General features: G+C 38.9%; 1 protein-coding gene across 4 annotated transcripts; it reads right to left on the bottom strand.

Annotated features, from left to right (window-relative positions):
* Positions 1–7841: 7841 nt before the first annotated feature.
* Positions 7842–41669, bottom strand: pax2b (paired box 2b). Of its 4 annotated transcripts, none has more exons than XM_036527553.1 (11): positions 41127–41669; positions 39201–39366; positions 38760–38780; positions 37956–38153; positions 33169–33248; positions 32512–32631; positions 23372–23547; positions 20800–20914; positions 12049–12150; positions 9077–9163; positions 7842–8072 (listed from the first exon to the last, which is right to left on the bottom strand). In XM_036527553.1, the coding sequence occupies exons 1-11, from the start codon at positions 41167–41169 to the stop codon at positions 7951–7953; spliced, it is 1230 nt and encodes a 409-aa protein (XP_036383446.1). In that variant the 5' UTR covers positions 41170–41669; the 3' UTR covers positions 7842–7950. The 4 variants fall into 4 exon arrangements, with proteins under 4 accessions (XP_036383446.1, XP_036383455.1, XP_036383464.1 ...); XM_036527571.1 differs by having other exon boundaries at positions 7938–8091; XM_036527562.1 differs by lacking the exon at positions 38760–38780.
* Between the last annotated feature and the right edge of the window lie 26848 nt (positions 41670–68517).

Here is a 68517-nt window from a genome sequence, read left to right as displayed (position 1 = left end):
GGAAATGTATTTCTGAAGGACTACCCTTTTTCACTTCTCCACAAACAGCGCTTCTCCTCTACTCAAGTAATATAAAGGAACTAAATGAATTCATTAACAAACTTTTTTTCAGAGCACTGACATCTTATTTGCTACCTAGCAAGATATTAGCTGTGGCACATTAAATATTTCCTTCTCTATCCACCCCCCCCCCCCCCTCCGTAATGGTGTTTACTGTATATAAATCCTTAAAAAATCTTTACACTCCAACATATGCAGTCAGAGGAAACTGAATACTGCCTTCATCTCTGATGCTAGTGTAAACACACTACTACTATAAAAGATGGTTGGCGTATAATAGAATGGTGCAAAGGTGCCTGGGATTATGTGGAAGAGGTGCACTCTCACTAAAACAGGAAAAAATTGTATTGTATATATATATATGTAATATATATATTGTATATTGGTAATTGGTGGAAATTGACTGAAGGACTTCATTCAAATGGCAAAGGAAACCACATGAACATAGTTGGAGGCAAAAAGTTGAGGGTCATAGCAAGCCATGAATGAGTGTCCTTTTGATAGTGCTTGAAAGGAAGCAGTGAGGCTAGCCAGTTATCAGAGCAATTAACATAGCAAGCAAACTATTTTAAACTGAGCAGTCAGGGAACTGGTTCAGCTGGTTGGCTTTGTATTGAAATGATCTGATCATATCATAAAATAAACATTTGTGGCAGAAGTCATTTTTGCGTGTGAATAATTCCACAGAACTCTGTTCTTGTGTACAATACATTTTTTAATCATTTACTTAATTTCCCCATTCATTTTCAATGGAGCCTCAAGGCTTTTCAGTTCTCCTGGCACCTGTAACACTTGATGTAATCCCAATCACAAGCACAATGATTCCTGCAACAGAAAAATGCTGTGAACGCATCTTAGTTAACTAATGCTGTAATATTTTGCTGCTGGAAACCTCTGAAGCTAGCTAGCAAGGCTTCTTGCTCTAGAGCCTTTTTTATTCACAATAAAAAGACTGGGCCTACTGGACAGCGGAGGTAGAGAGCAGCAATTTTACAACAAGAAAAAAATGAAAATTAGTTAATGAAAATACAGTTGTTTTTAAGTTTAGTTTCTGTTTAAATCTGGTGCTTGTGAGCTGTATCACTATTCAGATTTCACTACAGATTTTTGGAAATGGATTTCACTAGATCACTGATTCTCAATCCTGGTCCTGGGGCCCCCCTGCTCTGCATGTTTTCCATCTTTCCCTGCTCTACCTACCTGACTGAACTCGTCAGTGGCACTTTTGATTAGCTGAGCACACCTGATTTAGTCAAGATCATGTTAGTCATTTCAATCAGGTGTGTTTGGAGCAAAGATAGATAGAGGATATGCAGGACGTTGGGGCTCCAGGAGTAGGATTGAGAAACACTGCACTAGATAGATAAATAAAACAGTGTTAGCAAGTCTTATATTAGTTAAGATATTGCTAGCTAAAGTTAGCTTGTTAAGTAATAATTAACTAGCTCTACCTACATTGTAACTGTATATTACATTACATTATTGACATTTTGTAGTTGTTCTTATCCAGAGCAGGTTACGATTTTTTTTTCACAGGTTACGATTTTTACATGCTATCCATTTATACAGCTGGATATTTACTGAGGAAATTCTGGGTTAACTGCCTTGCCTAAGGGTATAACAGAAATGCCCCACCGGGGAATTGAACCAATAACCTTTCAGTTATGAGGCCTGCTCTGTACCGTTATGCTACACTACCATCCCTATGTAATTATGAGGCTAAAGTATATGTTGCTTGGATCAACCCAGAGTAGGGTTGATCTAAAACTCTGTAGTGATGCCCAATCCTCAGTGGAAATTTAATGCTAGCCCCTGATTGGTCAAACCTAACACATGTGCAGTAAAGCCTCCTCAGATTGGATACTGTACAGGCACAACCATCTTGATACAATAACTGAAATCTTTGACTGATTTTTTTGTTAGATGAGAGGGTTCATCCTTGCACTGTTGATTAATCACATTTCACTTAATCACTCTGGTCTCCCTAAACAAAGGCAAGCTTAAATGCAACCAGCTGTAGCCATCTTTCAAGCTATTAGAACGGTTATGTCAGAATGATGATAACAGTGCCATGCCATGATTTATTATTATGTGTATTATTTTAGTGTTCTGTTATTTTTCCTCCTGGAAAATGATTTACTCAGTGCATGAGTAACCTAAGAAACAGCCCCAGTCTGATTTCTCTTATTTTAGATAAACTGTGTTTTCCAAATTACTTTGACTTTTCTGTGATTTTGTATGTATTAAAATAGCTGGCCTGAAATTATCCACACACTGCTCCTCTCAACACTTCCACAACAGGGAATGGCCTTATTGTCTGATAAAAAAAAACATATTTGCCAAAAATAAGCACATAATACATAAACTGATCATCTAGATGTTCTCCACTGCTGAATCTAAATCCAAAGGATTACAAGTTATTTCAATCTGTGTGTACTCAAACTGTATCAGACTGATGTCACATATGTTTACATAAGGCTAGCTTCATTATTGTAAGTCTACCACACTGCTAACATGGGAATCACTGAAATTGTAGACAGTGAGACAAAAACGAAATTAGCATACAGAACACATAATGTGCAGGGGGCAGCTGTGGGATGTGTGGCCTAAGTGTGACATGCTGAGCCAGTATTCTTTGTCTTAACAAACCACAGACTCCCTGTATGGTCTGTATGCCTTAGCATGGGAACAACCTATTATCACATCTCATGAGGTGTGGTGGAAGTTAACAGTGTTGTTGCATCATAGGTTCGATACTGTATTCAAAATTTGCTTATTTGCCCTTTACCTTTTTGACCATCATACATTGCCACATGATACAAACTGAAGACATCAAACGTTGACGTCTGGGCTGTGATACTAGGTTGATTGGGGAGCTTGTGCATAAGAGCCCAGCTGTTTTGTCTGTATGTCAGATGCTCTCTTTGTGCCAATGGCCCTGAAGTGATCTGTTGAAAATAGCTGCCAGTATGGCATGCATGATATTTACATGGCGTATCGGAGACTTTCACAACCGAGGACTGTGTTCTAGAGACCCCTGTGAATAGGGATATCCTGATATATTGTAATGTACCGATGCACCAAGGGGGATTTAACCACACAAAAAATGATCACATCTCACGTATATGAACAATATTATAATGCAATAAACAAGTAATTAATATGTAAATATATTCTGTGACACCCCTTCCCCCCCACAAATATTTAAACGGGATCAATTATATAATTACACAATAAACATGTATGCTGTAAAATAAATGTGAGTGTGTATATGTGACACACTGAGGTCTGGGAAGACTGAATCTGGAAAAAAAAAAAGTCCTACTCGATGCTAATATTCAAAAACCACAAACTGAAAATCTTCAGACAAGTAAACATATATTAGGTAAGTTAACATGTTGCCTAATCTACAAAAATTGTGAGACAATGCAGTAAATGATAGCTGGCAAGTGATTCCATTTCTTATTGTTATCAGTCAAGCTGGATATGTATATGATGAAGCTGGGTACACAGAGGTGGCTAAGCTATGCTACTGAAGTTATTTACCATCAGAAACCTAGTGATCTAGCTGTGTTAGCTAGTAAGAAGCATGATGTTGGCTACTGACTCAGCTAGCTCCATTATACTACCAAAGTCCTGATAGATTTTAAGAAATCTTTTTAGCTAGAAGAAATTATTACCAAACAGTACTAAAGCTAGGTCTAGCTACAACAGTTAACTATAGCCTCACAACCAAATAAATGGCTAACTAAATAAACAGCATACATTAGACGTGGTAACAGACTTACCAGCCAAAAATCATAATAATACCTCAAATGTCAAAACTCAGAGTGGCAGAGTTCTCATTTTAGGGTAGAGTTATGTTTAGTTATTGCCACAAACCAGTTTCACCCTGTTGCCAAACCTTTTTCACTTTAAGAAAAAAAAAAAACATGTTGAACTCTATGTAAGCCTATGTAGGACATATGATCTGCCTGCAAATTAGCGTTGTCCGTATGCATTCTGGATGTAAATTATTTGTGGTTTGAAATCAACAACAAATCTTGTCAAAGTTATATTCTTAGTTGCTGATGAAAAAAATCAATTGCTCATATTGGGAATAAGAAAGGAAGCCCAAGTGTCAGATAGCTGGGAAGGTACAGTAGTTGGCCGTGAAAATAATGATCTTTTCAGCCAGATTCCAACAACATTACATATTAAATAGTACATATTAAAGTGTTTCTTTCAAATCTTCAGTAAAATCAGGTCAACAAAAGATTGCCTTCTAAGAGAGTTAAAAATTACCTTCACTTCCCCTGTACTTTCCTGTTTAAGGATTATGTGCCCCGAGGACAGCAGTTTCTTCCCTAAGACAAGGAAAAAAACAGTTGAAACTAATATGATTAGAAGAAAACTACTAGCTGTTCAATGACTGGATAGAGGACACCCTCCTCCTGATGTGATTTTTCCCCTCAAATGTCACAGTGTAGTCAATAGGAAGCAAAGCAGTTTAGAGATGGCTGAACAGCTTGCTTGTGAAATGCGGTTCAGATGGTGCTGTTAAGGCATTTACTTTGATGCACAAGTTTACGTAAATATTGCATTTTACCATCCTGACTTTTATTTGTATTTATTTAAAGAAAAACATAAAGGAGATTCACTGGCATACATGCGCACGTGCACATATGCACGTACAATCTACTGAATGGTAGGATTCCAAATTCTCATTATATAGAAGTGAAGAGGTTAATAATGAGTTTCATGGAGTCGTGGCTCTGAGTTGACATACAAAAATTTATTTCTCATGTGCACAAAAAAATTTGAACAGAACTGGAACAATGATTGAAGCCGTGTGGCTTTAGTCGTGGACCATTAAAAATCCTTGTTAGATCTGTGACACTTCTCTTGTATCATCTTTACAACTGGGGGGAGACCCGTTCCCTCTCATCCGCTCTGCAGTCATACAGTAGCTTCATGTGCCTCTTATTTCTCAGCTTAAGCTGGCAAAGCATTAGTACCAAACCGTAGGATCCAGAGTTCGGTAAGAAATGTAGCAGTTAATAGTCAGATTCCAAGTGCAATGTGATCGTGAAACATCTCTTCTTTCAGAGCAAGTGGCTGCAGTCCTTGGTAGCAGTTACGTCCTTTTTGTTTTTGCGGTTTTGTTTAAGTTTGCAGGAGTTATAGGGTCACCCGAATCAGATGTAATGTTCACTCTTGTCATAAGCAGAGTTTTAAAAGTATACTCTTATTTTCAGGAGGTCACTCCTTTGTAACTTTTTTTTTTAATATCCCACAGGGTGTGCATGTATGAAAAGGCATGCAAACGGACCACAATTACATAGGTTGGGTGATGTTGGTACTATAACATCTAATAGTCACAAAATAGGTTGCTCTCGCTGAAAATGACCAAGGAAGCTTTGGGCTTACTCGTCGCTTCAGTTTAAACATAGTTACACTTCACAATGGCTGTGGAATGGAGATCACAATCAGACAACAGTTGTGAAAACAGTCTCAAGAATCAGAAAAGGAAAATATATTTTCCGATCATTCTAGCAAGGACGTCTGACACATCCCTTTTAAAACTGAGGGTTGTATATTAGTGTTGGTCCAATAGGAGAGCCCGTCAAAATAAGAGGGAAAAGAAAGCCTTTTTTCTCAATTTGCATAGTGATTTAAAACATCATCATGAGAACAAAATGGAAACAAATGCAAAAAATACATATTCAAACTTACAACTGATGATAACTACCACCTGAAAAATATAAACCAGTAGTTCATGGCTAACAAGTTTGTGCCATGCTTTGACTTTGTAGAGCACACAGGACAAACACAATCCTTTTCTTTTTTGTATCTACAAATGGGACCAGTGAATTAGGATGATACTGCAATGGTCAGGATGTAGGTGTTCTTATAGTATATACAGGGAAGAAGTGTCCTCACATTACACACAAATCATTCTATGAAGCAGCAATTTTGTTGCAAATAACATTAAATAATTGTAAGAATTAGGTTTTTTTGCAGTTTTACAGTTTAATATGCATATGATCTTTTTCCTCTGCATAAAATTCTGACATACATTTTCAGTGTCGACTAGTTATTTTTGCTATAATACTGCTTTTACGATGCATACACATACTGTAAATAAAATATTAACAAGAACTAAGTCTTTGGCAAACATGGGAAAAGGTACATTCACTTTACATTTTTAGGAGCAGTATGAGTAAAAAAAAAAACTTTCTTTGAAAAGATTTTTTTTTCTTTCAGTTCCTTCTGGGCTACTGTTTCTAAAAAGGATTTTGTGGTCCAGAAGTTGCTTTAGTTAAGTGTTCTGTGAAGTATATAACTGCTCTGTGAACAGTATTTCCTTTGAGAGGGGAGTTATAAGGCATTAATTGAAGTCACATTTCCTGTTTCTTTCACTTCCTGTTGTGGAATACAGTTCTCTGACTGACATAAGGGTTATGGGTGATCGGTTTCTGACTGGAGTGGAATGTGCTCGCACAATGTGTTTTTCAAAGTCAAACTCGGTCCTCAAAATGCCATTTTGAAAGTGGTAAGAGAGATCAGAGCTTGCAGTTGGCAAATTGAATCAATATTCTTGTGTTTTTAAATGGTTTTAGTGTTTGAGCCCACCTGGGTCAAAATGTAATGGTGAATAATGTACAAAAGGGACACTGTAGCAAAACTAGGAAGAAATCTATGGGCTATTGTGTAAGACATTCTGTATAACAGAAGCATCTATGAGTGCCTAAAAACAAAACAAAACAAAACAAAACAAAACAAAAAACCCAATAGAGGCCAGAAACATGTAAACTTGCACTTGGAGTCTCTGAAAGTACCATGCCTGATACATTGTCACAATTCATCTTTAAACAAGTTAGTGAGAAGTGAATGTATTTTTTCATACTGCCCCATTGTACATACAGGTAGTTATCAAGAGTGAACTCTGCATGATGCCATCCTAGAATGTCAGACCTTCAGATAATAGTGCAAAAACAAGAGCAAAGAAAGATAAGATATTGCATGGACTGCGATCATTTGCTGTGTTTTTTGAATACCAAAAAAAAAAAAGAAGAACAAAAACAAAGCAAACAATCAGAAATGTTCATAAAGACCGTCATGATAACAATAACAACAATACAAAAATGATAAAAAAAATTAATTTAAGGATATATTTACTAATTTAAATTCAGGTTGCTAGGAGACCCGAGCTGCATCACGGGCTTTCTTCATTTTTTTTTTCATACATGTGTTTTTACATCTGATTGTGTATCACAGGGAACTTGTCCACTCAAATAGCATCAAATAGCATCATCAAGAAGGAATAGGGTTATACATGCTGCGTGTTCTGTGTGGTGGGTACGGGGTTTTGAATGCGTTGGCTGAGGGAGGGAAAGCACCAAGACGCAGCCTGCGCTGATGCTGCTGTCTTCAGCATGGATCTGATTGGATCGTCTTTGCAGTCAGCCAGTGAACAGTTGGGTGGTTATGGAACCGTGTGTCCAGTAGAACCTGCTTCTGACAAAGCTGCTGCTACGTTCATGACTGGATCCCTCTGGAGGCGTCGTCAGTCAAATAAAGGAATGTATCGATCCATGAAGAGACCAAAAAAAAAAAAAATAGGAGAGAAAAACCCTTGTCTTGTTCATTACTTTGCTGTCTTCACACCATGTTTTTCTTCAACGTTTTTTTTTTGTTTTGTTTTGTTTATAATATATATATTTATATAATCTCTCAGTTTCTGAAACTATACAGTCTTGCAGATTGAAGAAAGAGACTTGGAAGTTCGGAGGGCCGAATTTGTGTGTGTCGTGTCATCGGGTGTCCCTGGTTGTCCTTCCTTCGTTTTTGTGAGCAGGAGACAGGATATTTGGGAGCCACCTACCATCCCTTTGACCTTAATGCCATTCACACTGGTACGATATGGAGGCCGAAGCCATGGTCCTGAAGTTTGGTTTGGTTTCCATGGTAACTAGTGGCGGTCATAGGCAGTGGCAGCAGTGGGAGGTGCCGAGCCTCGGGATGCAGCACTATAATAATAAGGGGAACCTGAAAGTTAACAGGAGAAGAGTGCACCAGTTGAAAAGACATAAAGCACCACAATAAAGACACCTGATATTCAAAGCAATCTGTACAGCAGGGAAGGTGTAGAATGTAAGGAAATAACCGAAAGCGACAAATAGCAGTCACTTTATAAACACATTCTTTAAACAATTTATACATTATCACAACTTTAAAAGTGTTTTACTATTTAAATACTACTTGTGGACTATTTTTATACCGACTGTAGATCAGTAATATACCCATGACAAAGTGCTCAAGCTGAGTTGTTCTCTCATTTCTGTTGGCTTTTGCCAAATTGTGTAAGATTCAAAGAATACAAAACTGCAGCTCAAAAAAATGAGAAAGAAAAGAACAGACTTTAGATAAAGTTAATTCTGTTATACTTTAGTTATTTTAATTTCATCTAAATATCAAAGATATTCCACCTTCTTTAATAATTATGTGGAAGCAACTACAGCCTTTGCCCCTGTAATTCCTTAGATGAAACACTAATCTGGAAGTAGCTGTATGTGTTTACTGTTGTTAGAAGCGAATGTTCATCACATTAGTCATTATAAGTCTGATTGATCAGGCCTACAAGCGTATTGGTGAAACATTAAAAACTCAAAATTTTAATCAACATCACTTTGATTTTACATTTTCCCAAGAAAGAATCAATGAGCAGAATACCCAACTTTAACACAGTAGTTTCACATGCTGTCCATTAATGTTCCATGAAAAAAATCCTCAATATTTACAGCACAATTCATTGGTTTAACTATACACAGTTTATTTTACAGAATTAAGTGTGATAACATAGCATGTGTTTGATCATAATAATATTTAAGCATTATTATTATGCATAAATATATGATAGAGGGAAAAGTAAAGCTAGGTGTAATCATTTAAATAGTGCTTGAGGAATATATTCTGGAACACTTTCATATGGAATCGACTGTCATATCTCCCTGCAAACATAAAGAACACTCACTTAGTAATGCCGGGTTGCTGAATCGCCATGCTTCATTGTACGTTGTGTACTGTGGATGACTGTATGGGTTCCCTGAAAAGTCGCTCCCTGAAAACAAGACAAAATCTCATTTTCCCTGGCTGCAAATATGAATCAAATGAACATGAAAGCTAAACAACATAGGCATTTCTGCATTTTAGAGAGTTTAGTGGCAAACTAACAAAAACATGTTATTGTCCACTCTCTCGTGTGGCCCGGCCCAGACCCTATTAATTAAAAAAATAACTTTCTCTTTGAACATTTTTGTAATGCATTTTAAAGCAACTTCTGAGTGCCTCTCATGGCAAAATTATTTCAATTCAGACCAGGGGTGCTATAAAATCCCAAATCCCATAAAATCTTCTCCCAAAAAGCACAATCACTGAGGAAATGGAAAAAAAAGTTTTTTTTTTTTTTTTTTTTTTTTTAATCAATGATACACATTCAAATCATGCAACAATAATGCTTCCAATGCCATGGTTAAATACAAAGCTGATCTTAAAATCAAACCAGACCACTTCCACTGGGACACTGTTTCATTTTTTCAGTTATAGCATGACTGCTTCTCCTTTGGGTTCCCTTTACAGTTTATTATTTGGGATTGCATTATATCAATGTTTACCATTGTATTTAATGATTTGCCGCATTTATATTTTTTTATATTCTTTTCATCTGTCTCTATATTTGCCATAATTGCAAAGATATTTTATTATTCTTTGGCATCTGTTATTCTCAGCTTTATTTGTTTGCTCATTAACTTCTCTACATCTGTGCAAAATAAATTACATTTATACACAAGCACCTCAAAGGCTTCCTTTAGTCACCCACCTATGATAATTGCTTCTGCGGGGCTGCTTGAGTTGAATTTACCACTTTGTAAATTCTTCGCTATTTTTTAAGGTTTATCCTTTTTTGGAGTCGGAGTGTTCTTTTTTGCTTTAACTGTCAGTTGGTTAAAGCTGCCATATAAACTCCTGGGGCCTTCCCCTGAAAAAAAAGACGGCTGTATAGATTTTTTTCTTCCCCCTGACTCTTTTTTTTTTTAGTATGCTGCAGAATTCCAGTGTGCAGGAAGTAACTCAGACCAAGCCAGTGAGCAATGCTGTTGGTCCAACACGTTTCTTTCTTTTATGAGACAATAAAGGCGAGATTTTATATGAAGCTGGTGAAGAATGGCTTTTGGTTTAACAGTGTTTGGGGCCTGTCACTAAATCTTAGTCGGTCTGGGTCAGATGAATGGGAAAGTGCACAAAACCTATAGCCTCGGGATTAAGAGGATTTTGTGGCTCCATGTTACTGCGTGTGACTGATGAAAATAAATGTGTGATAAAAACATGTTTGATGTCCTCGAAAAGATATGTCCACCAACTCCACAAATTTTGTCACCAAATTACATTACCAAACAAAACACAAGAAATGCTTTGTTACCCGAAAAGTGATATCTGATTGAGCCTTCTTGCATTGAACTGAAGGCGAAACAACACTTTGTTATTTTTTCTTACTCAAGTTTGATAGAATTAAGTTGTCGTTTCCCATTTTAAATGTCACGCCTCGCTGTCTTCCGATTCACTTTAGTACTGCGCACATTACCACAACACTCCATGTTAAATATCATCCCCTTGATTTGCTTGATGGAGTGCGTTGTGGTGTCTCGTTAGTTGTAATTGGTCAGCGGTTGGCTAACACAGCTGTACACTCAAATGGGTTTTTTTCCCACATGGATTAATCTGCACAGAGGCAAAAAAAAAAATGTCGGGGGGCTGCTCTTTGGTGTGGGCGAGGGCACAAGTGCGGTGCCAGAATGCATCCTGGTGGCTGCCAGTGAAACTCTAGCCACGTCCCTCAGAGAGATAGTGATTTAAATATTTACAGGCCTCCCGTGCCTCTGTGTTGTGACCCTTAACTGTTTGCCGTGAACCTGAACTGCAGGTTAAGTAGAGGGGAAAGAGATACGCTCGGCAGCACCGGGGCTGGAAGGACGGCTGAAGACAATGTTTATCGACGACTTGTGAAAGTGCACACACAGGGGGATAATGAGCTGTGGAACTCGAGCGCAACTGAGGGGAACTGTCCTATTGCCTCGCCTCTGATCAGTTATCGAGCACCTTTGATTTCCTCATATGCATCAGACAGCGGGCGGGAAGATGCTTGCTCCCGCCCTCCGAGTCGATACCGCATGTCTGGGTGTGTCCGCTCGCTCCAGTAATCACCATCCCGTGACTATATCACCCGCGCACCGACCTCATTGCCTTTATGATCTTCATCATCATCATCACCATCATGACGTCACCGTTATAATCATCCACATGTATACGGTCTTTGTTAAAGCTACTCCTGGTACTGGTGGTCTCATGTTGAGTGATAATAGTCATGAGGAGTATTTTTGTCTCACAATGTTTTTAAAATATATACTTATACCTGAATTAAAAGTGAGGGCCTGATGCGAAGTGAATACAGAGTGCCCTTAAATCTCTCTAAGGGCCTGATACACTGATTTATGCAAGTGGTGCTTTCTTTTCTTTCTAATTTTCTTCTGCAACATTTTCATTATTCTATTACACATCATTATTTTTGTTTTAATATAATTAATAAATATATCAATAATGTAGCACCAGGTCAGTGTTGTAGGTTCATTATTCAAATTTCCTATTATTTCCTCCAATTTCATTTTATTGATCATTTCACGACTTAATCAGCATATAAAGCTAATATGCATCACGCATGCTCATTTATGATGTTGTTTCATTTCTGGAGACTGCCATTGGTCGTGATTTCACAGCATAGCCATATGAACTGTTTAAATCCAGAAAAGAGTAATAATCCATGCATTTTGATTTTAGCTATGAAACGGCATCAGATTTTCTGAAGATTATCGCTTTTTAAGGGGCGCCTCTCTGAAAATATTACAACCCGAGTTAAAATTAACGACGTAGTAAGAAAGAAATGTCACTTACCAGGAACCATTCCAGCAAGTGTTGAGGTGGGGTAGCTGCCCTGCCCCGTAGGGGGGACGTGAGGGGGATACCCAGGTAGGGTTGTGTTTGCCATGTCCCGACCTGCAGGGAAAGAAGACACAAGCTTAACAGCTGCTCTGGGAGTACAAACAAATAATTACCCCCCTGCCCCCCCCCTTTCAGGAAAGGACACTTTTAGCAAAGCAATCAGTATAATGACTGCACTGTTGGGTCCTCAGTGACTGATTGACACTGTTCGCTACATTTATTTATATGCGGTTCTTTTTGTTTTTTGTCTAGTTGTATGTGGTATGCTACAACAAAGTACACCATTCTAGTTGTAATTTTAGACTTAATTATCAGAAGTACACAACTGGTTAGAAAAACAAAACCTATCAAATCCCAGCATCAATGGAAATACACTGTCAACTTTCAGTATTTGTCTGTTCAAATGAAAGAAATAACGATGTATTGCTACCGTCTACAGTATACTATCTGCTGCAACATCTGAAGCACGTGGCTAAAGGTGCATCACGTAGAGAACCTGAAATTGCTGTACAAGAGCAAGTCTGTTCAAAGATCAGAGTCTGATATGTTTTATGATACATATCAAGTACCTTTCATGCATGATTGAGCATCCCGAACCACATCCAGTAAGTGTAAAATCTGCCAACCCTACTTCCCTTGGAAGTTGTAGGCTGAACTTACTACCAGCTGGATCTTTTCATTAGGGTAAATAGAGAAATACAAAACAAAATCCTGTTTTTCTATGGATCGCTCTATCGTCAATTAAACACAACATGAGTGAAAAGCTCAAACTAAATGATAACAGAGGCCCTAATCTAACCATGGCACATAACTACAACAATGCCTGAATATGACATGGGCTGAATCTAGCCAGGAAGTGGAAAAAATACCCAAATCAAATGTGTAAAAATGCCCACTCCAGTATTCTGATAGGAGGATTTTTGGCAGAGTTTTAGTGTCTTTAAATAATCAGAGAACCATCCATGAAAAAGCAGTTTTTCATGCAGTTTACATTTTTTTAAAATTTCTCTGTTATGAACACGCCTAGCTTTTAGCAAGATCTACTTGGATCATTGCCTGAAGGAGGGGTTTTGGGTTCTAGACTTATAGGACATGATTAGGAATTCTAAGTTGTCTGTGTACGTATACTGTAATACAAATCCAGTTCAAAGCTACGTGGAGGACAGATGGCTGAAACAGGATGCTGATGAGAAGTTGTATTTTTCCTCTAATGGTTTAAGACCTACATAACAACAGGTGGGACAAAAGCACACACATACTCATAGTAACACACACACACACACACACACACACATAAAACATATTAAAGTATGGACACAAATTTTTAAAATGGATGTTTCACTGAGCATGAAATTATTGAAAGAGAATTGAGAAGAGAAGGATTGCCTTTAGCATTAAACAGTAAAGATCCTCACAGAGATTATAAAACAGAAATTAAATGATCTAAACACCAGTGCCAGTTGTCTCTTGACTATTTGCAACAATGTGCTATTTTTCAAGTTTCGCAGGCCTGGTCCAACCCCCAACAAAGATCTGTGGCCTCAACATAAAATAATACATTTAATAATTTTCATTTCACTTCAGACACATTTAATTCATTTAATCCAAAATTAAACCATTGTTCTTATTGTTATTACAAAAAGTAGCAATGCTTTGATTTCAGCTCTCTGTTGAAGTCGACTGCGCATTCAGAAGTTGGCCCTTGAGCTTTCATTCAGTGTAGATCTACCCTAAATGATAACCAGGTTAGCGCGACTCTAAATGCGATCTCTCCCTCAAGTCTGGGGGAAGAAACACAGACGTAAACTCCAGCCGTACCGGTCACGCCGAGCACTGAGCATCATTTCGGGCGAAGCGCAACCGCTCTGCCATTCAGCTTCGTAATTGGTAGTGACGGCTGACTGTCCTAGACGGGCTCTGGGCCGTTTTGTGCCGCCGCACGTACCTCCAACTCAGCCAAGGCCAAGGCTTCAGAGGCCCCGCAACATTGTTAGCATGAGGGCCAGTGCAGGCTGGGGAAGGGGGGGGCGAAATCACTTCCCAGCTGAACATTAATGAGGAGGCTGGAGCTCATGACACAACATAAACCAAACTGCGGACGTGGTGCTATGCGTTTGTGGGAAAGTGAGCGCTCTGCCGGGGCGTCTACGTACAGGCCAGCTGCCTCCACCACGCTCAATGAGATGTGAGGAGAAGCAGCTACAGATAAACCATTATTTTCACATGACACGAAAATAATGCAGTCTAAGCGTGGAATTTCACTTGGACAGGGGCTCGGAAGCGACGTGTGAATGCTGCAAAAAGATTGTTGCGAAAATGTGCTCAGATATGGAATACTTATCTGTATGAAGATTTAAGAGACTTATGCTATATTTGAAGAATCAGTAGCACACAAGTGTTGCACGCAATTATTATTTTGAGTTATTTGCAAAATTTCTTGAGATCACAGAGGAAGAGAAGAGCACATCCGTACCAAAGCATCTGTGCACTCGCGAGAGTTTGATGCGAAAACGGCCTCACGAATTCTGATTGCTCAGCTTGTTTATTCTGAAGGGAACAGCTCGTCAGACAGTATTCTCTCCACTAGTTTCCCCTCACCCCCCTCGACTGCAGAGTACTGCGTCTTTAGCAAGAGCCTACCTGCTAGCATAGGCTGGCTTGTGTATTGCATGTAGCTGGGGCCATGCTGGGGATAGGCACTGTAGGAAGGGGTTGAGGCATCTACTGACACAGGGGGTTGGAAAGGCTGCAGCTCCGCTAGGCACGAGCCCGAGAGGGAGGAGGAGGAGGGGGTGAAGGGGGCCAGGGAAGCCTCGTGTGGCTCATGCTTAACACAGGCCAAGGATGAATGGGGCTCTGCCGGATGGAGAACAAATACAGACAAAAAAAGGGATGGTAAACACACACACACGCACACACAGGCAAGCATACACAAGCACCCATGTACGCGTACAAGGAAACTAACAGAGAAAAGAAATGGTGGGTGATGGAAATTAATGGAGAATCTCATCCTTTGAAATCAAAATGAGTTTTGCATTTATCAAAAGCAGAGGAAGCATCATTCTGATATTTCTAACAAAAGAGTATACATATTGCCTCATGAGGAAGGGTGAAATGAATTCTGTGTTTTCTACAAGCACGTGGTTTACATTTGTATCACGTCCAAATTCAGGAGAAGGCCTTTTCAAACATCAAAGCCTCCCATTGGGGGTTTGGCGTTATAAACAAACATTTCTAGGTGAGGCGTCATTTACGCTGGGGACGCTGGGGACATGTCCCCACCACTTTTTGTCGTGGCCCGTTTCGTCCCCACCACTTTTTGAAAGCCAACACGTCGAACCTGTTGTTGTCCCCAGCACTTTTCAAAACAAACTGACATCCAAGAGGAGAGGTGTGTGTATTTGGGGGTTGGGGGGGGGGCAGGTAAGGGGATTGACGGGCAGGCACAGAGAGGGTTCGGAGCACAGGTGAAAGCACAAGCGGACGCGATGGCGACACCTGTTTGGATTGGGCTCTCTCACTCATACAGCGCGGGTGGGGCGTATCTTAGAGAAATGCCCACTGACCTCTCGTTTTCAAGAGGGCCCTGTGGATATTCATTTTCGTTTTACGGTAAAACGCTGGAAACTGTGTCAAACACAACTTGCTTATTCTGCAATAAAAACAACGTTTCTGAGGAAAGTTCAGTCTTGACTTCACAGCACTAAACAAACTCTGTGGCAATAAACAATGCTATACCAAGTCCCTGGGCTTTCTGTCAGGAGGAGAACACACAGGAAATTCATGGAAATGACATGAATTTTGTCGTGATAGGATGAATAGTTCCTCACGTGTAAACACACTGTATCTGAATTATTCACAACTGGTGACCACCATATCGTTTTCTGCAAACATCTTTTACAGTGGATTGCAACTACTCATTTCAAGCCAAACCAGACACAGAATGACAATTGGAAGGGAGAATATCATTGCTGCTGTCAGCACTACACTTCAGATACAAAAAAGAAGATTAAATTATTCAAGTACCCTTTAATAAGCATGTTCTTGTAAAAAACAAAGATAACATACTGTAAACATTTCTTATGAATCCATACATATTTGAACTAAATACTACATTTAGTAGCGGTTTAACAAAGTAGTTCGCCAATGACAAAGGAGTAAATCAAGCTGGAATGCTACTGTAGGTATCCCAAGAGATGCAAAGCAAGGTTCCTTTATTTAGTCAGAAAAGTGTTTTCTGCATTTCTAAATAAAAACAACAAACGGATTGATGCACGGGTGATAACAACCTACTGAAAAGCAAAGCCTAATATAATTTTGCTGATGAGCTTTGGGACCTTTTATTTCACCGGATTCTCCTCTGAAACCCAAGCAATCAATGTGAGCTCTGTTTCTGGTGCTACATGTCCTCTTTAAAGTCTTTTCTGTTTGAGGGGCCTGTAGGGAGAGCTTTCAGTACTCCATGATAGCCTCATTAGCTGCTTCCTAGCTATTGTTGTTTTACAACAGAATTGTGTGTAGAGATTCCTCATTAAGATAAGGGCTTCTTTATATTGGGTGCTTCAGCGACAGCCCTCTTAGACTTAACGCCAGGAAATCAAGCCACTTTACTGGCCTCTTTCCCACACAAATCAATTCAAAAGATTTTTTTTTTCCATGGTTATTATTGGAATGGTGTCTCAATATTAGCTGACAAGCTATAAATAGAACAAGGAAAGTATATTGTGGGAAATGATGACAACACCTGAAATCAGACAGGAAAATAATTATTTTTGGTACAGTTGCATGACCCATTGCACTAATGCCAGGGTTTTTTTAGGTGGCTGAGGACCATAAACAACTTTTTTTTCTATAATTTAATGTAATTTTTAATTGGTCCTAAAGTAAATAAAAAAAATCCATGGCTGGTATTCTGCAAAGCCATGTCTGCTGAGACAACATAGCTCCAGAGTAACACATCAAAGCCAGAGGAACAACAAGAAAAGGTTGTTTGAGGGATTGGGCTGGTGTTTTCACAGCACTTGCACAGTGGCTGTCTGACAGACAAGGGCACCATACAACACTGACCTGAGTGTTGTGTTCAAGACCACTGAACTTTGAAACTAATAAAAGTGGTGTTGCTTATTGTCCTGGAGACAAGTTACCCTCTGAAAGGGAGAACTGTCAACCCCTGATTACTGTGATGGAAGATAAACACAGGTCCACAAGGACACCCTTCCAATACTCACGTTTAAATGTGAGAGGAAGCAATGGAGTCTTCCCCCTTCTGTCTTGTATGATCACAGTTTCTCACAACACAGGCAGAAAACACAAATGACCTTTATTTTATTTGCCAGTGCAACAAAGTCATTTGCAAATGACTCTTTTGGTGGTTTGAGTATTAAATTTACCATGACAGGGACACCTTCATGTTTGTGACAACAACAACGAAAATCTTTGACCTCCATTTTCTGCATTCGGTGTGTAGCAATTTATCACCAGCCAAAAACCCCTACACCCTAATTAATTACAACTAAGTAAAGAATGTTTGGAGAGCCAAATTGCTTTAATTCCCCAAACACTCGGTGAAAGTCATTCATTATCAAATGTGTGCTCAAAAGTTAGTGTGCTCTTTTGAAGGCGAAATAAACATTAATTCCGAATCCAGGCTCAGGGGCTCCCGGCGAGCGGACAGGCGAGCCGTTTGTCACGAGGCCACACATCAGGAACCCGAGGTTCGGCCGCCGATTGTTGTTTGCTGCTCACCGGAGAATAGCGGGCTGCACTTAAAAGATAGGCTGGATATGTTTCAGCTCGGATTCGTCGGCACCTCCAGTTAACACAAGGCAGCCTTTTGTGTCGCGGGCAAACGCGCATTCCTCCCTTATATCTGCTCGCTTTGAGCGTCTCGAGCACGGAGCTCCGAGGCCTTTATGCCCCGGACGCTCTTTTGTTTCTGTAGGACATACTCGGAACGAGCGGGATCCCGGCGGCACCTGCTCAGGTTTTTTGAGTGTGACGGAGGGGGGTGCCCATTGACACTGTGCCATCCCAGCAGCCCCAGGAAGACTCAGATTAATGGGCTCGGCGGGGAACGCGTTTCAAGAGTCTGTACTGTTGATTCAGTCTATAGGTATGAACAAAACGCCTCTCGAAGCCTCTTGTGGCGGCCTCAATGTCCTCCTCTGAGGCACAAAGTTCAGCCCAGAATTAGAAGCACAGTCGCTCTTGTGACATGATTCTGCCTATTTTCCACAAAGAGTGAGATCCATGCTGTGGGTGAATATGTCTATAAGTAAACAGGCTCTTATTTATCATCATGCCCTCCTTCAAAGATATGCTGAATGAAAAAGAGCAAAAAAGCCAACCGGATCCCAGGGGAATCATGGAGTATTTTGCCATCTTTGATGAAAAATACAAAGTGACAAATACTTCACCATACTGTATATGATGCTCTCAGTAATGCACTCCAAAATGTCATGGTAACACAAACTATTCAAAGACATCAATAAACTTGTGTGACAGAGGCAATATTTAAATGCACACTGAATTACTAATTGGCCTCTAGAAAAAAAAATTACAGTTAGGTTTTCCCACACACTCAGTGGCTGGCCTATTTAGGTAAATAGGTATTTTTCATTTGGGGACTTTTAAAATTAGATATGTAAGAGAAATGCCAATAATTTTATAGGAGGGAAAAAACATTCAAAGAAAGGTGGCCTGCCTGCACTGAATTCCAATGACACACACAATACCTTAAATCTCTTTCTTATTTGAGCCGCCTGCCCACTTTGCAGGTACTTTTAGCTGTTATAGGATAAACAGAGGACACAAAAGATTTCTATCTCTGATGCCTTCACTGTTCCCCCAGAATTCCAATCTTCACTGGCAATGAAGAGTTCATGAATCATTCATCTTTAATAGATTATGCAAATTTCAGGACATAAAATCAACAAGATCAATAACTGCAGGCATTTAATTGGTGCTAGAAAACATTTTAAGGATGAACATAATCTCCAGTTCTTTCCCCTCTCAAGGCACTATTAATTCGGAATTGGATCTCAGCCTAAATGCAGGAGATAATTTACCACCTTTTTGCTTGGCTTCCATTCCTATCGCCAGGGTTTATCATACGCTAGTAAACCATAATATCCTGCTATTAACCAACCCCCCCGAACATTGTACCTGATTAAAATACATTGCAGATTGAGTTATTAGTGTCAACAGCCACTAGGGGAAAAATCAAGAGCAAGTTTGTGAAGTGGCAGTGACTGGGCAATAACCACAAGTATAAAACAAACTCCAGTTTATTTCAGAGGGTAATTAATAAACGTAAAGCTGAAAAGGCACTGCGGCGTTCAGGCGATGGAGGTAAATTATTGTAGGGTATATTTTGTGTTTTGTTGTTCTCGCGTATGTTCAGCTACACAGGCACATGATCAGATCCCAACGGAAAATCACCAAGAGCCACTGTTCGCATTCACGCTGATTAGCAAAAGTTATGTATTTACTTGATTTGTTTGAAATCCAATTCATCACCACTGAACTGTCAAAACACAGCAAATGGCAATCCACATATAGGGTGTGTAATGATATCGAATCAATGAAAGAAAATGTTTGAGGCAGCCCAGTGAGATCTCTCCCAGGAAGTCCTGTGTCCTTTTTACCTTATAAACCGACAGGTAACCTACCCCGGGCCCCTCAGAAGAGAAATACTTCCTCTAAAACATCCACAGGTGCAAACAAAGCCACCTGCCTCAGAGGAGCTACCCAGACTGGGCCTGCTTTCATACAACGGCAGAGCACAAAGGACTAACACACATCTTTCTTCTCAGAGGCTCTGACTTACCGGGGAAATCTACCTCCCACATGTTAATGAGAAAAAAAGGGCTTTCTTTTCACATAACACTGGCCCGCTATCATTTGAGAAGGGGGACTGCAATTTTCCATCATCCTGTCTGGCCCCCACGCAGAACTCATTGGCTTTGATGGCTGCTGCATAATTATGTGAATTTTAATAAAAGCTCAGCGTATTAATCTCGGCCCGACAGTTGGCTATCAGTAAACTTAACCTTCTACTAGGTAATAACAGCGGCAACAATGAAACAATATTTCAATTAGCAAGGCAGTCATTAACCATGACAGACCCAAAGGAAGAAAAAAATAGCTTTGCAAGCAGACAGAAATGCTATTGGATATTAAATAAAGGCTATCTCTAGCATACTTTATATCTGTTTAAAACAAATAACATACTGTTTACATGCGCCTACACAGGACCCTGGCACATGGTACCCTTCCGTAACCGAAATGAAGGACAGGCCAACAGCAGGTATCAATCAGTCTGTCACGGTGACTTCCAAGACCCTGCCAGTCAATTACCTATCATAGTTTTGATGTCCTGTCATCAAAAGTACTGTCACGCAGAGGGGAAACAGCTCTCCCTCATATGAGCTCCTTGCTAAACAAAACAGTGTTTAGTAGGATACCTGAAGGTTATTACTGATTTTGATTTTCCCACATTTTCAGCTTAGGAAACCAACACCCTTTAAAAAATATTCACAATTTTTTTAACAAGTGATTTTATTTTTTTTTTGTTTTTTTGAGAATGCCATGTAATTGAACAGCATATGTTGTTTTTTACATCATTATAAGACAATAACCCCCCCATCTCCCTCAAATGAACCTGCAGCTTGGCAACAGATCATGTACGTCACTTGATCTTACCTACAGGGTAGCTTTGAGACACGTTGGGGCCCAGGTCTGGGTTGGCGCTGGATGACAGGCTTGGTTTCACTTCGTCCAGTCCAGGGTTCAGAGCTGGTAGTGAATATTCACTGGCCTGCAAACAAGGTTAAATAACATTTATTAAATATATGGAAAGAAAACTCCCACCAAGAATATTACCATAATCAGAGTTTTGCTACTTTTTGTTCTTCTGTGTGTGCATTTAGTGTGATATGTGCTACATTTTAAATTATAATTGTCATACTATATATAAGATAAGCACAGCTTTCCTTATCTCAAACAAAACCAAAACAGATTCATGATATGCATCCCAACAGCCAAATAATATATATTCCATAATGTGTTATATATTTCAAGCTGTAGAGATGCATATCATGAATTTATTTTAGCTTCGTCTGAGTGGAAACAACCAAAGCACAAAGTGGGATTTGATTGGAGTGAAAAGACGAGGCGTCAGCTGGCTCTTTGTGTTTGACAGCAGTCTTCCCCCTGACCAGCCAAGTGAGGCAACATTGCTGCTTTGTTACAGACCCGCCATGTGGCCTTGCTCATAGCATAATACACCTGCAATTTCTAAAAGTTGGCAATATTGAAACAATCCCCATAGCTATTTTTGGAAAACAAAACACTTCTGTATAAAGGATCAAATAACAATATTTATATTTTTTATATATGAAATAGTTTTCTGTGTCCTAACTGTTGTATTTGTTTATTTGTTTATTTTTAAAGGTTAGCGAATTACAGTCAGGAAATCAGCATTGGAATATAAAATGCCCAATGATGTGTGTGTGCGTGTGTACTGTGTATATTTCCTTTTGTTATTTTTCAGATCTTTTACCAAGCAGTTTTAAGGCCTTCTGTATTTTTCACACAAATGATAGATGCTGTGGTAATGAGATGAGGCTTCCAGGGCTTGAGTATGGACTGTTTCCGTCCCGGGCTCCGTGTGCCTCTCTGAACGTCTGAGTGGGCTGCAGTCCCACTGGGGAAGCCGCTGACCCCAGTCTTGTCTGCTTCTATCACAGATAAACTCTAATTGTCTGCTACAACTGTTCACTGGTGCAATCACGGATGTTTTCCTCTATTCTTGAGGGCTTCAGATGCAGAGCAGGCGTTTTATCATGCAGATAAAGGGGGCAAGCGAAAAAAAAGAAAAAAAAAAACAACTGAAAAGAGATTTGAAAAGGATGACCAAATGGCCAGCAGAAGTGTGGGAGGGGTGAATCTATTGTATTTTGCATCTCCAGAATGGGTTTTTAATGCCCTTCGCCAGAGCCCAGACATCGGCTAATAGGCCCACCTTTTCAAGAGTTAAAAAAAAGGGTGGAAGAGAAAAGAATCCATGAAAGGGAAAGTGCTCTGATTAATATTGCATTAAATTAAAACTGATTTTTCTGGACTGTTCCAGGCCCTTTTTTCTGCACGCCTACCCTTTTTCCCTCTTCTTTTTTTAATACCCTCTCTGCCGCTCTTTGTGATTGCAAGTCATTTCCAATTCGTTTTGGTATTGATCTTCCAGTAGAAATCAGTTTTGTAATTAGCTGCAAATTAGGCCTTCTTCTAGAGGTGAGGGCTGTCCTCCTGATTTATCACCGGCGTAATTCGCCGCGATTGGAGAGAAATTAAAATGAACTCAATTAGGCGACTGCTTTCGCTTTATAGGTCCGACTTGGAGTTTCAAGGGAAAAATTAATAGTCTCTTGTTGTTTAATAGTCTAATGAAAGTAAATAAAGGTTATCCATTGTAATAAGCCCAGGGCTTTTAATAAGAAGTTGTACATATAGGGTTTCGTTTTGTTGCTTGTGGTTGACGTCGTTTCGAGAGCGACTCTTAATTTTGTCCATTATGATGGATAGGTGGTAGCATTCGCTGTGTTAACATCAAAAGGAACAAGCAGCTCTGGTTGATAAAAATCCAAAGCACAGCTCCGTGCTATACTTACAATTTAGTCATTGTAATTTGAATTATAAATCTGCCAACGTTAAATGCATTATTTATACTGAAGCAATGGCACTGTGAAACTCCACCAACAACAAGGCAAACATTGAGTTGAATAACACAATAAAACTGAAGAAAAAAACAAGATAATGATTGATTACATATGTTGTTTTTCGTTATTCTCAATTACAGTAGTGTGAACAATGTTTATTTTTTATCATTAAAAAAATCAATAATGTGTGGGAGTTTTCCGGGAGATCATCACAGCTTTGTCCATGTGGCTGTATGATGAGATTCTCATTTAACCACCAGCACAGTCCCCACATCCACATATAATTTCTTTATAGCTGAGGCTGATAAATTGGATTGGGGCAGAGTTCCTCAACAGTGGGTGCCTTTACAGCCCAAATGCAATAAGAGAAACTTCCCATGCCAATCACAGAAACTGGGAGAGTTCAGGACTGCAATACATCAAAGCATAAAGCCCAGCAAAGTGTGTTGCATATTGTCAGTGAGCACATTCACACACACAATAAAAAAAAAAAAAAAATTAATTAACAACAGCAGAACAACATTTTGTGTGGAGGTGGGCCTGGTCACGACGCCACTAACCTGCTCTGGTTTGATGTGCTCTGAGGTTGGGAAGACGTCTGGGTAGGATGGCCGTTCAAAGACCCGGTCCAAAGCTTCGAGCTGTTGCTGCGTGAACGCATCGGCCCTCAGGTGCTTCCGTAAACTGTCCACACTACCCTGAGAGTCACTGTTTGGGCCAGAACCATCTGAACCATCTACAAGGAGAAAGAGTGACATTTTCGAGACTCTGACCCGGAAGCTGTGCTTCAGTTAAGCTCACTTTCACCGCATGGCTTTTTTTTCCATTACTTGTGTGGGTGCCAGGATGGGGGGGGGGGGGGGGGGGGGGGGGGGGGGGGGGGGGGGGGGGGGGGGGGGGGGGGGGGGGGGGGGGGGGGGGGGGGCTGTTTCTCTGATAAATTGAAATACAGCGCAAATTCAGCGAGGGCATGTTTTTAAACAGATCCTAATGGCCGTGGTGAGAGACTGAGCACCGGGCGACAGCCGCATACACTGCAGTGGAGCAGTGGAAGTCCAACCCCCCACAGCATTAGCACTGTCATGATGTGATAGGTCTGTGGTAATTGATGGATTACCATCAGTAAATATATACTTGTTGGAGAGGCCATGTATTCTTATGGAAGCAGCAGCGATTACAGTGGCTTTTCATTTCAGGCCAGGGATATATATTTTCTTTTTTGCCTGTCTGGGAAATCAAGAGCTGTAATTTAAAGGCACAATTTCCTTTTATAAAATCTAATATTGCTTTCATTTTCAGATTGCCTTTCATTTGGAAAAAGACGTGCCGACACGAGCTGAATAAAATTGTTGCAGCCGAGTTCAATCATTTTCCTGGAGGTGCGTTCTCAAAATATGAGCATCCCCCCCCGACTTTTGACCCGATTACCCCACTGTTCGGTGGGAGGATGCCTTTTCGTTTCCTTTGTCACTAGGCGTAAGACGTTTTAAAACCCCTTCCAGACCCCCCCCCCCCCCCCCCCCCCCCCCCCCCCCCCCCCTCACTCCCCCTTGAAACTGCAGCAGCGGCGTCCACTAGCGCTCAGCCTCCTCCGTGTGTTCTGGAGGGCTTCGGCTCCCTTACAAATCTGTCATTCTAAATTTGCAGCAGATTATGTTCTCTGCTCAGCGAGAGAGCGGTGATATATGATATGCAAGGCCCCTATTGATTGCCTGATCTGGTGGCAGGAGGGCGCCGAAATGAACTTGAAATGAACATCATGCCTCAACTCATTGTGCGTATAATACTCTACTTAATCCCACATTTTTCTCTGCCATGGAATTCAATTGATCAATCATGTTTCACTGATAGTACCATTTCAGGGCGTTATTGCCACTCCATTCTGCAGCTTGACCTTTTTTCAATGGCTGAGGCCAGAGGATGAACCTGACTCCCATGATGAATAAAATGTATGGAGAACTGTACAGGAAGATTGGACTTGTATACGAGTGAGAGTTTGTCTTTGTGTGAGGATAATGAATAGCTGCAAAATGACCCTTTAGGATATTAGCTCTTCTTTTAGTCAATTACTATAAACACATTATCAATTTCATTTTTTGCTACATTTTAACTGTAGATTCATTTTTATTGTTTATTTTATATTTCCTCTTTCATCTATACATTACATAGAATAGAATAAAGCAAAATAGACTACAACATAATGCAATTAAACATTACAGAATTAAACAAAACAGAATATGGCTTAATTAAACACAAATGATAGCAGCAGTTATTTGAAAGTGTTCTTCCCATGGAATAATTATTATGTAAGAAAAGACGGCTGTCAATAACTAATCATTAATTTGTTATTTTAATAACTTTCTTAGAGGCAAATTAATACTAATGCAAGATCATACAGCAATTCAGAAAAGGTCCTTTTGTCAACATATGAGTGTATTCTGATATTTTTTATATGACGTACGGATAACTGCAATCACAGGGGACTGCTAAAATATTTTATTCTCAATAGCCTTTTAATTTCTGTTGGATTGAAGTGTCTGTTTTTCTCGCATCCTGTGAGTCTGACTGCATATCTTTGAGCAGGCATCTCTACTGGACAGCTCCCTTGGGGGCCTTTCATACCAGTGCCGGTTGTTGCTGTATCAAACTCAATTGTTCTCTTTGGGACTGAAGCAAATAGAGTCATTAATTACTTTCTATCAGCTGGCCAGAGTACAAAACACGATCAATAAGCCAGCATTTGTCATTCACTATAGTGGGGCATGCTTCCCACATGCAGTATAAACCATACACAGTCATCCACCATAGGCATATTCATATTCAAGTCGACAGAGATAGGCCATTAGCTATATTGCCTTTTTATTCTACTTCGTTTTACTGCGAATGCATACCCTCCTCTGTATACATACACTACTTGGTATATGGTGTATGCACGTATGTGTATGTGTGTGCATGTGCACATGTATGTGTGTGCGTGCGTGGCATATATATGTGTGTGTGTGTGTGTGTGTGTGTGTGTGTGTGTGTGTGTGTGAGTGGTTGAGGTGGTGGGTAGGTGGTCTTGCTTTTACACTATACCATATTGCATGTTAAAATCTCATTCTAAGTTGCAGCCTGGACACAGTTAAGATAAATTGGTCTTACCTTTAATTTTTATAAATATTGATTTCTATATTTAAATGCTATTAACATGCAACATGTGAGATGCTGTATTTATAGATATGTATTTCTAAATGTAATTTTCAAGTTTTTAAAAGAGATCCATATTTAAGATTTTCCAGAAGCCAGGCACTGGCTAACTAACTAAAGAATGGATAACTAAAGAATTTTAAATGATCATAAAAATATGCTTATTTCTCTGTACTGCAGGATTTATAACAGTTTGTTAGACTTTTCCCCAATTAGCTGTGATGTAATATTAATTAACTTTAATCAGGGTGCCTCTGGGCCAGCATATGAGGAAACCTCCCTCTGAGATGTTTTTAGGTATTTTATTGATCATTGTCACACTTGAGTGTATTCATTTTGACATCGCTCCATATTAACACCCCGGTAACGAGGGACCAGACTCTATCAGATCAGATAACCAGCTCTATAAAACAGGCTCCTCTCTGTGGGTTTGACACCCGGAGGTCATGACCCCTAGCAGGAGGTGGGCCGACGCAATTCTGTGCTCGGAGAGAGCCTGCTGGTTACCTGCGAGACCCAGCATCAGACTACAGCTTTCACAGACTGAAAAGCACGGATGCTATAACTGTGTAATTTAAATGAAATTAATTAGCAAGAGGAATGAGGGGATAGAAGTTAAAAAAAATCTGATACTGTCTTCTGAAGGTTCTGTTTGATTTGTCTGGCCAGAACAACATTGTCTAATGATAAAGGGGAAATATCCTTCCTGCTTTGTCTCCTCTTTATCCCTTGATAACAGGTTATCTCACATCTTTGAAAATATGATTATGCCCTATTTATTCAACGGTGTGTAAAGATGCATGTTAGAATTCTTAAGCTGGGTGCGAAACCTAGTTCGCTGAGGGATCTGGCCTGTTTTTTTTTTTATAACAGACAGAGGCACATGGGGGGGTAAAGTGACACATCAAGGGTCACCAAATCTTTTTCACCAGGACCGCTGCAGTGAGTGCAGTTATCGGCAACATTTCACTCATAGACTGTAAATTATCGACTGGTTTTGTTATCATTTCATGCAAATATTAGGAAATATTTCCATTTAATTAATATGATTTTTTGAATTTGAATTCACTAATACATATAATAAGCATTAATGTTAAGTGTTTTCCAATGTTTCGTCAAAATGTTCAAATAAATAGATTAATTTAGTTCGAGTCCAACACAGAGACATGACAACAGAATTACAAAACAAGACTGGTCTGAAAGCATTTGTGATGAGAGCTGTATTTGCTGCTGAGAAAGCCTCCCCCCCTCCCCCATCCAGGCACGCACACACCTACAGAGAGCAAAGACCTCCTCTCTGCTAACTATGCTTGCTTTGAAAACCCCTGTATTATGAAATCTGTGATGCGGAAAGACCGTACTGCAAATAAGTGTATGGAAAGAGGTGGCGGCACAACTGAGGCTATTAATTTCCTGTTATGTTCCTGCGTGTTTAAGGGCTTTATTAATTTAATTTAGCACCACTGAGCAATGTGCTAGCTGACAGTAGAGAGGGGCTGTGAGCAGGGTTCCTCTGTTGCCATCTTTGCTGTTTCTCTTTTTTCGCCCGACTGCATACATTCACATGATCCTGATCCACTCCACCATTTAGCATGGCTGCCTACTGTACGCGATGCTCAGTTCTCAGACACACCTATTTTTTTTTTTTCTTTGGCAATACACGGCTCCATTAATGATCAACCCTAACGCTTACTCACTTTACCAGTGCTTTTTTAACATTTGGTAGGTCACTGAGAGCCAAACCAGTATTCTTGATTCAATGTCCAGGTCAATGCAGAAGTGGCTTGGGACTGTGATGAAAAGGCTCACCATGGAATAAGTCATTTTTTCATGTTCTAGAGCTCCTTGGCCTCTTTCAAATCTATGTTTTATTCTCTCATTTCGTTGAGAACTGACCTCACTACTGAGGTATGGAAAAAAAAAAACCTCAGTTCATGTCCTGGTTGAATCAGTTCTAACTAACACTGAATATTTTCTTACAGTGAGTTTTAACAGGCTTATGATGCAGGCTTAAGAACATTTTAATTTGCATTCAAAGAACAAGAAACGCAAGTAAAAATATATTGAAACCGTGTAAACATCAAAGAGCTAACAGTACGCAAATGAAAGAATCCACGAGGCTTCACCATTTAGGGGCTCAGGAAAACACCATGTAAGACTAGGCCGCCATCAATTGCTCCGACAGTGAAACTTTGGATTCTTTCCCAGCACATCAGTTATGGATACCTGCAGCGTAATACGTCAGAGATTGTCTCGACTGATGCTTTCTGTCTGTGCTGAAGGTATTCTACATTTTGTATTCCCCCATCTTTGCAATTTATCCCCCCCCCCCCCATGCACACACACACACACACACACACGCACACGCACACGTACACGCACTCGCACACGCACACGCACACGCACACGCACACGCACACGCACACGCACACGCACACACACACGCACACACACAGACGTACGCAGGCCCATTTCAGCTCCAGGTGTCATGACCTTTGAATATTGCATGCTATTCTTTACAATCGGCCATTACCACCTCTCCTCTCCGTTAAGCTAAAAATACATAGCTAACTTTGGGGGACTTTTAAATGAGCAAATTAAAATGCTAGGTCACTCCAACCTACAATGCATACCAGGGCCAGACAAGTGATAATCAGCCAATCATCATTTGAGTAGGAAAGGTTATGTTGACTTTCTCTAGAAACACTTTTTTTCCTTGCAAACTCACCCATAGATCAACAGTTTTGTAATGATTGAGAAAAAAACTATTTTGAAAAGATCTGTACGTTTACCAGGCAATGTCTTGAAAGATCTGAAGCAGTGTGGTGGGAATCTGATATTTTGTGGAAATTACTCAACATTACAAAAGACCCACACCTGCTCTTTTCACTGAACATTATAATGAATATAAAATTTTGACTTGACTGGAACAATAGTAGCAGTCAGAAAATGGGTCTGTACAATGTCAATGTTAAAAATGTAGGAGGTGAATGAGGATTAAAATTACAAGTTGCTACATTATATGAAACCAACAGCTATGCAAGTCTCAGGCCCCCTCTATAGCACACTTAATGATTTGTCCAAAAGAATTCTCTGCGCTGGATAAGATATGTCCTTCAATGACCTTTGAGCTGAACCTTCTGTGTTGCAGCAGTGTTTATGATCCGTCATTGAGCTGCGTAGGAGGAGGGTAACCCGCTTTAACCCTAAATCAGTACCCTGAATTCAGCTAAAAGCAGAATCAACTGTCTAGTAATTACTCCCTCCTCTCATTTGGCCATAATTCTGTAAATTAGTGGACGAGTGAAGAAAATGTCTCACCCAAGCATAATTTTCCTTGGCTATTAATGCATCCAGCAGGGAATAGAGTTCTGTTTTACATAATGAGACAAACAAATAAATTTGGATATGGACTCGGGGCCTAGAATAAGTTGAGGCACATGCTCGTTTGCTGAAGTAATTGGTTTATGTATCTGCAAGCAGTGGTACCAATCTTTACACAGATAGAACTGAATCTCAGTTTTCTCCTTTAGGCTATTTCTTTTGTCTTTTCAATATCTTGCCCATCCGAGGGGGGTGGGGGGAGAAGGGGGGGGGGGGGGGTTGGATGTTAATTTGCGAATTAATAGCTTTTCTCTGCGGAATTGCAAATTCTCTTTAAATGTCACTTTGTTCAACACGCGGAGAGCTATGGCCACCGAAGACACAATCTAGAGCCCCCTCCCTGCCACCAACACCACCAATAGCCGCCAAGTGTAACATGCTACTTTTAATTTGCAATAACACATGACAATGGCAGATTAATGGCTCTTATGACACCTGTGTCCCTGAAGCTCTTCTTCCGCAGACCCGGTGTACATAACGCGTGTCACACTACATTATCTCAACATCCCTCTTGTAATGGGGGACCTTTTTTAAGGGCACTGCTGACTTGGACGTTAGTGGCAACAGAATCCCAGCCTGCCCGCTTTGGCAAGCAGCCATAGAGGATTTAAAACAAATACTTGTGGCCATTCAGTCAGTGTATCACGCCGCTACACCACTGCACATTGTTAAATTCAACCTTATGGGCTGCTGGTGTTGGTGGATTTGCATGTTTTCCTCCATTAGTACCAACAAAAAAGCATGCATTTTTAAGTCATTGTCTAATGAAGACAAGGCTCACCAAACCAGTGTAGGCTCAGGTAGCCCTAAGGCTTCTATGTTGCAATGAAATTTAAACCGTGTATTAAAACATCCCATTGACTCCCTGATGTCTCTGTGTGAATTATGAACTAAGTTTAAATAACACACAGCTTTTTAAATAATTGGCATGGGCTCAAATAACCAGCCATGAAGTCTTCATTAGGGTCTGATTATTGAAACAGTGAACAGTAGAAAGTGGGGGTGGAGCCACACAGTTACATATGCACAGAGCACACACCAACAAACCCCGACAAACCTCCTCCACTTGAAAGTCCAGAATTCATCTATTAATAGATAGATGTATAATAGATATAATAGATAGTTTTTCAGTAAAGACAAAATGTGTAGGTTAATGTGGATTGAAATTATATCAATGATCACAATCAAAAACAACAATGATGACCAAAAAAAGCGTACACACACACACACACACACACAATTACATATATTACTTCATATATAAAATAAATAATACATAACAGTTTAAATAACAAAATATTCCTCCTTATATATATATGTGTATATATGTTTATGTATAAAGTTTCATAGATCACAAAGGACAGACTAGATCAAGACAGAGCGTAGTTGAGTCAGACGTATGAAAGCAATCCTGAAAAGCTGTCTCCTAAAACTAATACTAGATGTAATGTACTACTTCACAGGCGGTAGCTTGAAGCTGTACATTGTTTTTAAAGCATTGCTTTTGAAGAGATGTCTATGAGCGTGGCCTGAGGTTTATCTCATAGGAAGATTAACTATCCCCAGCCTGTGTCTTCAGGTGGGTCCTGTCTCGCTACTGTATGTGGAGTGGTATCTAAAGTCAAAATACCTGCAACAATTTCTCTGCAAATTCATTGGAATGCTGGCTGGACGCTTAAAATGAAAGGGAGTGTAACAATGTTCAGAAAAAAGAGAGATGCCACGGAAATGTGGCTTGTCATCCAGATGATCACCAAAACAGAAGCCGCAAAGAAGGGGAAAATGCTGAAAATAATGTTACACCTTGTCTTCCTAATGCCTGTCTGTCCTGGCTGTGTCGATCTCAATCAAAAATACGTTTCCTTTCCCTCCAGTGGCTGACATTTAACTCAGTAAATAATAATCTTCCCTGCCATTCAACCATCTGACCACGGCACTCTCCTCTTGGCTAAATTTGGAAAGATTATTGTGATAGCTTGATAGCTTTGAAAACTGCATTCCTACAAGAAGAAAAAATGTGTTTAAATAGCACATTTGGTTATTTGCCAGAATTTTATCACAACTCATGACCATAACCGTCTCACACTCACACACACACACACACACACACACACACACACACACACACACCTGCTTTTCCACACAACAGCCTGCTAACACTGTACAAAATCTACAAAAACTCTGATTGACCGAGCAAATCAAATGTTTGCAAACCAGGCTGACAATATCCTAAAATGCATCAAGTGTGCCACTTAAAAGAATGGGGAACACTAAACAATGGAATAGCTTGCCCACCACAGGAGGGAAGCACACTCTCACAGTTAACGTTTTGTGACTGTGCTTTTTTTTTCATAATTTCCAACCACACAGGCCCCTTGTACCATTGTGATGTCAATGTATCTGCTCAATTTTTCACTAGGATGGTGTTTACTCGATTGCATTAAAATGCCTATTGCTTCCAGAACCAATAATCTATAACACTCTAGGTTGCCTGTAACCACTCACTAACTCACTCAAAAAGAGGAAAAAAAAGATACTTTGAGTGCCAGAGTGAAAATGCCTTCTGCACATGAGATGCTTTCTTTGGCTGACCTGGGCAGTTGGCTACATCATTTTGACATGTAATTTCCCTCTTCTTCTTAATCAATTCATTTAATTGCAGTAGACAGTACTGGAGGTCAACCTTTGACATTGAAAAAAAAAAATCCAGGAATTTCATACATTAGAAACTAACAATATTTTGTTCGAAAAATCTACATTTTACTTTTGATATGTTTATGATTTGGAAATGCTAAAAATTAATCAGTTTGGTGCATCTAAATGCATGTAACACCATTTTCTTTGGTGAAGAGCCAAATGTTACCATTATGAGGATGACCGAGGTGTGTATTGCACAATGATTTCCACTTCCTGGCGCATAACAGTAGACGATCTAATGGTGTAAAGTCAAAACAGTAAAGCCGCATTCGGCCTATGTGCTGACTGAAATGCTTCACTCTGTGACAGCAGGAAGATCAAGCCTTATGAAAGAGAGTATGGAAAACCTATGGTCCTGTGCATAGTAATGCTCCCATATTCTACACAAGACGAGTCACAGAAATTGAAAAGTTGGTATCCCTTCTCTTACCATCATCTCGTTTCCTCTTTTCTCCATTTGACCGGGGAATACCCAGAATGCCATTGATGGAATAGGACCCCACAGGATCGTTGGAAGCGCTGGATACAGGTGGAGAAGCTGTGCTGGGCACTAAGAGAGGGAAAGATTGCATTGAAAAAAAAAGCATTTCACCTCATGGATATCACTTGGCGATATCAATGGACGTCTCCTAAGGGCTGGAGGAGCTTTGCTTTGTGAGATCACCCGTGTCATAAAATGATACGCTTCTCCTCTGCCTCAGGAAGTTTGTTTGTCTTGTTCTGAGAAATACGTCTGTGGTGTATTGTACATACCACAATTAAATTCCCAGATATTTTATTTATATTTGTTTTAAATGTGTTGAATGATTACAAAAAGCTGGCAGTGTTCAGTCGGCTCATTGCACTACTGTTATTGTTTACGAGGCACCGTAGATGGATTTCTGTCTTCACAAAAAACTACCATAAAGGCGTCTGAAATGTGTCAGTTAAAATGAACTCCCTTTCTATACATTCCTAGATACCAGGTAGTTTACACGTTACATAGTGAGAATTAAAGTAATCGTGATAATTAGAAAAAAGCAGAGATACATGGAGTTGGAGCCATACGAATACAGTAAGGATGGTAAGGACTACACTTCCTTCTTACCTATAGTGTGACCAGGTGTGGAGAGGGGTGTTCCATCTGGGGATGGGTGGAAAGGCTGCTGAACTTTGGTCCGGATAATCCTGCACATTAATACGAACCCGGGTCAATACCACACAGTGCAACACAACATTCATAAAAGTACAGTCAGTGCATATTGCAAGTTAGTTGCATTACATCGTCTGTACAAACATTTTTGGGGGGAGGGTTGGGGGAGATTTGTGTCTTTGCTGTCTACTGTAAGCATCCAGAGAGAGTCTCAGTTTACTAGTTTTGGGGCATGAGGTGCAATCCTAGAGTGGACGTCTGAGAGGCTGAGCAAAAAAAAAAAATACGCCAGCAAGTGGATCCAGTTGACTGGGATTCTCAGATCCTGAAATATAACAAAGTCACTGTACCTTTAAGGTGAGATATGGGGAAAAGTCTTCATTGCACTTTGGTCTGAATGATCTTGCAAACAAAGCATGAAATCACATCAATTCACCTCAATGATCAGCTTCACTGACTCTACCTGGCCCACACTAATCAGCTCTCTCTCCTCTCCCTCTCCCTCGATCTCTCCCTCTCTCTTTCTGGAAGGTTTTACGGGGGTACCCGAGACTCCTGACTTCTCGCTTCCCAGATCAGACATCTCTGTAGAACCCCACTGCCCCAAGTGCCAATGCGGATGAGGTTCTATTGATCGGGGCTTGGGGATAAAAAGTTGGGGATTAGTCACACGGGCAAACAGATGCAAATAGAAAGCTATAAATTATATGTGACAGGAAAGCAATAGTGCCTTATTGCCTTGCACAAGCTTACGCCAGCATTAGATTCCTTTAATCTGACTGGCACTTTGGGAAAAAGGGAGCTGTCACAATAATTTGTAAACTTTAAAACTATTTATCACGTATGACATAGTATCTGCTTTGAACAGAAATGTAAGAGGTGGTTTAAGATTGTATGCTTAAGCACCTTATAATGAGGGTCTGCAATCTCTATTTATTCACTTTACATGGTGTAACTCGGCGCACAGCCTTATGGTGCTTTCTGCATACTATCCTGATGTCTCAAATGCAAATTTTTTTTCTCATCTTTGTATTTAAAAAGTCAAGTACTTTACTCTTTACTTACCATGCTTTCTAAATGGTATTATTTGATACATTTTAAAAAAATAATTTCATGCTATACTCTAGAATTTTAGTGACATAACACTTATCTCATGAATATTTACATACAATCGTGGTCTAAACAAAAGGAAATGATGCATTCTTTGAAGTAACTGTAATACTAATATGCTCAATGAATTCCCTTGTCTGGATCAGGCACTGAAAAGAAAATTCACTGGAAGGAGTCTATGAACATCAAGCCCATTGATTTCAATGACTTGGAAAGCCCCCAATGTCCCTGATTGCACTGTCCTTGGGGTAAGGCGACAAAACCTATGAGCCTTTTCCAGAAACACACCTATCAATATTTTATTTGTATTTTCAACTTCTCTCCATAACAATTATTTGACCCCCTGACTTGTGTGAGCAACATAAATTCAGGGGCTTTATTTGGAATCCATGTTCTCGATATTGAATAAGCAATTTGGGAGGGTGAATTAATGACTTCAGCTGTTGCTGAAAATTCCCTGAAGAAATATTAAAATTGCTTCACATTTGAATCGATATCATTGAAAAGCCATCGAGGACCCTGGGTTTTTAAATGTCTGCAAGTAGGTACCAGCATTTGTTGGTATTTCCTTGCGGTGACTCACACACAAAGTACAACCCCATCTCTTTGTAATCTTTAATAATTCATGCGGGGAAAGAGTGTTTAAACCTAGAACATCCTCTTTTGTCAACAGACCAGAGGTCAGTTTCTCTTACCGTGTAAGCCATGGAATGGCCTCTCTCTTTTCCCCTATTTAATTGATCTCAAACAATTCAGCCTTTTCACACTGTGGCTTTAAAACAGCTTGCTCATAAACATCATTGCTTGAATCATTCATGTGTGGACAGCATGAAAAAGGATTCGATTGTTTACTTAAAACAAGCAAGAACATGTTTTTTTGTTTGTTTCCAACAGGAAAGGAGGTAAAGTAAAGGTAAATCTACTTATCGCATATTACACACCGCATTGAATTAGAAGTTCATTTTAAGTTCTAATGTGTCAGAACACAAATTTGGATGATAACAAAATCTTAATGTTTAGGTGCAAAAAAAGAAAGCCAAACCTACACATGTAAACAGACTTATACAGGCACATTCTCACAAATGCAGAGATTTTTATCCATTTTATCCATCAATCTGTATGGTGAAACTGTATGGTGGGGTGTTTCTTTTGCCAGTTATTGTGCCCTTTATTTTACCTCTTAGCACATTATTATTGCGCGCCATCTTTCTACAAAGATTTTTAAACAGTTGGTCTATATATAATGAAAATTACACAATCTTAAGGTTTTCTGTCAATTGTTCACTTATATTTTCACTCACTATTGTACACCACAATATTGGTAATATTGTGATTAGACCATCATATTGATATAATTGCTTGCATATATGTATGTGTAGGTAAAAAGGGATTTAAAATGTTACTTATTACAATAGCACGTTGCATTAGAGCCAAGGGGCCATTTCACGAAGAGAAATATTCACAGAACGCAGTTTTGTAGTCAGCTGAAAAAAGTAAAAGGTCCCCCAACTTCTTCAGATAATAGAAATACACTTCTTTGTGTCTGCATTTTAATTTCCTGCATAAACAATGGCTCATAGAATGGTCCATTTCGAAAAAGCTAGCTTGAATTTAATTAGAACTGAGAAAGTTTATAAAGTCTTTTAATACCATTAATGCGCATTTAAAATTTATCACATACATGTGTTTGAGTCTGCCTAAATTGCCCTTTTTTAAGCAACCACGGTGCATGAAATGAATTTTTTCAACCTCTTTCTTTAAAAAAAATGGCTTGTGTGAATCTGTCCGTGTTCTCCCATCAGCTCATTAAAATGTAATGCTGATGCCGGCTCTATGGAACAGTGCTCCCTAACCAAAGATCATTACTTCTGCTCCCGGGTAGGGGGGTTTTCTCGCTTGCATGTTCCCCTCTTCGTTATGTGCCTTCCTCCTCCATTATTACTATGTTTACCCGTGTCCCCTTTGAAGTCAAAAATAAATGTTTAAATTGGAATGGCAGTTAACTTTTTTGCTTGTTTTATTTTTAACCAGGTACACATTCCTGAATACGGCAAGGCCAGCGCTTGAGGAAACATAACTTGTTTAGTAACCAATGAATCGATTAATTCATTTGTGCGTGTACGTATTTATTCTGCTGGTATATCAACTAAAATTCCACAGTGAATCCGTATCCAGCACAAACCGCTAGGAAATTCACCACACCAAACTGTACGCACGTGTTGTGTCAGCCGTAATATATTTCTGTATCATAATTTCGACGTGTATTCGCAACAGTAGGGTACGCATTTTAACTAGTTCTCACAATAATACAGATTATTTCGTAGACCAGTGGGCGTATATTGGTCACTGCGTTGTGATGACTAAAATATTTCAACTTGGTATGCCACGAATTTTTCACTCAGTAATATTCGTCGACGCGATAGTTTGTACATTGTACTATGTTCACAACATAATGGGCTTATTTATTAATCACGAGTTGAAATCGTTTGACAAAAATACCATCACTTCACACACACACACACACACACACACAGAGAGAGAGAGAGAGAGAGAGAGAGAGAGAGAGAGAGAGACATCTTATAAGTGAATACGTTTGATTTATGTATGATCATGATGATCTAAATAAGTTTATTTGCCAACACTGTATACGCATTAAATATGGAGGTCCATTGCTTCTTGGCCAATGTTGTGTGTTTACTTGAAAACACAGCTATAGTAGCAATAATGAAACGACCCTATCTAACACAATAGGCCTGATATTGAGCTATTGTGCTGGTGCGTATTTCCCGGTGCCACTGGATCTGGTTACAGAGTATTGATCGGTTTTCACCCAGACAGATGTGATTTTGGTGCTCATAGCCTTAGATCTACTGCTGATTGTTGAAGGACTTGGGATTGAAGGATTGAATTGCACCGCTGAGACCACCCTCAATCCAAAAATGAAAGTTATGTATTATATATATATATGTATTATATATATAAACATTAACAACAACAACAAAACCATAATTTTTGTATCAGATATGTTGAGGAGAGTTTTGTACTTATTATCACAGTCACGTTGAGTGAAGGTCTGCGCACACTGTTATTAGATATCGAATATAATTGACCTATGGTGGTTTATTAATACCGCTCACGGCATTCATTTGGTATTTTTAATGACAATAGGTTGATCGCTGCATTGGAAAGACACTGGACCACATATTATATTAAACCTTATGGACCTCATTACATTAAAACAAACGCACAAAAACATAAAAAACAAGAAAAAGCCTATATGTTGCACAATTTAAAAATATATACGTCGTATTCTGCATAGTCCCTCCCTAAAGATAACGGAAGCTGGCCATAAAACAACAATGAAGGCTATGGTAAAGGCAATGTCGGACTGATAGTGTTCATTCAGCTATTTTTATTCTTAGACAGTAAACTGGCACCTTAAATATTTTCATGATGGTTAGTTTATCGTGTAGAAACCTTGGTGCCACACAATGGAAAAGTTCATCATTTTCTTTAGGGTCAGTGATGAGAAAGCAGTTATGCGAGGCATACATATGACTTTTGTTAATCTGACAGTAAAACATAACTTTTTAAGAATTATATTTTAAACAACCAAATGAACTATTTCTTACCTGTTGATGGATGACACACTTGGGACAGTGTCATTGTCGCAGATACCTTCTGCCAACAGTCTGTCTCTAATCTCCCAAGCGAACATGGTGGGGTTCTGCCGCTTGTAGTCCGCGATTTTATCCACAACCTTTGGAGTTGCGACTTTTGGTTTGGATCCACCAATTACTCCAGGTTTAATACTGCCGGTCTCATAATATCTGCAACAACACATTCAAATAAAGTATCAGAAAATGTATAATCACATTCTAGTAATGTGCACGTGATATTATGGAATTACGATTTGGATTCTTGAACAGACAAGAGCTACATTTAATACTTGTAGATTTTAAGCGTTGTTCACGTCTCGGCAATATCAACCGACCTCTAAGATGTAAATCTGAATAAAACGCTTCTGTTTTTCAACCTACAGAGAAGAGGCCGTGACGAGTTTACATGAAATAAACATGTCAGTTTACAGTTGTTACTAAAGTAGAAGTTCTGGGCCTCTTAGCAACATAATATAACGGGTCGAACAACACATCTCTATGAAAGCAAGAAAACGTTATCAAGTTTTTGGGAGTCTATATCTTCCTCCGTAGTATAACTTTGTTTAAAGCCCATTGGCTCGACCTTGAGCACCGTATTAGGCAAGATTACACTGCATTAAGTGTCACCTAAATATAAAGAATTTCTGAATGATAAAACAATAAGCCCATCTGGACCACAACGTGAAGAAACATGCAATTACTACAATACACATGCTACCAATATTACATATCTTTTTCTTTCTCTGACAAACATTCCAAGTGCATAAAATAAAATACCTTTTAAAATCCTTTTGATAGCTGAAAAAATATTTCAAAAACATTCAAATGCCTTACATGACACGATCCCCAAACAATTATGTTTTTCCAAATGAAATTCTGTGTCTGTGTCCTTAAAAAGGCTTGGCTGGGAATAATTATATGTGCAGTTCATCCAAAACCAAAGCATTGTCTCTTTTCCCAAGATGCAGAGGGGGCGATGTTAATAAAGTAAACGTTTCCCTTATTTAATGTTGCCTTACCTGCAGGTTTTGTTCAAACGAGTGAACTTTAGAAATTGTTCATTGAAAGTGTTAACACAATCTGGCTAACTGACGTTGTTTTGGTTGAAGGTTTTTTTTTTATGATACTCTTATTATGGTCTGTCTATGTGTACACTGTGTAAATACGTGCGCTGAAAACTGTGTTTGAAATATGTCGCAGGACACTTTTTTCTCTTACCTGCCAAGAATTTTGCTGACACAGCCATGGCTGACCCTTAGTTGTCTTGAGATGTCACAGGGTCTCACTCCCTGGTGCGCGAGCTCCACAATCCTTTGCCTCACCACATCAGGTAGGGGTCTTCCATTCACGAACACCCCGCCTAGCTGGTTTACACCCCCATGCCCTATATGGGAGACAACAGCGCATAAAAAAACACCGTAACATTACATACAGGATGTGAAGGGTTCCGGCCGAGGTCGCGCAATAATTTACATGAGATAATTTTTTACCAATACGACAATCTCCCTCTCATCTGAAAAATAAATATTCAGGTCTTAAGATCAAAAGTATCATTTAATGAGACATTTTCAACGGTCAGTGGTTATTGGCAGTGCCGTTCAGTATTTTATGTTCACTGTCCAAGCATACATTAAAAAATAAATAAACAACAAACATGTATATATACATACTGACTCGGGCAGTGTATGTTGTAGAGACAGAATTAATTGCAAAAGATCTATATTTTCTATGTACGCTTACATACTAAAGATGGTCAAACATTTAAAGCAATCCTTAACTTAAAATCTGCAGCAATAATACATGCACTTGACCTTAATCCAGTTAGTTTTATACGATTACTTTAAGCAAAATGTATACATGACTTCACGTTTTACATGCACATAGCTATATTCTGTAAGGTAGATTATTTTGGTTTATTTCTACATGGTATCATTGCATAACCACGTCCGATTATACTGTATTACGTCTCCCAATGACGTGATTAAGGCCTTATTGACAAATCCTTCATGATAGTCACCCGTATCTCTATATAATTTTGGTCAGATCAATAATTTCAAAACATATATATTTGTAAATAAAATATACCCAGTAATAAAATGTGTGTTGCTATCTATGTTACAGATCTCTTGCATCAGAGCTCAGAAGACGACTTATATTTTCCTTCTCTACTCAAGCCCAGCACATGGCGCAGGTAAGAGATTGAGTTACAAGCTGTTTCATTTTCCTCACACAATTATTATAAATAATTAAAAAGAGCTTTGATTACTCATATTACAAATTATTTAGAAAAGGCAAGATTAAGAATTAATTATTTAAATAGGCTAGCCACTTGCAGAACAGGTATGGAAAAACGCAGATCAAATGCAATGATAGTATTCTTGCGGAATTCTAATTCGATTTACAACGATTGCTTTAACATTTAAAATAACAGGATAATTTTTGTTCTTTAATTCTTATAATGACATTTGGTAATGTAAGATTTAATATGGGGTCACGCTACTGTACTTTTTTGTCATCTTATGGTACTTAGTGTCCTCTGGAGTGTTTGAAGTGATAGCTGCAACTTGATTTTAGAATTGCGAAACGCTAGAAAATCGATTCTCTTTTTGTACGAATGTTATACCAATTCTAAATATACACTCTTCATATATACGCATGTGGACATCGTTCTTCGGCAACATTACGTCTCTCGAATTAATATGAATAGTGTTAACATATTACATGAAATAGCATCTCGATATATCCTTTTACAGGAAAAATAAATGAATCTACGTTCAATGGTAAATCGCGCAATTTACAGTCTCAAACAATATAAACCATGCAATACGCAAACCTCATTCGATCATTAATTTAAATAGTTTTACTATGTATAGGAGTTTATCGCACGGCTAATATACCATAGGCCTAGACAACCCGTAAGGTTTATATCGTTTTGAAGGGATTTCATACATCCGCAATTCAGATAAACTCCATGTACCGATGCACTTGATCCCGTACGGGCTTCAACGAATTTGTCATGGGTTATCGTTGTTTTATGTTAGAACAATGTCAGCTAGAATGCCCCTAAAACAGCAATCTTATCTTTAGCGAATAAACATGCGTAAGAACACGCTGACTGTATACATTAAACTCCTTTATACTCACGGTGCATCGCTGAGAACGGGTCTGCTTTGCAGTGAATATCCATTGGATAGCAGAGAAAAGAAAGATAATCAACTGAAGTCGCCGTTTCGCCTTGGTAATGCAGCTTAAAATTCAAAGAAACGAAAAATTGCTAGGAGGGGAAAAAACAGTCGTTTGCCTCCGAAGCCAGCCGATAAGAGGATAACTTCTATTTTTAAAAAGTTGCTTTGCGTCAATCAGTCCGTACAACGAGGATAGAAGGAAGGTTCAGGTGAAGAACATGACCGATACTTGTTTCAAAAACATCTAACAACGCGAGAACATTTGCAAAAACCTGGCTTTGTTCAGATGTTTTTTGACCACATAATAACGAGACAAGACGCTCGTAAATGTGTTCAAATAGTCTTCTCTCGTCCTCTTTTAAAACTGCTGTAGAAATTCCTAGATCCCGGTGGCTGTGGATGTCAGGTCTCGGGTTCGATCAGATATGTACGAAGATGACAGGGAAAACATGGAGACACCGAAAGTGTCTTGCGGTCCCCGTTTCCTCTAGAATGGGATGCGTTTCCTAGAATCTTTGGGCTGAGAATGAATCCCCTCTCCTTGTGTGTGGGTTTCTAAAAGCTGGCCCTCCAGATCCCCCCCCCCCCCCCGCGCGCTTATATGGATGACTTGTCAGACAAAGGCAATAGATTCCAACACTTTGTGATTCGCCAACGCAAAAAAATGGAGCCCAAATGAGGAGGTGCCTTCATCTGACACTTCGAAAGGGGAGGAAAATAAACAGGGAATTCATGTTGAGTTTGAAATAAGAATTTAAGGAAATTAAAAGGACAGGAAAATGCACGGAATGGTAAATATCCATTTGTTTTAGATAATTGAATCAGAATTTTACAAGCGGGCTACAAAATCTAGTAGAATTAGAGCCTAGACAAAATTGACATTAGATTCGTAAATATTACACATTATTTTAATAATATAAATAACAACAGACCTATTTATTGTATGTATTATTATGACTATTTTGCATGAATGTTTTTACGGTTAGAGTTGGCAGTATTGTTACCATACATATGCATAATTAGCGTGCGTTGGACAGTTGTGCTTTTTTACAGCTTTATGCTTGAAATTCAGATGCAGAGGGGTTGTACCATAATACATACATGTAGACAAATTAATTCTGTGAAATGTATTTCAAGGTGTTTCATATAATGAGTATATATGTGAGGTGATTGTTTTTGACTTGTCAGGGGTGGGCAAAAGTATTGACGCAATTTATCCTTAATAGATTTCATGACGTTTGTTATTTTACTTTGTTTACTTACATTCTTTACTTCTGGGAGATTTAGTGATAACCTAGCATTACGGTTTCTGAATCGCTCGCTAATGTTGCAATAGTCTGCTGTGTTCCATATCCTTCTGTAGATGGCGCTCCGTGGTCTCATTTGTGTTAGATCTCGCCGATAGGTGTTAAAGAGGTAAAACTGTAGTAAGTTTAACTTTATACAACAGTAGGCCTTGGTAGTGAAAATATATTTAAAATTCTTTATCTTTGGCCTGTATCAAAATGGAAATAGTTCTAAGGCTGTTGTATTATGGAATTAACCACAAAGTTATTTTTCTTTCTTTTCTGTCTTGGGATCTATTGAGCAAAGGACTAACGATGGGAAATGTATAGTCAATGAATGAATGTATCTTGAATAGAAACTTGACTTGAAACGAAACAATTCAGTTAACTAATTTCATAAAGACTCTTCTGATACAAAACCTCTTTGTTATTATTCTGAAAACTCGAGAGCATATCCAATATTCTAACGTGTCTAAAGCTGTCCTCAAAACCCGTGTTGGTGCGCAATTAGACGTTCATAAACAGTGCACCATCAATATCTATACATTCTGTATCACTTTATACTACGATGGATGCATATTCTATTTCTTCATGGCCTATCACAGGCATTTGTAGGCGAACGCACTTACCCTCGTTTTGCATTTGGATACCAATTGATTGAGAGAGAAATATACAATTTGCAGATAAATGCGGTAAATTATTACATTGCTAAATTAATCCGTATCGATTCATGATATAGCCTACTCCTTGAAAACGTGTTATTGGCTAATAAAATAAATACAGTTTTGAGCAATTACTCCCACCGTGTAAGTAAGAGCACTTTCTTCCCGGTGGATCTTTTCGCGAAGGTTGCCAAGGATCATTACAGTTTTCATTAACCTTTGATTGGAGGAAGTCCACCGTATTTACACTTCAAAGCTTCCACATTCCTTCGAAGGAAATTAAAGATGCACTTTTAGTGGTTTAAGATACCGATCTTTGGTTTTGCATTATTAGATAGCCAATACAAATGATCATTTACGTACGCAAGTTTTATGGACGATACCGCCTGCTGAATTGCTTTGTGGACTTTGTATTGTATTGTATGCTTGACATGAAGTATCCACGACAACAACAGCAGCAATAATAATAATAATAATAATAATAATAATAATAATAATAATAATAATAATAATAATAATAATAATAATAATAATACCCTAAATCTGAAACTCATTACCTCTGGTAAATAAGTACATTCCCGTTTTTGACCTTAAATAGAAAGCTTTTATAAGCTTCAAGTTCCTTCATCTGGACCTGGAAATATTTCTAGGAAAAGGTCGATAATCCAGGCTATCATTCATACAGCACAACGTGATTACATAATGAATTAAAATGCTTTTGATGGCTGTTTTACTAGTGGTTTACTGACGTCGCACTAAGTAACTGTTTGCGAGACAGATGTCAAATGTTTTGTGAGCTATTCTATTTTATTGGCCTAGTGAAACCGTCTACATTTCCAAAGTGTGAACTTGGTGGGTTTTGGGGGGATATCTCAAAGGAACAGGAGGCCAGGTCTCGCGCTCTACCTCCTGCTCAGGTTTGGGGATGGTTTTTCTTTTTGTGACTGTTTTTGGAGGGAGCTTCTGGTACAATATGTAGCACCATGGGCTGTAATTTCACACCCCACTGCACATTTCCCCTAAAGCTACATTCTTTTTTTCTGTAAGACCCCCCAATTCTCTTTCCCTCTGCCCTTCTGCACTGTACTGTTTGGTCCCCCAATGCAAAATAATATTAGGGGAAAAAATCACTAAACCAGAATACATAATAAATAAATAACGACACCATTACGGTAAAACAACCCGGATTTCGAGTCTGTCTGTTTAGTTTGAATAGCACGCGTAGAACGTGCTAGCCTCTCTGTCCTGCTCCTGGGTCTACATATAACCCCTCTTTTAAAGCAGGGCCTATGTATTCAAGACCGACACAGGGTCAGGTCCCATTTAAAAGCTATTCAGAGAAAATTAAACAAGAGAACAAATGAATACTTATATTCAAAATAATCTGGTTAGATGCATAATACTTATTCAGTTGTTGGTTTACGCGGATACTCCTGGCAAATATGGACAGAAAGTTTTTACACATTTAATTACTTTATTACCTAAACATCATTTATTTTATGTTTGTAGAGTGTCCACTTCGTATTGATGGCTGCTTTAATAATAACCAAAAGGAAATGTTGAAAGTCTAGCGTTTTCCTTTAAAGTGAATTTTCACTCATTTATTTCACACTTATTGTTTAAATTCAAATAGACACACACCAATGCACGCTTCTTTGCATGGTGCTTGCATCACATGTACTTCTACTAACACTCCCTGAAGAAACACCAGTAAAACATGCAACACATATAATGAGCATTATAAACAGTACACATCAGGAATAGGAAATGATCTACACTATGTTTATTTTTTTAAAAAAACTATGGACATTTAAATGGAGTCCAGTCACTAATATTTTTGTTTTAACGTATATCAAATCTTGTGATCTATGTTTAGACCCGTGTTTATGCAAATAAATATTATATGTCAATTTATACAACCAATAATGTATAAGCTCGCATTAAAATTCGCTTTATTCGTCACTGCATCTGTGTTTGTGTTAAATATTTCACTTTGGCCTGATAGAAAGAAAAAGAATAGCTAGGGATGCGACGTGACATTCAATTATTTACTACAGTTAAACTGTAATGAAATCGAGGGTGGAGTTTTTCTAAGAAATGTTCTTAAAATATTTAACTTTTTAAAAGAGAGTTGACGTCTAATTAAAAGAGGTTTGTTAAAGTGACAGAAAGCCGTTTATCTTTAGCCTCAGACGCTAATGGCCTGTGGATAAGTGGTATTGAGAGCGAAGGCAGAGGGAGAGAGGAGCGGACAGAATGTGAATCTCCTCAGATCGGACGAGCGCAGGAACCAAAAAGCTGAAACGCTGCAGGTCTTCACTTCAGCTCTCCAATCGGTAACACAACCTTAACGAACACCATTAGTTAACCAAGCGAACAGTAATGAACTTCCTGTGGGAAAAGGAATCTTTTTCATTTTTCCTATTTTTTTTTCCACTGCATCTGGTTCGTGTTCCCCATTCACCTTAATGTTATTATGCCAACGTCACCAATCGATACGGCTGTCCCCCCTCTAGACCTGCCGCGTACTTCACTTGGGAGCTGGCATCACCGGTTGTAAGTTGAGTATGAAACCTTGCAGATCTGTGGAGATATATATATATATATATATTTTACTATTGTAAAATAGAATTTCTTGAGCCTCTTATCGAAAGGAAAGCACGACTGTAGTGTTAGCGATTAGGTAAAGTGTGTATTTGAACGCTTTGCTTCTTTTATATATTTACAAACTTTTAAATGCATGTTACAGTGAGATCAATGCATAACAGTAATAGCTAAAACATGCTGACGATTAAAACCTACATCAATTGTTGTTTACGGAATGATGTTTACGGAAGGTAGTTTATCATATCATAGCGTTTCCACTTCGTGTTGATTATGTTTCTCGATGTACCGTTGACAACTGACAGTGTTTTGCTATGTTTTATGCCGATGATAGTAAAGATAACACAATTATGGTCAAGACTACAGGCCCCTTATCAAGCAAATACGGTCTTGTAGATGTAATTAGTTATACCGTCGTTTAGTGTGTGTACTTGGAAAGTGTTGCATCGCTATTTTGTTTGCCGTGCTCTGTAAATACAGTGAGCTATGCCTTCAACTTTCATCATGATCGTCATTATTTCTAAATTAGTACCTGTTCACGAATAAGAAATGAACTATGCAGAAATGTCATATTGCCTGAATGCAATCCAAACTGGATCGCAGTTCTCATTGTTGTTGGCAGAACTAGTTTGAAGCAACTTTCTCCGCTCTAAACGTATGCCAGGATACCACACAACACCATGTATACTCATAGATCTCGCAACATTTCTGGGGTACGTCCTCCTCGCAATAGACTCTTGTTCCCAGAATACCGGGAACGCATGAAAAGGCTTTGAAAATGTTCTTCCCGGATGAATGGCCCTCTGACTTGCCAAGAAATCAATATATGACTCCTCGTCTTACTTCTATACAAAATCCTATGCAAAATTTGACAAAATGTTTTTAAGTAGAGGTCAATAGGCAAACGGTACCCCATGCTCTATTCTATTAGCTGCGTCCTTAGATTGCTTATTCATGTAGTCTGTGGGGTGAACAGATGGACCGTCAATTTAATTCCATCCCCGACACCATCAGAGATTGATTTTGCACTTGCTTTTAATTTTGCCATAATTAATTAGATCATTACAACTGTTTTTCATTGATCTTCCCATTTAAACCTAAAATTAAAAGGTGAATTAGTAAGTGAGCTATGTTTTCTATTAACTAAGAGGACGACAATTTAGGATAGCGCACACAAAACAAATTAGTAAAATAACTTTGTTTTGGAATTTTCAGTCAGGAATCTTTAATAATTAACATTATTCCATGAGTTGCTGCTATAGACACACACACACACACACACACACACACACACACACACACACACACACACATATATATATATATATATATATATATATATATATATATATATATATATGCATACACAGTCCCATCTTATACAGTATATATATAGTATATATACTGTACTGTATGGAATATAATATGGAATATAATTACTACTACTCAAAAACTTCAACATCTGCATAATAACAACAACAAAACAACAACAACAATAATAATAATAATAATAATAATAATAATATAACATTACTCTATTTATTTGACTGAACATTTGAGTTTGTGTAGGCCCAAGTCACTCGTAGAGAAGAGCTCCCATCTGAAAAACAAACAAACCTCTTTGTGCACCTTTGAGAACGATCTAGAACAAAGAAGCAATTTTAGAGTAATGAGTCTCTGACGCTGAGCTGAGCTTTTGAACGTGTAATTAAGGTCAGTTTAACTAATTTGTTCATATACAAGTGGCATTCACATTGTAAAAACTGCACGATGCGAAAGCTGCCAAAATTCTACCAAATCGAGTTGACAGCACGAAACACCATACAGAGTTAATCCTAAACAAAGCTATTGATTTATGGAACGTGGCCACGCAATGTCTAATGAATGGATATCTCGCTTGTTTTCATGTTTTCGTGGTTATTTTGAGATACACTCGAAGTGATGGCTTCATACAGACCCTCTATGCATTTGGAATCACAGCATGCAAACATACCGAAAGTACAATACGTCCCTGTACTGGAATTGCCCTGTTTGTAGACTTAACGTACTTGCTTCTTTACTTTAATAGTAATGGTGTTGTTATAAAAAGATAATCAAATGAGTAACATGACATTTTAGGGAGCCGGAGAAAATGTCACCAAAACTCAGCTCTCACAGAGTGAACTCCTGAGGGTCTAATCTTGTAAAAGACGCTACTACGCCTCTTTCGGCAGCAAATAAACACTGTCACGGTTTGGAGAAAACGCAGAAAAACCTGGGCTGGGTGGGGTGGAGTGCCGGGCAGCGGGGGGTTAAAAAAAGGATCCTTACCTGATCGCCTAACGTTAAGAGCCATGGCTTCTGTCAGTCTAATGGTCCGTCTCTCGGAAGAAGCTTACGTAGGCCGGCCTCCTGCGCTCTTCTCCCGGCTGGGCGTCTTGCCTTTCCCCGCTGGTTCTCAAAAGCTATGGCCGATCATCCCAAACTAAACGGTTTAGATGACAAAAAGGGGAACGGCAGGCCAGCAGGGAATTAACAAAAAGGCACACAACAATACGCGTTTCATGTGTTGCATTTAAAGAATGAACAAAACTTGGTCGCTTTAAAAGACCTGTTTATCTCGAAGTCTTTTTTTCGACCACTACCGACGTGGTAAATATATGCTATTTATCGATAAAATGGTTATGCAGTCGTAAACACGGCCGTGCGTTTTTCCCACAATGTTTTGAATTTATTTTCCAAAAGACACCTTCCACGTTGACTTCGAAGTTTCGGCCAAAAAGTTCAATGACGAGCTGGGCATTGATTACAGAGAAGAGCTGCCGATTGGTTGAACTCAGCGGTGAACCTGCAGCAGAGTGGGAGGATCCTTTAATTATAAATCACATCTATACTAATAGTAATATTGGAGTAAAAAAGCTTCAGACATGGTTCGACACAATTGTCCCGATGTCGGCAACGGGACGAACAGAAAACACATGTTAACTGCAATCGAATCAAGTGGTGATTTAAAGTTTCGTTAGTGTATATGTCTTTGTAGAATGCATCTTTTCATCTATTCAGCTCATATTTCTGTCTACGTGATGGCAAGTGGCTTTGACCTATAGGTATATCCATATAGATTTACCATTGAGCTATACGAATCAATTAAACACAGCACTGTATACAAGTTGTAAAGGTAAACGTAGGGATTGCTTGGATTACAGCATTTTCATAGCAGTTACATTTAACGTGATCTATATTGTTCTATGTAGTCGCAGCCTCTGATATTACATTATTCAATAATTTCTCAGTTGCGTTTTTGGGAAAAGGGGTAGATGTTGTCAGTCATGGACGAACAAAGAGTGACGTTTACTGGTACATGGAATTCTCCTGTGTTCACATCAAACATGCGTAAGAAATCAAGGAATATACAGGGAAGTATAACCATGCCTATTGTACAGGCTACAGGTAACGCAGCTTTAATATTACACGCAAAACTTGTCCTGAAGGATAAAAAGTATCTATTTGGAGGTCCAACAAATGCGCACGATATCACTTCAATTTATAAAATTCTTTTACACAAAGGCAAAACTGTCCGAAGTTTTGGGCGTTTTTTTCTTGACTGAGAGTAACCTTCTTTAGATTTACTGAATCTTACAACGAAATCATGAAAAATTAAATTTAAAGGTACTAAAACTCATGATTTTTACAGTTGTTAGGCTTATGATTCAGGTCATAAAATCTATATTAGAGAAATCTGTTCCGTGATGTATGGTTGTTAAACGAGTTTCCTGTGAGCTGTATGGTATGTTAATAATTAATTATTGAAATATTCAAAATGCCTCGTTGCGATTATTACGCAATAACTGCTTTTGCACTTTCATTGATAGCTTTTTTACACGAAATATACTTCTTATAGAGGATTTTTTTAACCTGAGATCAAATTGTTACTGAGATTGAAATCCCCCATTTCTCTCCCTCCCACACACAACTGCTCTCCTACAACCCCCCCCTCACACACACACACACACACACACACACACACACACACACACACACACACACACATATGATGATAAAACATAGCGGGGATATATACTACTTTTTATATTAAGGCTGTAAGAGAGAGGGCAGAATTATGATAAAATGCATTCAGGTTAGATTAGATTTAATTAGAATAGACTTTGTTAAATTACTTTTCATACCCTGAGCGCAAAATCAGTCAGAATGTAGCGCTTTCCGAATTCTTGCAGCCCCAGGTCCAGCAAATTATTAACCACAATTAACATCTAATTTGCATTTTAAACACAGCGTATTAAAATGTATGTATTATAACGTTTACGATTTGGTATATGAAAAAATGCCTATTACCACATCAACGAATAACAACAACAATAATTTTAATGATTGTGTTAATATTAACAGCAGCAGCAACAACAACGACAATAATAATAATGATAACAATAATAATAATGATGATGATGATAATAATAATAATAATAATAATAATAACGTAATAACTTTCTAATTTGAATGAGTAATAAGTTCCCCCTGTCAAATTTAGACTGAAATTCCATCTTCAGACTTTCATTTCTGGGTAATCTTTATCTCTAAACATGAATTCACCATGTTTCCTGTGCACCCTTTCATATAATACGTAGATCGAACGTGGTTAAGTTCAGTCACATTCAGATATGTGACCATAAACTTAATTTTTCTACCAGAAGGGGCACTGCAAATCATGAATATTGGAAGTACGTCCCTCACCAGGCTATACATTATTTTAAGAAGAGGAGGAGGAGGAAGAAGAGGAAGAAGTTATTTCGATTGCTAATGTCAACTAAATAGACATTTATTGCCAAACACACACGCTAATACCCTATTCTGCGGGTCAATATGAACATCCTGCTGCTTTTAGAAAATCCAAAATTGACTGAAATTGATTGGAAATAGCTGTGTTTCTTCTGTTGCTAAAATGTCATAATGTGATATTATGTAACATCTGAATAGGTGTTCCCTTTTTAAACATGTAAATCCTGGGCTGTGGTCGTTAGAGAGTGTCTCTGTAGAATTTTGATGAAACTTGAGGGATTTCCTATTAATTACTGTGTATCACTACCATAACTTAACATGTACCTTGTTGATACTATGGGTTTTAAGAAACTGGTTTACAAACAACAACACTTTCTTGACACATAACTGAAGAGGACAGAAAATGTGACGCAATTTCGGGGCTGATCACGCTAATATGGCAATGTTTGTCAGTGTGTGCGCGTGCGCACGTGCGCGCACGGTAGTTCTCTATTAATAAACTCCGAGGGAAAATATGTAATAATTATATTGACAGTTCTCCTAAACAAATGTCTATATACCCCTATTGATGTATGGTCTTGCATTTAATATGATATTGTTGCAAATGTATAACATTATTCATTTACAGTTGGAAAATGTCATATGACGCTAATAACGGTTCCCAAAGTTTCATGTGCTAGAGCTTCCGTGTCTTAAATGTAAGGAGTCCTTAATTTCATCACGTCAAGCAGTAGGCGTATTGAAATGCCTATAATGGGCTGCATATTGTTTCCTGTGACATTTACAGCACCCGCAATTTCATTATCATTTAAAAACTATGACTCTTTTTAGCAGTTTCTGCAATACGCTTACTTGGGGGCACGTTGGTGAATATGAGCTCCAGAACACAGTTTAAAATAGGATTGTACCTATTTCAGAATTACTTTTCATTTTTCACTGTCGTGGGACAGTGATCCACACCTCTCTGTCCCTAGTAAAACTTTCCAGATGAATAATCAAAGGTGTGCAACCCATTTTTTTTCATCACCCACCATGTTGCAACTATAAAAGGACATACAAAATACTTAAAATTTTATTTAATGCAAATTTACTGTCATAACATTGTCTTCATCATCATAATCTTCGTCGTCGTCATCGTTGTCGTCGTCGCCCCTTTCACTGTCGTTTATGAGTTGTAATGTTGTTAATTGGGGTAATCGTAATGGTATGTTGAAGGGTGTCTTGGACTCAATAATCAAATTTTTCTTTCTTGTTAGTCTTTGAGTCAACATCAAGGCACAGACAATAATAAACATGAGAGAGTTTTCATCACATTGCTGACCTTCCGGGATTGAAGATTCACGTGCCATTGGACCGAGACACTTGTCCAACCTCTAAAGACCATATATTAAAAAAAAAAAAAACTTTTGCGGGTTTTGACTGCATCAGGTAGCCTAACTTATACTGCGCAATAAGTAAATAATGAGTGACTTGCAAACTGTAAACTTTGAAAAGAAAAGTTTTGCAGTGTCGATGGATGGAAGTTCTGTGTGTTCATAGTTGCTTTCATTAACATACAGAGTCTATATATGCAGTAGGTGCATACCTCCAATTTTAAAGTTGCATAGGTCTTTATTGGGCTCCAATCTGTAACTGCTCCATATCAGCTTTTCGCTCATGGTTTTAACATTCCATGATTCAAATGAACAGTAGGCTCATTCGCTTGAATCGTATATTGTCTAATAATTCAAATAAATGGACACAGGATGCGTAAATAACATTTCTGGATCTGTACAAAACGTGTTTTTCGTAGTCAAAATTTTTTGTAAATATAATTTGCTTCCTTGATTCTGAATACGAGAAAACAGGATCTCAAATACTCGCACACACGCATACACGCACGCGCGCACACACGTATACATTAAAGAATAAGGCAACTGATCATGACTACAGCCCCGAAGAGTGAACGGTCTTTATTTGGTCTTCAGATTCATTCATGACGAGGAATTAAAACTTTACCTTTATGAGCACGCCTTTTAAAAACGAGTCCGTGGTTTTAGGCAACAAGCGAACTGATTTGATTTTTATCTCAATATTACTTAGACGGTCTGGAAGTAATCTCCCCTTAAAATGACCAGCTGAACGAGTACAACCCAATCTCCATTTGAAATAAAGAGGTGTTTCACGGAGAGGCATACTATTTAATACACTTTTTTCAATTCTTTGGTCGATTGCTCTGATTTTTGTCATTTCAGATATATTCAAGCAGTGAAAAAGTTTCATGCAAAATGTTTGTTAACTAGGCAATATAGTCGCTATAATATTTTAATGTTGAATTTTATAGCTCCACCACGCTCTATCGTTCTTGTGAATACTCTTAATATTGCATTTTTTACAAGTTACTCTTCTGTTAATGTTCCAGTTAGTAAGTTTTATAATCCTCTTCTGACTTTTTTTTTAAACTCGCCCGCGCTGTTAACCCATGGTGAAGTTTATTCTTTAGTGTGCATTTGTAAGAAAGGGCTGGTTACTTAACTGAAGAATGTTCATTTACATAATAGCATTGACGCACCATATTGGTTTTACGTTTGTGTTTTAAACGCTTTACATCATGTTAATATTTGTAATTTCATAATATATGCACTATGCAATGTAGACGTAGATATTACACTTATGCAATGTCGTAGGACATTTGGTGAAAATAAACATTACATAGTAAAGGGTTGCTGAACTAAGGTTGCAATGTCCATTAAATAGTCGTGTTTGAAATAGAATTTCGATGTATCAATGGACAGTGGTAACACCTTTTTGTCAGCAGACTATTTAAAAATACGTTTAAGAAAAACATTTTATACACATAAATATGCTTCAATGATTATTTCCACGTTCTACATAAACACCTGAAGTGAGTCAAAAAAAAATAATGGATACGTTTACGGCTGGGTCGAACCTCTGATATAAAACAAATATATGAGGGTGTGAAGAATTCTGCTTTTTCATTTGATACAAACCCCCAAACTCTCTCATTCCAAGAAAGTGAAAATTGATGGCAAATTCAATGGCAATTCAACATTGCATGCAGGAACATGCTGTCCCATGTGTTTGTACAATATCAGCCAATTTAACATATGACCAAATCCATACATCTTAACATACACCTTAACATTTACCTTCCTATTTGTTTGTGGGTGATTAATGACAAAGACTATTGACCACCCCCAGGCACAGCAACATTGCTGATGGCATTCAAGAGTTCATTTATGATGTGTGTCAGCATATACAGAACAGATTTTTGAATAAGCATAGACAACCTCTCTTATGAAATAAGTTTTTGTGTTGATTTCTTGGGTTAAACATTATTTCAAACTTTGTTATCCTTTTACATTCCATGAGTTTGTACCAGTTTAAAGAGGTCTGCAAAGGACCTAAATTAAACCTTTTCACAATGTGCATTATCTTTAAGTGACAAATTTAAGCAATTACTACATTTTTCATTTAACTTGTTTGTGAAGTCAATGTTACATAAAGAACACAAAAATAAAATAAATAACTTGCTTACAATTGTTTCTTGATTACAAGGACAATGCTCACATTTCTCATTTTCAGATTAATAAGGAAGCAGCTCTTTTACAGATTACTACAAAGACAGATTCACACATGGAGATCTTCATGAATGGAAGCTTCATTAACTACAAATGGACTTATGGATAATATTTTCCATAAGATAACATTGTGTGGACAATATTGTGTCAAATTCCCTGTATCAACAATGTTTTAATCAGAAGTGGGATGCTTTTTGGCCGTATCAGACATCAGATAAATAGTGCTCGATTGAAGTCCTCTCCTTGAACTTTTCCCAAGTCTCCTACTTTAACGTCATCACATGTGTTTGGGCCACCTTGCCATTGAAAACAGGCCTTTTAAGCCCTGCAGCCCCACTTCCCCCCCACCCCTTCCCATCTCACACACACATCACTCGCCTCTTTCTTCCACGACCTCAGATGACAAATTACACGTTATTCATTGTATTTAATCCCGTATTGAACCCTTGTCATTAGAATTACCCCCGTGTCTGCATAATCTGCGTATGTGGTATGCGTGTGCGTCAGCCCCGAGGCAGCCAGGGGGTGTCTCCACCCAGCTGCCACCGTCTGAAGCAGACAGGAAACAGCTTCCGCTAACATGTCAGCAATATGGGGGAGCCACGCTTTTGTCCAGCAGCCCCCTCTGGCATTTTCTGCGCCGTCTTTAAACTGGCCACCGATTATGCAAAGATAATGGAACTGTCAATTAGATCAGATATCACTGTGCATGTGTTTCTCCCTTTCATTTTTTTTTTTTTTGGGGGGGGGGGGGGGGGGGGAGGGGGAGGTTAGGTTTCCTTTTGCCAAATTTTATTTGGTGAGACACTAAAATATTACATGAAACCAGACCATCAGCAACTGCTCTGACGCAGTATGTTGTTGACCTGTAATTATAATACATACTTGAAAGAGCTAATTATATCCAATGTATAGCTGTGGTGCAAAGGAAGACATCTACATGAAGTTTCTGTTAATATTTCTGTTTGAAGGTCTATGTGCATGTCCTTGTATAATTCAATAAGCAGTTCTTGATCAAATGCTTGGCTCCTTCTGCTCAAGAAATCCTTGTTCAAAGAGCACTGTCCAAAGACTGGCACCTGATATGTTGTTGTTGACTCGGAATGTATCTGGATCGCTTCCTGTTTTGTATTTGCAGTGATAGGTTTGTGTACCATAGGTGTATGTATGTGTGTACACATATATTGCGCCCCACGGAAATCTACGGATGAGCAGTTTCCACATAAACCTCTGATCACTCCTGTAAATGCATCCTGTCACCTTCAGTGCTGTAATGATCATGAAAATTGTGACCTTGATCTATAGGAAGCCATAATGTGACAGAATAACCCCTCCCACACGCTCTTTTTTTTTTCCTTACTTGCAGGGCATACTCATTGTGTGGCGCAAACTGAAGGAGGGATCCAAGCGCGATTGTTTAGTGGCAATAAAAGCTGGTAGTGGGTCTATAATGGGATGGGCATTTCTATGCTCAAGTACATTTGGCTAAGTCTTTGTGATTGAAGTCCATATGAAGGCAGATTGAAACTCAGGGATATGTTGATGGCAGGAGTCCCCCCCGGCATCGCTGGAGTTTTATTGTCTACTCCCTTACATTAGTCAACACCATCCACTGTCTCACACACGAGGGTTTTTAAGATTAATGATCTGGTAACAGCATAATGCCCTATCCTCCCTGGACATGGGAAAACTTCGAGCTCATCCTCTGAGCCAATCTTGATTGTGTCCCAATTCTTACCGCATTTAGCATTAAATAAGCTCTACCCTCTCTCTTCTGCTTCGTAGGGCACACTGATTCTCTGCACGGCGTTGGCTACATTTACTCCATCAATTTTTCCATGTGGAAATGTTGGATGACTAAGTGATTTCTTATCCCCAGCTCTGTTTAGAATAGCAGCAGTTTTTTTTTGGGAGTTACCTTTGCTGCCATTTGAACCTTTAGTCAAAAGTGGTGGAGACAAGATCAGGGCCATCCTCTGAGGCCTGATGCTGCTCTCAGGGGAGAGTACCCGTGAGTGTTTGGGAAGGACAGTGACAAAACAGTTGTTATCAAAATTAATAAAGAAAATAAAACAGAACTGCAAACTGCCCTGTGTCATTATTGTCCTTTGTTAATAAATGAAAATGTATATTAATTTGTGTTATGAAAGCATTTGTAGAATAACAATTTGTAGATTAATAAGTCTCAAGGCAAGCCTCTACATATGCATCCAATTTGAACTTGCAGCCATTAAACATTTTAGAAGTTATTACACAACATTTGGGTTAGAAGTAATTGTCTACTTATAGCAAACAGCCACAAAGTCAGTAATGCTTTTTGCTCAATGATGTTGATATGGGGAAAATTTCCAGAGAACCATTTCTCATTCCACTATTTCTGTATAAGTATCTTACATACAATCCTCATATGTATGTATCATACATATACACAATGCAGAGATAAGGTTAAACTGCTTCTGAATAAAATATAGCCTCTAAAGAGTTATTTTTTCCTTTCAGTCTTGTTCATATGAGTTACACTAGTTAGTATTTTCATTCAAATATAAATACCAGAAAAAACGGAATGTCATGACATGCTCTTGTTTCCTTCTGTCATTTCACACCAAATGCCTTATTATTCCCTCCCAGAGAATCACCACTCATCTTGGGACCTAAACGATACGGTTTGTATATAGGGTTGGTGTTGCAGTGCATTGCTTGTGATATCTCAGGGAGCAGGAGGTAGCCACTGTAAAACACAACATTTCAGTGCGTGCAACCACGAGACTTTTAATATGAGATTATTAAAATACGAGTCTAACATATTTTATGCACCTCCCTTGTGATTATTAAAAGTTAAGCTTCCAAATGTGATGAGGCCAACAAATGGCACAACTATTGTTAAAACGATAGCAGATAATTTCTTTAAAACAGAATTTGTTCCTATGTATTTTCCTGTCAAATATTGTAATTGCAACAAGAGTTCTAAAAATTAAGCTGTGAAACGTTGTTCTCAGATGGTTGGTTTTAAAAACCCATTCAAATACTTCACCCCCAAAGAAGAATTGAAACCATCCACAGAGGCCAAAAAAAAAAGTTTCTGTGGCACCCACTGATGTAGTTGGGAATCTCATTTAGTTGGTGAAATCTGGGCCTCCGCAACAGTGTTTATGATCTTATCCTCGCCAGCTTTTCATATTTAAACGAGCAAAGGTTTAATTACCAAATGATGACAGTGTCATATGGTGCCATGATGGTGCAGGGTGTCTAATGAATGCAGAGAAGGGAGGGATATGAGGGAGACACTGAGTGACAGCGGGATGCAAGAAAGCAAAAAAAAAAAAAAAAAAAGGAAAAAAAATGCTAGAGACAGTAAAACATCTGTAATTTGCAATTCGTTGGTGTTCAATGGTTGCTCATGGATTAAAGATTTAAAACTATTGTCTGGCAGATGGAAGAGGGAAAAGGGGGGGGGGAGTATCCTAAGCAGCACATTTACATCTGTATATCAGCACTCCTAGGATAATCACAGAGAAAAAATAAACTGTCTCCATTACACACTCAGGGCGATGCATCCATTACCGCCTTTTCCACAAGCACAAACATTAAAGAAGGCTCCCCCATTTTTTAAGACTTATTTAAATTTGCGGGGACAGCTTGTAGATTGTAACAGCTTTGTGCGCGGTTTGCTCTATCTATCTCGATATAATCAGAAGCCATTTCTGAGCGCTGGACCCGGATCTGCTCACTTCAGAGTTAATTGCGCCACGGTATTGATACGCACTGAGATACAGCAGTAAAAAAGTAATGCCGGTTAGCGTGCCGCCAAAAGATGTACATGCTTAACGTTGCATGAAACCTTGCCGAATTACAACATATTCGTTCTTATTTCAGACTTGTGTTTTATCATTAAAATTCACCCTGGGAACTCTGGGAAGTGTTGCGGTTGTGTTCGATGACAGACCTCACATTTCCTCTGGTGAGGCACTGTCCTAACATATTCTGAAATCATTTGGCACACAACAGCATGTTCACTATGCGTCTTCTATGTTATTCACTCCCTGTTTTCGTCCGGAAAGTTATAAAATTTTATCCAAGGGGCTCAAACATGATGTACCCTCATTGAGACCTTGTTACAACATATTTGAAACGTCTCTATTACATGGCATCATTTTGCGTTTGGTGCACAGCCTCACACAGGAGCTCTCCCGTGGCTTGGGGTGTCCCAGGCCAGGCCACGGCCCCAGTCTGAAGGCAGCGGGTGATGCGGGGGGCTCTCTGCGTCCTGTCCCCCGCATTAGTAATTACCTGCTGTTGTCTCAGTCATGCTGTGACGTAATGAGTTTGCTTTGCTGAACTGTCCCGTGGCATGGATTCACATTGAAAATCACCTCCACTAAATCACTGCTTCCTGCAAAGTGTTGAACAGCCAGAGCAAACAAACAAACAAACAACCCATCTTCATCTGCTGAATAAGAAGAATGAGATGATTCTCAGTTCTCCATAACTTTTGCTAAGATAAATGTTATTTATATTTTACGTCACTACGTGTGAATTAAAATAAGGTATTCTGCACTCAGAAATAGCAGCAAATCCAACACAGGCCAGTTAGTCTACAATAAAATTCCCTTTTGATTTGAGCACATCAAAGAAAACTGATTTTCGATGTGATTTGGAGTTTTAAGAGTATATTGAGAGTCTGAATTAATCGCGAATAAAGGATTCCTCACAAGAGGACACAATGACTATTGAACCATTTTGGAATTATTAAAATAAATAAACAAATGTTTGTTTTGTAAGATATAGAAACTTTAGGAAATGGGAACAAAATACAGATTTATTTATTTTTGAGGCTTATACGGATGGAACTTCATTTTACACATTATGCTTCATGTTTAATACATTTTTGGCTCATGATCCTTCAAAGAATAATAAATAAAGGGTGTCCGGGGACAAAGAACGGGAAATCTGAATCCCAGGATATCGAATGGAATAGATACCCTCCTTCAGGTTTGACCTCATTTTTACGCTGTTTATAATGTACCCAGAGTCCGCAAAAGTCACATGCTTGTTAGGTGTTAATACAGACACATGTTATGGCAGTTGTTGCCCTCCATGTTTCCTGGCCCTCTGTCTACCCGGAGTTGGTCTCCCTTGGATTTTCCCCCCTGTGCTCGGAAACAACATCTGTCATAGTACCTGCCACGTCCCTCTGTGGTCAGAGCGTCAGGTGAAGGTGCCGCTCGCTATCCTGGCGACACGGCACACATGGGTACCCCCAACAACAGCGCTCATTAACAGGCAAATGGGGCAGGAGCCCAGCAAATTGAGCAGCATTTCACTGGGATCATCCCCTGCCAGATTGCTCAGATATCAGAAGTGACATCACAAAGCCAAAAAAATTAACATTCCTAATCATCTGCCAGGCAAAACATTATTCTTCATGATCCGGATCAGCCGTGCCTGCCCTCGGCTCCTCTCTCACTTGGGCTCAGACCAGAGAGGCTTGTTCTGATCACTCAGCCCTTACCTAAAGAAAATGGCAAATAACTTTCAAAAATAAATATGCATGGATGGCTCAGGCGGAAAGCTTGTTGGGAGGGAAATGGCAGACATTAACCGCGAAATCATGACAGCGATATACTGTGTAATGTACAATGCTTATTGATTACATTTATTTTCTGAAGTAAAAAAAATGCATCAGCCTGCACCAATAGCGTGTGTAAGTAAAACCAGATTTGATTTGACTTAGTGAAAAATATGTTTCATTTATTTCATTTTACGTGACCAACTTCAAGGACACATTGCATAATAATTGCAGTGAGTGGCAGTACGACAAACAACAATGCCATTGGTGGGGGTGGGGGGGAGGCGGGGTTGTCCGATATATTGACACCATGGTAACTGGGGCGTCACAGCATATGAATACCGTGATGGATATGGGTGGTCTTAAGTGTTGTTTGGCCAGCTTGCTTTAGTTGTTCATTAATCTCGTGATAGCTGGATCAGAAACTGTATAAATAAATTTCCACCTGAAATTTGCTGCAGCCATGGACACGTGGACCAGGCACGGCCCACACTTTTGTCGTTCACATTAAAATAATGTAATCTATGATTAATTGATTAATTCTCCCTTTTTCCAATTTATGATTCACCCATCACAAGAAAAGGGCACCCCTACAAAGAGCACTGCCCCTCATGGGGCACCTGCTGTAATCAGATCGGTTCCCCGTGCCCTCCTTCTCCTGATGAGCCAGGACATTGGCCTTTGTGACCATCAATCACACTGTGGTATAATGAGATTTTACTGCAGGTAAGTGCACCTAATGTATCACCCACCACAGCCAAGATGTCTCACCCACGAGAGCATGCCACTATTTTGGCTGTTCCCAGGTCAGTCTATTGGACAGAGTCTCTCTAGCCCAATGGGCTTTGCTGGGCATCCTGGTCACACCATATCCCCCATAACAGCTCACCCAGGCCCTGGACAGAACCTTTGTGCTCTTATAAATGAGAGCGCTAAGGTTTACCGTGGCTCTTCCGCCTGCTTCGCAAAGTACTTGCTGGACGAGGACATGTCCTGTGTTATCCTCTCACAAACAATAATAAACCCTTTAACATGAACAGAAAGTGAAGTGCGGAAGATCAATGGGAGGAGCGGAGAAGCTTGGCAGATTTAATTAATTACTGCGTATTAAAATGTTTGTTTACAGAAATGAACTGCTACAAGAGGTCTGATGTTAATTAATTTAATACTTACTTCCCCCACTCCCCACAATGTGTTGAAGTGAGCAGGGGTAGTTTCATGGCAGGTAAGCCTACGTCTCATTGGATTTCCATCAACTGCTCTGAGGTGTGTGGGAAAGAGAGAGGCATGCTACACAAATTAGGGTGAATGTTAACATGATTGCATATTAATAATTCTAATTAGCATTCACTGTAAAACAAAAAGAAGAACCGACTAATATTGCTGCGATGGATACTTATTGGAAGGGCCAGTCTGCAGTGGATTTTCCCAACAGTATATTAATGCTTTGCTCCATGTTAGCTCCTCTTTTGATGTTGTATGATGACAATTAAATGGTGACCCACAGGATATATACCCACTGCTTTTAGGGATTTATCCAAAAGGTATTGAAAGTACTCACTATTATTCCATACTGCCTTACTGCATATATTATAAATAGATATAAAAGTAAAACACATGCAGTCTCCTTTTCAGCTAATGTGAATATAAAATATTCCCAAAAACATGCAAGATATATTTTAAAACTTAAACAGCGGGTAAAAACACATGACAGTGGACCAGTAACTGTCTGAGATATTCAGAGATTCGGCCAGTAGGTCAAGGCTTACCATGCCATTTACAGATATGAAGAATCTGCTTTTTTAACGAGTAAGACTTTTTTTTTTTTTTTTTAAACTCGGTAAATCATTTTTTTTCCACCAGCGAATGACTTCATCAGTGGTCCTGGGAGTGAAGCGCGGGGCAGCGAGCGCAGTGTAACCAGAAGTCTCGGGAGGTCCCCCCCTGGACAATGATGTATTTAAGTCCCTCCAGAGGTCAGATGGACTCTGTCCAGAACATCACCTGCAATCAATAGTGTTGGTAAACCAGGCACAACTGAGCCCACATGGAGGCTCCACTTCTAAACACACACTGAGGGAAGTGCATGGCCCATTGCACAGCTAAAACTGCAAGGAGAATGGCTGCAGACACTGGCACTTTGAAGGAGGGGGCAACACCGCCAAACGGCAGAACTGCGGCCGACAAAATCCTTTTAAAATGCTCGAAAGAGGGAGCGGTGTGACAGCGGCGTCCGCCCGTTTAGACGTCCCCGTGAGTCGCGCCCTTATGAAGATTAGGCAGGCGAGAGGCGCTCACGGAGGTGGAAGCCGAGTGTGTCAAAAAAGGACGTTTACATTTTTATTTTGCTTTATGAAGTCCTTACTGTTTTTTTGGGGCCTGCTCGGATACAACATGAGCTGAGGATCCAGGAGATAACTTTTGCATGGAAACACAAATGCAATTTTTAAAAAAGCTAACAAACTTATTTTGAAAGCTAATAAACATGTTTTTCCCCAACCAAATTTATACCTGCTTTATCCTTATAGCTGGGCTATACTGTTTCATGTATTATTTGATATGAGCTTCAGCTGTAATATTTCACTAGGTTATGTTCAGTTCGGCTGTCTTAACCTATTTTGCAAAGCAATGCAAAGCAATGTTATGCAAGAGCCTGTTCTTATTATGTTTAATATGAAGACCTGCAGAACGGTGATGTAAGGACACATTTTACGAGGGAACTGTGAACAATACAGCTTTCATGCGCATACACCTTAAGAAGGTTCAGCTACACTTTTGGCAAAGGAAACACATTGCACATTGTTCCGTTTTATTTCTAAAAATTCTTAGGAAAACATTAGCGCAACGGCAATTCTTCGCAATTTTACCTTTTTTTTTTTTTTTTTGTTTTGCTCAGTCTATATTTCGATAAAATCTATATTTCTTTTCGTCTTGACACCTGCAAATTAAGTAACAGATATGTGAGGCATGCCTCCTGGATCTTTCTTATGAAGCCACTTTTGAGAAGTGTGTACAGTCTCAGTCATGGCTTCTCTGCAGCCCCTGTGTAGAAACTTGGGGACGAGACAATAAAGGCAGGAGCACCGGTGTGTCCGCTGTAAGTGGGTTTTGAAGAATTGGCATAGTCATTTGAGCAGCACTTCACATCCCTCACAAACAAATGAAGGCGCGGAGCTTCAAAGTGAGATTGATATCTCCTTCTGAACTTCATACAAAACACCAGTATTCTGAATACTGAGAGGGGTGCTTCCTCCCCAGGGATTTCAGCATCGCCTCTTCCCCCCCCCCTCTCCGCCGACGGAGAGGGGGGGGAGAAAAAAAAATATCGCCCTGTGGGCTTGTGGAGTTCATCAATATTCACTCATTCATCGTGAATCCTGGCAGCTGAAATTCCAAATGGTATTGGTGGATGGATGTTCTCCTTTGTCGCAGTGAGGGTGTCTGAAATTGAGTTCAAAATTAAAATAGAACAATCCCCAATTTTTATGGACTTCAGTCACAGCCATACATTTCACTTAGTGATGGAAAACTTTTCAATTTGCGGTTGGGGTCTTTAGCACTACCCAGCCATTAAATAGGTCAAGGATGGATGTGTCCCGTATATTCTTGTGCTCGGAATGACACACAAAAAATGTGTTTCCTGGAGAAACCATCTTTTTTATATTTATAACATGAAGGAATTAAAACAACTGAAAAAGTTTAATCAAACTTCACAATGTGATCTATAGTATTAGCGGTCCCTTCCTATTAAACTTCAACAGTCAGATCAAGATCCAAGCTGTAAAACTGTTACTTAAAACACAACATCATAATGTTTTCAATGGCATATGAGGCAAATGATGCAGTGAAAAAACAAATGGTGATAAAGCAATTTACGGTCGATTTGAAATTCAGCTGACCCGGTAAATGAGCTGATGATGTCACTCTTGAGTGAACTGGTCATCCTCCATCCCGATGACCTGCTCCTACATGGGTCACAAAATCAGCAAAAGTCTGGAGCACTGACTCTGTTATGTCCGTCTCTGTCAATTTCTGCGCTGGGAAAAAGATCATGATTTCCCGCTTTCATTTTATTGACCTGGAAAGGTGGCCAGATAATGCTGTAAAAAGGAAGGGCATATTGACGGTTGGCTTAGCTTCGTTGGGGTTTTGTTTTGTCGGAAACACTGCACCTCCTGGAATGCTCAGATTGGTATCTATTGAACAGACATTTGGAAACAGGGGATCTGATATTAATACCTTTGGATCAGCAGATGCACATACCAGATATGTATAGGCCACCATAACATTACAATTAACCACAAAAATATAGCTCAATAAAATCTCCAACATCACACTCCATCTTGACAAAGTATTTTAAACATGAAATGGCTGGTTTACCACTCTGTTGTTATTCAGTAAAACTGCTCAGTATTATTAGCAGAATGAGAGGAAAAAACAATTTAATATAAAAGACAAAAGTATGATTATTGACATTATGCTAACATTTTACAATGTGCTGGAGAGTGTTATGAGCAGTAGAAAAAACTCAAAGAATTTCAAAATGCACTTTGAGATTGCCAATTGTGTGAAAAGAGGAAATTGGAATCAATTATTTTTTTGTCTTGCAAAATATGAATCCTTTAAGGATTTCAGTGATGACTGGGACATATACTTAAGATTTAAGTCCAAGGCAGAAGGTTCAATAATTGGTTTTTATAATTGGCACAAAACAAAGTAGGTTGTGTGTCATTAATCATGTGGCTGCTGATCCTATTCAGTTGCTCATTTAGGTACTATTAGTGAGAAACTAATGTGAACAAATGTACAATGGAAGTCATTGCTTTCCATGAGACAAAAGCAGTTAATACCCAATTCAAAATACATGTGCATTTGAAATTTGATATATGCAAAACTGTCTATAGGGGCATTTGCTTTCATGTTGAATAATAAATATGGAAGAAAAGAATGACAATATGAAGAACAGGAAAGGTATTCGCAACATGGGCTGCCATAGTACAAAAAACACTACACCACACAAGTGTGGTGAAAATCTAAATTCCTTTTTCAGACTAATAATACTATTCGCTGTTGATTTTACATTGTGGATGTGGACCTTTCATTTGACAAGTATTATATATTGCTCATGAGAACTCATCACATGTTTAAACATATTTAGTTTGAAGCTGAAACAAAAGCTCTTAAATCAAATTAACCAACTAAAGAATTTATCTGTAATTCATAAAAAAGATATATTTTTTTTTATTAAGATTTAGAACCACCCCCTCTGATAATCTCTGATAATCAAGTCAAAGCCAACAGTTGACTTTCAGACAGGACTCTTTGGACTGTTTTAAAAGTTAAATCTCTCGAACGCTTTTTTGAATAGATACATCATTTTATTTATTTATGTTGTTTTTATATATAAATCTGTATCATAAGATAGACAAGCATGTGTTCTCCATGGGCTTGTCTTTGTTTTCAAACACAATGTTATGTATAATTTTGTTTTAATTGATATAATTTGACATAATAGCACCCATCCTGAATTTTAAACTGAAAGTTTTAAAACGTGAGTAATGTAATTGATGTGCTCCTGAAGAAAGTATATTACTTGTGAACTTTGCAATTCTGATCAGCCTAGCTGACACCATTGGGCATTATGCAGGGTTTAGGCAGCTTGTGTTGGCAGAAGGTCATCTGTCACAAAATAATATTTTTGATGTGAAAATAATAATAATTTAATAAGGAATTAATGAACCAATACTTATCATCATGCAACATACATTAAATGGCCAAACATTTAATTTACATGTTGATAAAATATTTCTAAACTAGGCTTTCAGAGTTCCCCAAATTGTGTGATTCTTCAGTCTTTTGTTTTGTCCTCTTTACGGACAGTGTTTGTCTCCTTTCTTTATCATACTGTTAAAGCATTGGTCATATCCGTGAACGTGCCCCTCTGACGGGTGCCTCTTCGGGGTTCAAACTGAAACGCAAATCAATTATGAAATTGTTACAAAAAGAGCATTTTGTCACAAAAATGCTAATTAGAAAGGGGCCACTGACCTCCCTTTTGGCATTCAGTGTCTCCCATCTGAGGACCAGAGCATGTCCAGCGCTACCACTTAATGACGGTAGCATTACACACTCAGTGAACATTGTCGCGCTTTTGTCTTCATTCACATCGAAATGAAGTTCTTGGGGCCGTATTTATCAATCACGGTAGGGCTCCAGCTGTTCCCCAGTCTTTGGCCTGGCTTCAACAGCCGTGCTTACAAATTGTCTCTGAATAGCATGGAGCAAGCCCCCTTTTGTCACTGTCTTCTGACAAATGTTTTTCCGCAGCCTTTCCCAGACTTTATCCTTCCCTACCTTCTGCTCCCCTAGCATTAAAAGAGGGTGTTTTGCATTCTGGTATGCAAGCAAAGTTCACAAGGCTAGTCGGGCGGCTTGCCTCGTCGGGCCCCCTCCTTGTGCCCAAGTGTGGACAAGTTTTTGCAGATTGCATTTCATTTGTAAACATGAAAAGCCTGGAATTTAGCATCAGGTGCTGCCATTTATCTAGGCCTTCAAAAAGTAGCGAGTCAGGCTGTAAAATTAACTCCAATAAACTAAATGCAAGCTGCTTACTTTTTGATAAGCCTTCTTTGGGGCTTAATTTCAATGTAGGGGCCCACTAAAGTAGAATGGCTCAAACAGGGAGGAGGGGAAGTCATTAAAATGCTTAGGATCATTGACCGAAGTGTGATTCCCTCGCATTTTGGAGAACGGTTTCATAATGTCTTGTTAGATAAATGCAAAATTATCCTCACTTTCTTGCCGTACAGCCCATGTATAAGTCCCTATTGTTGTCGTTTCTGCTCCAGAAGTCAAAACATCGCCTGGAATTGCTGCATCAGGTAAAAAAAATAAAAGTGTACAGTGGATAAAAAATGGAATTGTCATAGCAGAATGAATGAATCGTACAGTTTCTCTTTTGTAACCATTTCAGAGGAAATAATTAAGATAGATGGGCAGATGAATTAGCTGTCCTCCAAGGTCAAACGCTGATTGCCTTATTACTCTATTATTTCACTGTTGTGGAACTATTACCACTGACACTTTTTCATGATATTTTGTACATCCGAAAAAGAAGAGAGAGAGAGATACAAATTGATTGTTTGGCGGCCAAATCAGTCATAGTCATCTTCGGCGGATGGATTAATGGGTTTGATGGCTGTTGCAGGTTCAGGCAGAGAGACTGGCTGAAAACAAGAGAAATTGGTTTGAGCCCTTGGGAACTGAATCGATGCGAGTTGCATGTAAGCTGTGTGGTGTTGTTTAGAGGGAGGGGTGGTGAAAAAGGTGGGTGGGTAAGTTTTGCTCCTTAAAGAAGCATTTTTTCCTCTCCTCATACAGGAGATGGGATCCTTGGTTCACGTATTTCAGGGGTGATATCTGAGTTTGAAGGAACAATATGTTTTTTTTTTATCTTTTCTTGCCAGTTTTTCTCTTCAAATTGTTGTTTACCTTGTCACGTATGAGCTTTGTGGCACCGGGTCATTAGAAATTTGCTTCATTGAATTTTTGGTTTTCTTAAACAGCAGTAAACTTATATCTTAATTTCCCCAGATTGAATGTAGAGCTGGTTTGTAGTTAAACTATTGTCACGCCACAATATCCACAAATTAACATTCTGTAGCCAGTTTGTTTTGCTTTCAAATTAAAATTAGCTAACTATGACACAGCTGACTAGCTGTCTTGAAACATGAATAAGACAATAAGCAAATAAACAAACACTTAATTCATGGATGGCTCAGGTGACACTTTTGCTAATTTTGGTCTTATAAGGCTTTTCAGCATACTAACAAAACTCTCTTTCAGTTACAAGATTGACATTAATAAGAAACCAGTACATTCCATGTAAGGATTCTTTCTCAGACTAGCCAAATGTAACATGATATTTAAAAGATATTTTAAAAGCTTTATTATAAAAACTAAATGTATACATAATAAAACATATTAGCAGTTATAAGAACAATAATACAAAATTAAGAGGTCACTAAACTTGCTCTTAATTATTTTGCCTGCAGTCCTTGCCAGTATAATGTTCACCATGTGTCTACTAGGAGCTACCTTTTACTACACTTAAAAAACCTTTAGTACACCAGGACCTAAGTATTACTGAAAAGTATTGCATTAAAGCTGAGACTGGGGCATCAGTGTGCTCAGAGGTTCCTTATGGACTCAGGACCTTGCTGCTGTGGCATTGAATCCTGGATAGGATAGATATTTTTTGCAGATTATTTACATCCATTTCCAAATTATGTGTCCAAATTATTATGTGTATAAATGCCCATTCTGTGAATAAAAATAAAAAAAACTGAAAGATACCCCATAATCTTTGGATTCATAACAGCTAGAGCTCTCACTTAAATGTCAATGCAATATGTGCTTGACCATACTTTGCACTTGGAAGGTATCCCACATCATTCCTCCACAGTGACAGTATATTCACAGAATTGTATATAGTATTATAACAGATGCAAGTATCTGTACTGATACACATTTGAGAAAGAATCCACATAGCAGTGTGTGGCTCAAATCATTTTGGCTCATTTTGCCCCATTTCATATTATCTGGAATTCTCACATTCACTATTTAATATTGTACCAGATGCATCAGTTTCAGTCTCAGATCAGTTCCAGATATAAATGTAGTTTAGTCCCACTCAAAGCCCACTCTGGTAATTGGAAAACAAAATGAGTTAAATATGTTAGACTTGCCAAGATTTTTCATAAAGCCAAGTCCAAATGCACAGTTTGTCTAGTAAATCTGGCATTTTTAGCATAATAACAAATTGATATAAGTCTTGTAAATTAAGCTAATATGAGGGCTTTGGGGACAATACAGGCAA

The sequence above is a fragment of the Megalops cyprinoides genome, chromosome 1, assembly GCF_013368585.1.
Source record: "Megalops cyprinoides isolate fMegCyp1 chromosome 1, fMegCyp1.pri, whole genome shotgun sequence".
NCBI classification, from domain to species: domain Eukaryota; kingdom Metazoa; phylum Chordata; class Actinopteri; order Elopiformes; family Megalopidae; genus Megalops; species Megalops cyprinoides.
The sequence above is the reverse complement of the archived record's forward strand: the minus strand, read 5'-3'. Positions and strand labels throughout refer to the sequence as shown.

What these genes read in the sequence shown, in the direction of transcription:
- pax2b (XM_036527553.1), bottom strand. Translation starts at nt 41,169, where the DNA reads ATGGATATTCACTGCAAAGCAGACCCGTTCTCAGCGATGCACC. An exon ending in GTCAGCAAAATTCTTGGCAG is followed by an intron (nt 38,781 to 39,200) that starts GTAAGAGAAAAA and finishes ATATTTTTTCAG; the next exon opens with CTATCAAAAGGATTTTAAAA. An exon ending in AGCACATCAAACCAGAGCAG is followed by an intron (nt 20,915 to 23,371) that starts GTTAGTGGCGTC and finishes CCTTGTTTGCAG; the next exon opens with GCCAGTGAATATTCACTACC.